At 39.8% G+C, this 54,881-nt stretch overlaps 4 protein-coding genes across 8 annotated transcripts; 3 read left to right on the top strand and 1 right to left on the bottom strand.

Annotated features, from left to right (window-relative positions):
- Positions 1-4,670: 4,670 nt before the first annotated feature.
- On the top strand, positions 4,671-50,105 carry LOC108149775 (spondin-1). The gene is given in 7 exon segments (XM_017277626.2): positions 4,671-5,501; positions 35,564-35,961; positions 36,906-37,127; positions 40,603-40,832; positions 48,162-48,346; positions 48,349-48,592; positions 49,438-50,105. Coding segments are annotated over 7 exon segments (1,755 nt in total). The 5' UTR covers positions 4,671-5,044; the 3' UTR covers positions 49,457-50,105.
- On the top strand, positions 41,593-45,804 carry LOC108149773 (titin). Its single transcript, XM_017277621.2, has 3 exons — positions 41,593-42,571; positions 42,646-45,649; positions 45,749-45,804. The coding sequence occupies exon 2, from the start codon at positions 42,849-42,851 to the stop codon at positions 45,621-45,623; it is 2,775 nt and encodes a 924-aa protein (XP_017133110.1). The 5' UTR covers positions 41,593-42,571; positions 42,646-42,848; the 3' UTR covers positions 45,624-45,649; positions 45,749-45,804.
- LOC108149776 (formin-2) lies at positions 45,916-46,354 on the top strand. The gene has a single exon (XM_017277627.2). The coding sequence runs from the start codon at positions 45,923-45,925 to the stop codon at positions 46,244-46,246; it is 324 nt and encodes a 107-aa protein (XP_017133116.1). The 5' UTR covers positions 45,916-45,922; the 3' UTR covers positions 46,247-46,354.
- Positions 50,106-50,459: 354 nt separating the features above from the next.
- On the bottom strand, positions 50,460-53,969 carry LOC108149774. Of its 5 annotated transcripts, none has more exons than XM_017277622.2 (7): positions 53,855-53,969; positions 53,219-53,790; positions 52,649-52,903; positions 52,255-52,591; positions 51,578-52,190; positions 51,015-51,516; positions 50,460-50,846 (listed from the first exon to the last, which is right to left on the bottom strand). In XM_017277622.2, exons 1-7 carry the CDS (start codon positions 53,875-53,877, stop codon positions 50,590-50,592), a joined length of 2,559 nt encoding a protein of 852 aa, XP_017133111.1. In that variant the 5' UTR covers positions 53,878-53,969; the 3' UTR covers positions 50,460-50,589. The 5 variants fall into 5 exon arrangements, with proteins under 5 accessions (XP_017133111.1, XP_017133112.1, XP_041563213.1 ...); XM_017277623.2 differs by having other exon boundaries at positions 51,578-52,185; positions 52,653-52,903; XM_041707279.1 differs by lacking the exon at positions 53,855-53,969 and having other exon boundaries at positions 53,206-53,282.
- Between the last annotated feature and the right edge of the window lie 912 nt (positions 53,970-54,881).

The following is a 54,881-nucleotide window of genomic DNA, read 5'->3' as shown; positions in this document are numbered from 1 at the left end:
ATAAAGCCAACAATATCTTATTAAATACTATCATTGAATGTATTTTTAAATAGGAAGGCAAGTAATGATGTGTGCTGCAATGTAGCTTAGAAAATGACATTGACAATATAGTCTGTTACTTAAGATCTCCAAATAAATCAATATAAACAATTTCAGGTATATATCTAATATATTTTATAATCAAGTAATTATCTACACTCAATTCTGTTCCTGTCAATCATAATTCAAAGTGCATTCATACTTGTATACTTTTAAGGCCTGATTTACATCAAATACGTTTTCAATAAGTTATGATCCCAGGATGTAATTAGAAGAGAATCGTGACCACCCCACCCACAGATAACCACATAAACATAGCTTTTGCTATGCATCAAACCAATTTCCACTTCATTTAGAATCAATTATAGGGAACCCAGAGATACAATCAAAAGCCGGAGGGGATTTTTAGTTCCCTTTGTTCGCCTCATTATACCGCGTGCAAAATTAATTGAATCAAAGCGATGACAAAAGCCAACTGGTCTTTTAAATCGCCCCAATTGCAATCGCCGCATAATTACCGCCAAATATAAAATGCGTTTTCAGTGTCAAAACTGCAAGGTTGGTGGGAGCCCAAAAACCTAATTGAAATTATATAATTCGTGGTCAGACTATTGTGCAGGGAGGAAAAACAAAAACCAGCGAGCAGCTCGCTGCTCTTTTACACAAATATGTATTTTTAATTGCTTTTGAATGCATTTTTGCACATGCAGCTAATAAAATCTAGCCACAGACAGACTGACCGAAAATAAATGTTATTCCATTTAATTTGCATTAAACTATTATATTTCAATGGGCTTCAGTTTGCTGGAAGTAAGTATTACGTCATCAGCACACAAAAATCAAATAAAATGTACTAACATCATAAAAATATGAGCGGATATATTTGGCCAGCAAAGCAAAACAAACAAATGTGTAAATTTTATTTATTTATATCACATCTCTATTTGCTTATGGTTGACCGACGCTGAGGAACATAAATTATGCGCTAAGCCTTTGGAAACTGACAAATTTTTGGCGTTGCACTGGATTAGGTCGACTTAAGGGAGAATGATTTGTGGAATTAGAACGGGTGCCAAACCATTTTTAATGAACTCGGTCGGGCACTTCCTTTTTAAAATTCTGTACCTCCCCTTTTACAACATTATTTTAGATAAATTATCTACATGACAGCTATAATTTATTGTATTGGATACATATATAAATAGATAAAATAGATTTATTTTTAAATTATGCAGGTTTTAAATTCCTTGATAAGGTAATATAATTTCGGTTGGGACTAACATTTACCCAGAGAAACCAAAGTAGTTTGCAATTAGGAATTCCCCCCCATGACTGCTTTGTTAGTGATTTTGTGTGATCCTTTCTATTCGAAATGCCAAGCAGGAACTGAGTTAAAATTGCAAAATGGGTCCAAACATCAAATGTCACAAACTGCATATGCATTGTGAGGTAAACACAACAGCAACATGCAACATGCAAATGCGTTGCTCATTGTGATTTGAGTGACAATGAGACATTTCAAGTATTTTGACTTTTTGATCACATTCTATGCCCCCTTCCATGCACCCTTCGTTGTTTACTTTCAGTGGATTTATTTATAGCAAAAAATGGGTAAAAAATCAGAAGATATATATATGTAGATGCTGGGTGGCAAACGCATGCATAGTTTTTATGCAAATATGCCATCAAAGCAGCCACGAATTTCCAGGAGGAAATGCATCCGACGTATGGCAGTTGCATCAACAGTCGCTGGGTGGCATTTTGGTTGCTTTGTGTTCGCTTTTCAATAAAAGCAACAACGAACAGGTTAAGCTGGGCAAATATTCGGGAAAGTGTGTTCCATAGGGTATACGGATCCTGTTTGTCTGCACGTCTGCGTGTCTGTTTGGCAAATGCCAACTTTATTAGAAATTTTTGCCGATTGCTGGCACATGAGGCGAACCCTAAACATTTTTGGGGCCAGTGTCTGCATTTTCTCCCCAATCTGTCCACCACTTTTTCCACTGTCTCCTCTGGTTCATGTATTTGAAATTTTACTTTGGCTGAATGGATTATATCCGTATTTTGCCGACAATCAAACACAAATGTCTTGTCTGTTCAGGTGGGAGGAAATGAGAGCGAAACTAGAATGCGGGGAAAAGTCGGAGAAAACGGAAAACTGGAGCGAGAGAAAGTTCATGCGCTGTGCAGAGCAAAATATGAGAAAATTTCCCATTGTTTTTCAACAACAGCATTCAAAACCGACTTTACTGAAAATCGCTCATTATTTTATTTGATAAGCTTGCAGAGCACGATCATAATATAAATTTTTAATTTTTATCATAAAGTGCTCATTTAAAAAACTTAAAAAATTGATTTGTTGATCAATACATAAATACTTTTGTAATCCTGCATACTTAAATTGTTTCTAATGATATTTAGGTCTTAGAAAATATTGTAGCTATTTGAATATTTTTTCGACACAGCTTATGAACTAAAATAGATTGTTAGCTAAGTCAAATAAAATGTTTTTGAATGTTAACCTTTTCAGTTTCTAGCTACTGAAGCACCGATTTTAAGACACAATTTTTTCAAATCCCTATCAATTAAGTGAAATCAAAAATGAAAATTGTAACTGTCTTCCTTTGGTTAATAAACATTACCCAAAATGGACATTAGCACCTCATTTGAATAATTTCCGTTAGGGCCTGTATATATATTTGTGTATGACGCACTTAACTAATGGCCCAGCGTTTAAAGCCCCATAAAAAGCCCCAAAGGGCAGCTAGACAACGACAACCTGGCATTGACCACGTCTAAGACAAATGGCGGACTGTCCGCTTATAATTGACCACAGGCGGTTAGAGTCACGGCAAAGTGGGTGGGGAAACACATTATCGTTGCGGTCGTCGTTCAAGTAGAATGGACAATTATTATTAACTGCAATAAATTTCACGCACGCACAATTTACATACACCTGGAAAAATAACTTGAACAGCATTTACCTATGAATGTAAGACTGAAAGAGCACTCAAATATATACAAATAAATTTTTTTTAAAATTTAGACAGAAGTTCATATCTTTTTATAAATGTAAATGTATTTCATATTTTTAAATATCAATAACTAAAAGTTAAATATAAATATTCACAAGGAATACAAATGCTTCCCAAGATCTTAGCTAGAAAATCGTAGGAAGTAGTTCTGTATATTATACAGTTTTTCTTTTTTAAGTGTAGGGAAGTACTTGAGCGTATCGCAGGACACGATCTATAAAGGACACAGGATACGGGCAGTCGGTCAGGACACGTACAACTCATTTAAGTGCAACATAATTGTGTGTGTCCAACTTTCGGGATGCTCCCACCTGAAGACTCGTATTTCTCGGGATGGACGATGGCATCGGGGGAGTAATTGGCGACCGGGGGAGGGGCACATGTCAATGGCAATTACCGGGAGTGGGTTCAAGTGAAGTTCTGAAAGAATGATAGACCGCTGTCCGCTGACCAACCCCACTCAGGGAATCGATAGTTGTTGCCGTTCTGAAGCCATTAGCGTGTTGTTTAATTGAATTGTAGCAATTAAAGAGCTTCAATTGGTTTTAATCGGAAATTGTTCTCATTGTTCGAGCACAATACATAGTAATGTGCCACACACACTCTCGTTAATAGTCGTCGATTGAGATAGATATGTACGTGAATAGTCGACACACACATAAGCCCGCCTCATTAACACTGACATTCAGAAATGGCAGAAAGGAAATGTGCAATAAATGCGACTAAGCCTGTGGCAATCATCAACAACAACGGAGTGGAGCGAAACATCAGCACACAAGCCACGGTAATCACAGGGGGTTAATCGCAGTTGGGGGTTAAGCCAACAATGGAAGTTCAACTAACGTTCGTCTGCGGAAATGTCAAGTATTTTGCGTGAGCCAAATTCCAGTTCTTCAATGGGATTGTAGAGATTTGCTTATAATTTTGTACCCATCAAGGGTTATAAGCAGTCGAAAACTAATAATAAATTTCATTACTTTGCTTAAGTAAACCCAATTTTATTAATTATAATTACATTGTATTAATCTATCTTACCACTCAATATTTAAATATTTTTAAACGATCAGAGTAAAATAGTAAAGAAATAATGGAAAATTGCTTTAACTTTCAAGGCTTGGATCAACTAAAAACTACTCATATTAACATAAATTGGTATCAAGACATTTCCATTGATTCATAACATAGCATTCCACTTGTTACAAAATATAAATGTAATTTTCGAAATTCTAATACTTATTATTATAGCAATTTCTAAGAAGCTTACTTAACAGTAAAACTTAACCATTAACTATAAAAGTTAACAGCAGGATTAACATGAACCTACTAGCAAACAATGAAAAAAGTTCCCTGGAAAACAACAGTTAACAACAAGCTCAACAGGCTGTTCCTTTCTTTTTGCTCTGGCCAAAACAACAGTTGGACAGTAATTTCCCCAACATGGCACTCTCTCTCTCTCTTTATCTCTCCTGCTCTCTGTCAAAAGGATGGTTAATTTTCTCCCGCTTCGCCGCTCTCTCCCACTGTAGGGTCTCCCCGTTTTGCGCTCTCCGTGGCTGGTGTTTTCATTGCCTGCCGCAACATTTGCTCAGTCCGCGACGAACTCTCAGCGCGGGCGGTTGTCTAACATCTGGGCACAGAACCTCCACTGTTTTCCTCACTTTTCCGCTCCCATATCGAATTTGTTGAGCTTGCTGCGCGCCAAAAGTCCAAAAAGTGAAGAAAACGCACAGAGCGTACAAAGTTAAAGAAACCAAAAATAAATATGTGAGTGCCGCGAGTGTGTGTGCATTTATTTTTAAGCAACGGCCCGAAGGCAAATGTGAAGTGTAAGCGGCCAACAACAAAAAAAAAAGGAAACGAAAAGAAAAGAAAAGCGAGAAATATAAATTATATCAAAACAAAAATAGCTCCGCACCGGCGAAGGATAGAGCGAGAAAGGGCGAGCGAATTAGCACGCAACATTTGACGAAATGGGAGCGACACCGAAAACAGACTTTCTGGCCCACTGGCTGCTGTTTATCCTTTTGGGCCTCGGCTTTATTTCCCCGAAAGCGGATGCCGTTGGTGCCTATGGCGCCTCCTTCATCTCCAACCCATCGATATACGCCTATAGTGTGGAGAATCAGCAGGGGGAGAACGTCAAGTTCGAAGACCAGAATGGCATTCTGAATTCCAATTCGAATCTGAATCGTAATTACTACTTCACCGATGATCCCAGACCCAATTCCAATCCCAATACGAATTTGAATGCCGATCCAACCGCCTCGCTAAACACGCCCCCTGCCACCCAGCCCGCCCCCCAGACGGGCTGCACCCTGGACCGGCTGGCCGTCTACAAGGTCGTCCTCCACACCTACTGGACCCGCGAGCTCTTCCCAAAACACTATCCCGACTGGCGACCCACTGCCCAGTGGACCAAGACATTAGGTGAGTGCAGATTCAAATGTTTGTGATTTTCAAAACATTGGGAATAACATTCGGTTTGCCAAGTATCAATCTACATATCTAGCTGAGTTTAATGCAAAATGTTTTTAAAAAAATGAATTTAAAAAATAAAACAAACAATTCAAAAGTGCGTTAATTTAGATAAAATTTATGTCTCATGTCTCCAACAATATGTATTTGTAAAATTCAAAACATTGTACGATTGAAACAAGAAATACGGCTTTGACTAAAAAATTTAAATTCTTTCTGAAAAAACCTTTTACAAACCACAGTGTATAAAAAAATTATATATACAAATAAAAATTGGTAGATACAAACTATTATTAAAAATAAATTGGATTATCAAAGTGAGAAAAATCGAAATCAATTTACAAAAATTAATCGGATAACAAATTTTGTAAGTTCTTTAAACTTCTCTTGCCAAACAAAGCCCTTGATGTGCATCAATATTGAAACATTTTGATATATATTTTCATTTACTTTCACTTAATTGAAATTTGTCCAAAAATATTGCAAGCAGAATTTGCCAAATATTTTTCGCAATTTAAGTTTCTATAAATTCTCACAAACAAGCAAATCCATACGAAATTGGCCCAGTTCCCAGGCCAAAATGGGGCAAACACAAATTGGGTAGCCATCTGCATCCCACATTGTGGATCTCACTCGGGTTATTACTCAATCGTAGAGATGGCGATAAGAATCTCATAATTTGTGCCAGCGCAGCAAGCAGCAACAAATGCCCACAGACTAATTTGTCACAATGCCTTACCTCTCTCCCAATTTGTCAGACATGCATGTGTTGTATATAGGCAAACATGCATATGTACGTATAGAAAATAAATCGAAAAGCAATTTCGCAGCAAGTTGGCTAAACATTTTCGGTTCGTTTCGGTATTTTGGGTTAAACCAGAGGGAAGGCGTTGGCAAATGCCTTTGGCCGCATTGGCATGTCGCTTGTCTTATCAATGTTTTTGCAGATTTAGCTGTCGATTTATAGCACACATACACACAAACACATAAACACACATTCACATCGCAGGCACCAAGGATATTCAGACGACGACCCAGTGAGACAAGTAAATCTGACAGCTAAACAACCAAAGCTTGGCCCACATGCAGGGGCAAATAAAAAAGGATAAGCAGGAAGCAGAAAAGCGGCAGGATGGAGCCTAAGAAATGCGATTTGTACGTGCTTATGCGCGATGTGCTGGTCTCAGCGCAAAACGAGAAATTGGATAAAGTTGTTCAATATGAAGAGGAGGGAAAAGAACTCATTCTTATCCCACGAAACCAAAACATTCAACTCTTGATGTTGTGATTTTCCACTTTCAAGTTTATCAGGGAACAATGCCTCTTTCATAAATGACTAATTGAGGTTCTACTTCTTTCGGTTAAGTTTATAAGCAAGACCTATGCACTCCTTTGTGGTTTATACTATCGTCTCGTTCTCGTTTATTTATAGTTTTTCCTCTTGTGGCAGGCAGAGTGCCACAGTGCGTATGCGTGATTTATGAGAGCTCTGCACTTGTGTTTATACTTGCATAAAATATATTGCGAAGGAGTAGTGCTCGTACTTTATCGTACCTACACTTTGGTTTTACTATCTCGTAGAAAAGCTGTTTTCCTGTTCATCCACTTAAAATGCAGTAGAGTGCGATTATATGAGAAAAAGGTAGCCATTGAAAAAGATATTTCCTTGGAACACTCTGGATGTAGTCTGTTATTTTATTTCACCAGCGTAATTTAGATAAGATTATGAGCTTTATTTCACTTTGTTATCTGCACTTAATCTTTAGTATACTTTCTTGTTGAAAATGTTTACCAATTAAAACGTTGTTATTAACAATTAGAAAATTCTATTTAATTTGAATGTTTTGTTAAATAGGATTCTCGTATTTAATTAAAGATAGGCAACCATTTGAAACTAATTAGAAAACGATGCTAAAATTTTTTATATTTAATTCTCTTCAAAAAGCTAGCTCATCAACTATTTAAATATATATGACACATTTAACAGAAATATATACGTACCGCATAAAATATAAAAAAAATGCCTCCGGAGACAATATCCTTTTCAGTATTGCCGTATTCCTGCTACTCTTGTCACTTGCGTCTCAACTTGTTTCCCCTGATAGCCGTTTAGTCCTGGCCAGCGGCATATCCAAAGCTGGTCTGATATTTCTATGGTCCGAGACCAGGACCTGGCTCAATCCGGAATGCCATTTGGCATTAAAATTCAAGCAGCTGAAAGGGGGCAAATGGAAGGCAAAACAAAAAAAAACGACTAAGGAAAATGCTTAGCAATGCACTTCGACTTCGGGCGGTGTTTCCATCGTAGTAGTTGTGGGCGCTTGGGGGCGTGGCGGGCAACTGAGGGACAACGGCTTCCTGCCTGTCATATCCTGTTTATATATAATTTTCAGTGCGCAACTCTAACATCCGTTACATTTCAACCGGTTGGAGGCGGCAGAAAAAGAAGAAACAGGAGCAAAAAAACGATATATATGCAGGTCCTTTTGTTTTTGCTGTCGAAGAAGGTTCGCAGCGCAAAATTTATTATGAATGTTCAAAAACAAGCAGCGACAGCAAATGCAGCGGGGGAAATGCATCGCCCGTCTTTTGTGCCAAGTCGCCCCCAATGTCCTGCCTTATTCTTCTCAACCCCCAATTCCCCTTCTCATTGCACTCTCCATCTCCCATTTCCCATTACCCATTTGCCAATTGCGATTCGAGTTTGCTCCTCGGCGAGTTGTTAAATTTCATTTGCCGCTGCCCTGGCGACTGTTGTCGCTGTTTTTATCGCAAATTGAAACCGAAATAAAGTTTGCCTCCTGCTGAATATTTGTTTTAGTCCTGCCATTTTTTCCAGCCTGGTCTTTGTGCCTTGTCAAAGTTTTTGTTTGGCCCGAAACGAAACACAGTCGCCAAAAGAAGCATTCTCGCAACAGTTTTATGCTTTTTTGTTTGTAGTATGGTTTGTTTAGATTCGGTTCGTCTCTGTTTTTGCCATTTTTATAGCTTGTCGAGGTTTTTGTTGAGTCAATTCTCGAGCGTTTTGCAAGCCAAAATGAAATGTTGCACTCTGGCAAGTTGCATTTGAAATGGAAGCCACGGCGAGCGGCCTCGAGGCACTGAAACAAATTTATTAATGTTTTTGAAAAAAAATTACCCTGATATATTAATTGCTAAATAAATTTTATTCACTTAAAAGCGAAAGAAAGTGCATGGTAAAGAACTAATAAACCTTGTTTTTGTACATTTTAGTTATTCATCAAAAGGATGTTATCATCTCAATATATTTGTATAGCAAATTTTTTTTTAATTTAATAATTGAGAGAATTGCTGCAGGAAAAGTAAAAAAGTTGATGACAAAATCCGAATAAATATAATATACAATAAATAAAGTGAAATTTAAGCCATAAAATTGAATTTAAAACATATCACAAATGTCAGTTGATATATAAGAAATTAAACAGTCTTAAGATAGTTTTATGTAAGAACTCAAATAGTTTTTTCTCAGTGCCAGCATCTAGGGCTTGCCAATCCGGATTCACTTGTTTAGCTTGATGGCTTTTACTGGTTAGATTGCCGAAATTAATTGGGCTACAAATGAACGGGGAAGTTGATTGAATTCTGGGGCTGGGTGGAAGGTAAGTTGGAAAATCCCCCGCCACATTGATCCGTTGTCAATGCCACTTTACGACCCACCACCAATATCCCACTGCCGCCGAAATGTTTGCAATTTGTGCTGCATAACTTGCGCGCCATTGTCCATAGTCTATAGTCCAAAGTCCTTTCGTTACCGTATCCCTGTGTCTTACGGCCCGGTAATTGCCACGTCCATTGGGGCAATTATCCTGGCTGCTGCTTGCGCCGCTGCCCATTTGTTTTTGACTGCGACGGCAAGACGTGCGTGCTTTTGTAGTTGGTGTTAAATACTTTCGCCTGCGGCATTTTCACGCCTCGCCTTTTATTGTTTGTCGACCCCACTGCCTAATTTTTGACTTTCTTTTGGCCTCTTATGGCTAAATAAATTAAAAAGAAAACAAGTAGCGCATAAATATATGCTGCATACATTTAACATGAGCCAAGTACGTCTATCTGACGCATATTTTATGCATCCCCCACAGACAAAAACACCGAAATTCAAAAGCAAACATCGAAAGGCCCTTCAGTCTGCACCTTTTTATTTTATTTTCCAACAAACTTTAAATGGTTGTAATTTTTTCAAGCACATCGGGGAGCAGGAAGCATAAGGCGCATGTTCAGTCTGAAAATATCGTATAATAAAAATGGAAACTACAGGCGGAGGATTATGTCCCTGGAGAATTTGTAGGGGGGCTTACATTTGTTAGGCTAATGGGGAAACCATGTAAGGAAAACGTTTTCTTATAGAAATGGATTAGGCTTTACATTTTAATTAAATAAGATAAGATTACTCAAAGCTTTCATATTGATAATAACATGATGGTAGCTTTTAAACCCATAATTTGTGCCATCAATTATCTCTGAGAAACTGACACCGTCAACCCTATTATATTACCATTTTGAACCACAGATTACAGCTTAAAGCATTTCGGATTTGTTCATTGAATTTTTTTTTTCGTTGGGGGGGCTTTTTGCTTATACTTTGGGGTATGGAGTCAGACATTAAGGATTCATAACACAAAACAAGGAAAATTCCTTGCACAGCCGTATATCTTGAAGCTGCTGCTGACAACGCAATTTCCCTGTGTCTGCTGCTGTTTCTTAGCTAGAGCACAAGTACATTAATAATAAATGTAAATACTTTTTCTTATTTTACCTGTTTTTCTTTCTGGGGGAAGCGAGTTTTTCTTTTGAGGGCTGGGGCTCAGAAAGATTTTTCCGGCCACTTGCAGCTGCTTAGTGCCGGCAAAAGCTTAAAGTGTTGTAATTAAAACCAGCCAATGCTCCCCAGATTCTTTATTTTTGCGTTTCTCCCCTCTGTAAAACCAGATTTCCCGCTGCATGTAAAATGAGAAGCGGTAGCTTTTTGAGATGTCTAAAATCACGGCAAACCAAATTTCCTTTCCCAACTCAGCCGTTCTCCATTTTTCCCGCATTTACTTGCATGAATAAATTTCTGTATGTCCTTTATGTTCGTCCTGCCTCTGCCGCTTTTCGTTCTTTCTTTGTACACTTTGTGCCTTGTCAAATTCATATCATTATTCATTCATACATGATTAGACAACGCAACAGAACACGAGGAAAGACAAGAAAAGCAAGACCAGGTTTTGTATTACACAGAGAGTGAAAGTTTTCTAGCGGGGTGTTGCCAGGGTAAGGAAAATGGGAAATGGGAAAATCCCTGAGTCGGGGCAACAGCATGAACCCACAGAGTCAGACAGGCGTGGCATTGGCAAATGGAAATTAATGAATGAAATTTGATATAATGTCAGTTTCTCCCTCGCCTCCAAAGTTTTCAGCGCTTTTTCGGATTTTTACTTTAACAACGTATGCACAATATTAAATGCTGTCCAGTAAATTGCACTTAAACCATTTTTAATTGTTTATTCATCAGGCATTAAAATTGCATTAACTCTTTATTTTCCACACCTCACCATTCACTTAGCATTGGTATTGTAAATAAATTAATTGGACAACGTATGCTTCGTGGGTTAAATACCCACAAAAAATGTCAGAAATAAGGGCATATTTCAGCTGAGATAATTACCAATAAATTGCACAATTTGTTTCATGTTTTTATTTCTTTTTTTTTGTTAACTGAAATTGGATCAAAAACATTGTAAGGAAATCCGAGTGAAATAAATGGAATTTAAATTAGCCATAGAACCAACACAAATATTTCGAATTAGCATAATCCTAATTGCTCTGAACTCATATCCGATCGAATGGATATGCTTATGAGTTTTTATTTATTGATTTGAATCGAACTAGTTTGACTGTTGTTTATTTTTTTAAAAATGCAAAAACGTGCAAAGAGAAAAAACATGTTATGGCCCTAAATTATTAAATTGTAAAAGCGCTTGAAAAAACATGAGTAAAGGTGGTTGACTTTTTGCATGATGGAATTAATTGACAAATAATAAAGAGTTTTTATTTGTACAATACTCTTACGAAAAAATGGTCGTATACAACACACAAAAAGTTATTCGTAAGTGTCTGTGTTAAAGCACCTGAAAAATGTTGTAAAATGTAAAATATCTCACGTTTATATTTTCATAAAAAATATTCACAGTACGTTTCATAAAATAGACGTTAAATGTTATAAAGTTTAAGTATATATTTATTATTCAAGCCTTATTTTTTGTATTACATAACTTTTCTGTCACATCGGAAGGTAATAAAAATTGTAATTGGAAATTCCGGTGAAATGCATTCGCTGACCATTTACTCATTTACATATAGTTTGGCCTGTCAAACACAATATTTATGCCGTTTATTTATTTTATTGTGACTGCATTTTTTGCATTTGTCAGCATAAATGACTGCACTTTGATTTATGTTTGTATTCGGCCGTGTGAACAAAATCAATATTAAATAAAGTTCGAAAAACGTAAAATGAATACGGTGGAGAGCAGGAAAGTAGGCAATAGAAATTGGGGCAGCAAATCGAGATCCTAATTAACTGTGGCACATAAATCAGAGGAGGCCCGAAAGAAATCCGCTCATTAATAATACATTTGCATGGAAATGTGTAAGCGATATGATCACAAACCCCTTCAACACAAATTTATGGTCTACGCAAAAACAGAGAGTTTGAAAAAGTATCCTGTGGCTGGTTGGATGGTTACTTTTTCGGCCCACATCGAGAGTTATGTTTGTGGGCCAGCTAACTGCTAATGGCAGCCTAATTATTCCGAGTGTGGGTGGGAAAAAGGGCCTTCCTCTGTTGTAAAAGGGTTTCCCGTCTGGCTCGTAAATTTTCCCCATTTTACCTGCAGCTTTAAGACGCGCACACACACATACACACCTTTTTGGTCTACATAAATCTTTGCCAGGTGGCTGAACCCTCCGCAGTTTTTCCAAACAGAGTTGTCTCTTTCCAGACAAGCGGCAGACAACATGCGTGCCTACTCCCCCGTCCCCGTCCCCGTCCCCGTCCCCTTTTTCCTTTTCCCTTTTCCCATTTTCCCCCGGTAAAAGCACCGAAATCGGAAACGCGTCGCACAAAACTTTGTTTGTCTGTATTTATGTCTGCGTAATGTGCCTGAAATCGTGGGTGCGCCTTTTCATAGGTGGGCGGGATTTTTGTTTGCGGTGGGCTCGAGAGTGTTTTACTTTTCTTGTTATTTGTCTGGGCTTTCTTTTAAGGGCTTTCCCCTCCAAACACCAAAAGTCTGGCGTCTCCCTGAAGAATGTGAACAAATTACAGACGCAGTCTGTGATTTACATCACTGCAAAATAGGTATTTCAATTCTGGAGTTGAACTTTGAAATCATTAAGCGAGGAATGTGAGGAGCATGACTTTGAGAAATGAGGAATCTAAGAGTGAAACTGAAAATAAATTGTTGTACATTACTCGTTTAAATAAAGAAACGTGACAAACTCATAGAAAAAAGCATAGAATTAATTTTAATTTATTGAAGTGTTTGTCGTGTAAAGTGTGGCACTTTAGGTTTCCCTACCAATAATTTTCTGTTATATGAAATTCTACAAATATTTAAGTTATGTTTATTAAATCTGTTAATTTACTACAAACTTTTTTTCTTTTAAATAATAGAGTATCTAAATATCATTTTTTTTGTACAGATATGTTTCTCCTTGTTTCCTATGTATATATATTTTGTCTGACAGGAAAACACGTGTGTATTGTTATTCCTTTTAATAGCATTTTTCCCCCTTGGCAGTCGACATCCAGCTCGAGGCCTTAATTAAGGACACCGACAAAACGAACCGAACCCGAAAAACTGTTAAAGAAAAGGAAACAAATGTTAAGATAGGGGAAAATTATGATTGAGACAAATTGTCGGCTACGTGACAAGTCCGCATAAATTTTCTCGCTTTCCGTTTGAGCGACTGTCAATAGGACATAAAACTCATTTAATTAAGCAATTTTATGAGAACGAGACGAAGGCGAAGCCATCAAAAGCGGTGGAGAAGGAAGTTTCGTGGATAGTGGAAGCAATTTATAAGGATTGCACCCCGGGGAGTGGCCATATTTTTGTTTTGCGGCAAGTTAATGGCAGCAAAATAAAGTTGGGGAAACTGTGAGAGGGAAGAGATCAAAGCTGCGGTTTCTTACACAACTTTTTATTTTTATGGATGAGCCAATTTTTATGGTCAATCAGGCGTATAATGAGATAAAGTCAATGAGATTTTCTCAAGGCGCAAGCGGTGACCGATAACCGATGGCTGATAGCCCATGGCCCAGCCAACAGCTGGCTGATGCATTCGAAATTATCCGGCAAAGAGAAAAATGAAGGGGGAAATACGCGTAAGGCGAGAAAAGAGGCTGGAAAATGAGAGCCAGGAGGGTGTCAATCCGTGGAAAATTGTAAACAACGTTCCGAAAAAAAAACAAACAGGAGGAAGGGGCAGTATTCCCTGGGGGCGTGGCGCTGCAGGCAATCTGTCGCGACAAAAAACCTTCAAGTGTTAATAAATGCGGCGGCACATCAACAAACAACCCAAGAACCGAACTGAGCCCAATCAACTTCAAAGCCCTGAAACCAAATTAAATGAAATACCGTTTTTTTGTTGGAAAATTAAATATGAACCGTAAGCTTCTTGAAATAAAAGTAAGCCCGTAAGATAGATTATGGGTTACCTAACCTAATTAGAGTTTCGGTGAGGGTGGCATTTTATTTCTGGGGCTAAGGAAGCAGATTTGGGGTTGTTCAAATAGGGGGATTGTTTTTTAATAGAGGAATTACGGTTAAAGAATAACAATCTTGGGAGTATCGAAACACAAGGCTTACAACTTTAATATTAAGAAAAAAATAATAATTTTACAGATAACTGTGTGAAAAAAAATATTATTTTATCTCGAAAAAAAGGGAAGTTTATTTTAAAATCGCGTTCTCAATTAAAAATCACGTGTTCGTTTATCTGCCAAGATGAACTTTATCTTCTTGTTTCTTAGAACGTTTTTTCTTAATTAGACTAAAACATTGGAGAATTCCGTTTCTCAGAAGCGTAAAATGTTAAGGCAACTTGTGTACACCTGATTTAAGATTTGGCCGTCGAGGGGATTAAGCACTCACTTTTGCATATTAAAAACACGCGAGACAAAAGTTTGGGCCAATAAAACAAAGAAAAATACACCGAAAGCAACTTTGAAGCGCCAGAAAATTTGCTAAAGCGTTAAAAAATGTACTCTGCCCCCTTGACTCAATTCGCCTCCCCAAAAGTGTAGAATAAGTAACAAATAAAAACAAGAAAAAAAACTTGGCTAAGCGTAAATAAACCAAATATAAACTTTGGCTGCTGTTGGGTGGATGGGTGGTTTTGCCTGGCAGACAAACTTGCCCTCAACTTGGCTTTCTCTTCCCGAGTTTGCTTAGCAGCCGAAGACAACAAAAACAAGAAGAAAATCCCACCATCCTACGGGGGGCACTTTCTCTAGTCTCTATTCTCAGTTCTCCAGTGCGGTTGTTGTTGTCGTTTCGGTGTGAATAATGTTGCTGTTATTTATGCCTCAATGCGCCACGCCCTGAAAAAAATAAACCTAGAAGAAATTGCAATTTCCACGCCCAAGTTTCGGGCACTTTCACTTGACGATGTTCCCTTTTTGACCCCTCCTCCAAGGACCCGAAGCAACCCCAAAATGTAGCTGCTTTTTATTAAAAGTTTCTTTCTTTTCCCCCGAACCCCCAAACCCCAGAACAATGGGCACATTTTTTAAAGTGTTTTTTATTGTCGCGTTAACCGACCGCAACGACTTATTGGTAGGATGGGTAGAGTTTCGCCAACTTTTGCGTAAGTGTAAATTATTGTTAAGGTCAGAAAGTTGCGCACAAAGTTTTACCCAGATAGGTTAGTTGCCGGGCAGACAGTAACTTTGGCTTAATACCTTTAACTAAGTCCTCGAGCTGCATAATTTTTGAGAACATTTAACTTAATTAACAGCTCGACCCAGACGCTCCGAAAGTGTTAATAAAAACGCCGCACTAACTTTCAATTAACGTCGACGAATATATAGGTATACGTTTATAGTGTAAGCCCCGACCGACTTAACTGGAGGTTAACCCCAGTAAATTCGCAATAAACTTTCCTTATTGTTGTTGTTCTTTAAATAAAAATTTATGTGACACTTCTGCGCTGCAGAAATGCGAGCAGAAAAAGCACACTTTCACTTAAGCTGCCGCACTGTCCTTCTTGTATTATATATCCTTTGGCCCCCTTCTCTCTTGACATTTGAAATATGCTGGAGCTGTTTATGAAAGTCGGAATGGGAAAGTACCATTTCGGTTTACTTCTGGACAGCAATTAAGTGAGCAGTCTGACCCCGAGAAAAACGAAAAGAATGCTGAAATAATATTTGTGCTAAAGAAGAGAAAATGGAACAACTAGAAAAAATATCTTCTTTAATTTGAGGAGGAACCCTTTTTCATTTTGGATAGAAACGTTTTACCGAAATTTAAACTGTTTTATAACAATTTGGAAAAAATTCTAGCATTAATATTGATGCTAAATATGTTTTAATGTGTTTAGTAAGTAAGTTTTGGCTTTATTAATATTTTTATTAGTTTATCGATAAACATTAACAAAAATTTCAATTTATTAAAATCACAACTACAATGTATACATGCAAATTTACATTAATTGAATAAAAGTGATAAATAATGTAACCAACTAAATTCTTGTCTTGACTATCATTCTTTTAGTGTACACTCTTTCAAAGAACAACGGCTTTATAACATAAAAGTGATAAATAATGTAACCAACTAAATTCTTGTCTTGACTATCATTCTTTTAGTGTACACTCTTTCAAAGAACAACGGCTTTATAACATAACAAAAATTTCAATTTATTAAAATCACAACTACAATGTATACATGCAAATTTACATTAATTGAATAAAAGTGATAAATAATGTAACCAACTAAATTCTTGTCTTGACTATCATTCTTTTAGTGTACACTCTTTCAAAGAACAACGGCTTTATAACATAATTTCAAATGCTTTTTCCTATTGTATGCTGACTTAAGGTTTCTTTCATTGCCATCAATAAAATTAATACTTTTCTGGACTTTTTCTCCAGGGAAAAATCGACTTAAAAATATTTTAGGACAACCGAAGGCAAATGGACTTGGCCTGCAAATTGCATTCTTTGAGAGTCTGTGTTTTATGGTTAAATTGCCATTGATGGGGGTTGTCGACCGACTTGATTTGTTACCGACAATTGAATGCCTTGAAAGTCCTTGCACACTCAATATAAAAATGAAAAGTCAACTAATGCCGGAGGGCGGAATTTCCCTTTGGGAAACGGCACACAGTCATCAAATTTTAATGCCACTCATAATTTTTTCAGGCAACCAAGGCGCAAAGGTTTTCCGCCGTCACTAACCGAGCCGCCAGAATAAATGTCAAATCAGCAAATATGAGAGTACAGTTATGCCAAAGGGAATTGAGGATTGAAAAGTGTTTTCCGGTGGTCTTTTAAAGAAAAAACCGATTAGAGATGCGGCAAAACGAGGTGATGAAAGCGTGGTTTAAAAATTGATAAAAATATATTTCTTTTGTTACATAAAAGACTTGATCAACTTTAAATTTACAAGCTGGATTGAACAAATAGAGATAAATTAATTTTAAGAATCTGTTTCCTATACAAACAGCCAACTTATTTTTAAAACTGAATCGCTAAAAGCTACAAATGTTTTTTTTTTTTCAACCAAAATGATCGACTAATCGAATCAGTGACACTTTCACAGGTTGGGGGTTGCCATCTCTGATATGTGAACCACTTACAACACACACAATCCTCGAGCATCATGTGCCATTTCGCTTTTCCAACCTTTTTGCCGGCTCCTTTTATTTGTGGCCAACTTTTGAGTGCGGAAGTTCCTCGAGGGTTAGACACACAAAACAACAATACGGAAAAAAAGGGCCTAAAAAGGGTTGCTCTTATTGTTATCGATGGCATGCGAGTGGGTGGCTGCGAGGAAGCTGGCTCCATTGAATTATGTGCACAACATGAGAACAAACAAACAAACAAATAAAATGAGGAGCTGAATTGATTGTTGCACTGCATACTCCACCTTTCTTCACGATTGGAGATCATAAATATTTATGGGGCCCTCTTCTCGTGGAACTGTGATAGGTATATAAATATCAGCAGCACCTTCTTTATAACAACAACCCAGTATCAGTGTGGTGTAGTTGAGCGTGAAACGCTGAATTTATTATGTTATCGCTTCACCGATTTACTTTATCGATTTCACAATCAGTAAGAATGGGGAACCCAGAACCGTTTCGCAGCGCTGATGCTCCCCAGATAATTTGCAGGCCCCGTTTTCGGGTTTGTTTGCCCTGGCATTGTGCGAACCACCTTCGGGCCATGTGGCAAATATTGTTATTTGTTTTAAAAATTTAAAGCCAACTCGCAGTTGACTTTGATTCGAGCTTAGGGCACCTTACTTATCTGACTTGTGCATTTTTAATGAGTCCTCTTAGTGGATAAAGCCTAACTTTGATGTAGGTTCAGCAAAGAGTTATGCTGCAAGATATTGATAAGCGATGTTGTCCCGAATGCTGAAAGTTATAATCAGCTTATGTTAAAATGGAAAATAAGCTAACAACTTAGCTGAGGAATTTGTTAATATAAGTTTAAACATTAAGTTAAATATTGAAATTATTTTTTAAAATTAAGTTTTGTAAATCATAATGCAATAATAATAGTACTATGAATGAATTAAAATAGTTATAGTTAATTTATATTATATAAAAAATGTTATATTCACAAGAATTTAATGAAGGTAGTTCTAATTAATTTATAATCACTCTTTAGCAAGAGTTGGGAGTCCTATTTAACCGAAATGCATTCATCGATTTCTTTTCTAATTATTTTTTCATGTGTAATTCTAATTGCCTTTTTTGTGTTTGTTCTCATTTCAGGTAAGAATACCACGGCAAGTCCTTTTGTTGACCAGGATTTGGGACGGGGTTCCTGTTTATTTATAACGCCATTAGGGCTGCATTCGATGCCGGGGCACGTTGGCAGCCCTGGTCCCGTCACTGAATTGATAATAATTGGATTAGCGGATCTTTAAGCGAGGGGGACGAGGAGATGGGTGAACCGTTGGCGAAGTGCCCGAAGCCCCGGCGGTTGGTTAATAGTGCCCAAAAGGCTTACGCTACGTTGGCCACGCATCGAAGCATCACTGTGATGTATATGGGCTGGTGTGTTCGAGGGGTTGACTGCCAGCAAAATATTTTGCAAAATTTTCAGCACTTGCCATATTTTTCAATATTTCTGTTGGGAGTTTGGGCGGCGTTTTGTGGGATGATGTGTGGATGCGTTGCGCTCCAGCAGTTTTACATTTTATATGGCCGGGCATAGCGACCTAAATCGACTTAGCCACCCTCTGCCTCCCCCTCCCCTGTCCAAATATATATGTATACATGTTTCCCTCTCTTTCGGGCACTCGCAGCAAGTTTATGCGCCCTGAAGTATTCATCACTTAATTTCCACGTGCCGCTGCCATTTTCAAAATTTATGTCTTTACTCTGCAGCTATCTATGGTCCTCCTATTCCCGCCTCCACAGTTTTCATGTTGACAACTTTTGCAAGGGGAGATTTTTTCCAGAGGGAAAACCCCTTTTTTGGGCTACATTTTGCCGTTTGCCATCTGTCAGCGTCCCCAAATAGAATTATGTCAGCTAATTGAATTTGACGTCGACTTGACATGGATTTATTCACTAATGCAGTTGCCCCGGAACCAGCGGAATAATCAAATTTCAGTGGGAAATAGTTTGTTTTTTTTTGGCAGTTCTCGCTGGGTTAAGATTTGGCTGCAAAATTGCATTTGGTTTGCTTAAGGGTAAAAACATTGATTGGTGATTTAATAACCAAAACCCACAAGTCATCTTTTACTGCAACCCTTTTTAATATTATTACATAGGATACAAATTGGAGTTGCGCAAATTGAATGTTATGTGTTTTTAATTTGCAACTTTCAGGCAGATTTTTCATCTTGTTTCCTTATACCCATATACCTACGGGTTCTAACCCACTTAAATTGTGGAATTCAATTCCAGTTCAGCTTTTGTGCCAACAATTGATGGTACATTTTTTTTCAAGCTCGATTCGAAATTAATCAATTGTTTTGGTTGCTTTTGATTGAAAACAGGATCACAGCTGTGCGGTCTGTCGGATTTTTAAAATGTCATTTATCTTGGGGCCGTCTGGACTTTTCCATAATGATCTTTCGTTCACTTTTTGATTGATTTTGTGGTTAATTTGATGCTGTCTGGTGTCACTTTGTGCAAATTTAAACAACCGCACGCATATCTGTGGCCAAAAATACTGAAGATTTTATGGTTTACGGTTTGTCGAATTCAAAACCCTCTTGGTAGGGTCGTTCAGTAAATCCGCAAAATAAAAACCAAACTGGTTGCAATTGAATTCCGACCCCTCCGTATACATTGCTGCACAAATTGTATACAATTATATTTCGGATGCTATCTGAAATGAGCACGAAAATCTATTGGAACGTAACGAATTGTATCGAACGTGCCTAACTGTTAATGCGGTTATAATACGCCAGCGGATTATCATTGATTATGTGTGGGTGGGTGTGTGTGCTTGTGTGTTTTGGGGGTGGCAAGTGGGAGGTGTGCGTGTGTGCGAACACGCCCTCCAGAAACAAAAATAACTGTTTGTGCGCGTCGAGCCAGACAGACACAAAACGCACAATATCCAACTTATACTACGTTTATGCGCTAAATAACTTGAATTGTATATTTCACTTAAATCATATTAAAACTTTATGTTTACAAATAAATACAAATTATAGGAAACAAATATTTTTACTACTTTTTTGTTTTACAAATTCTTAAAATATTAAAACAATTTGGATTTTAATATTGTGTTTTGTAACATGATTAAATCAATTAATAAAAACCTTCAAAAAAATGTTTTACAGAAACTAAGCTTTATTTAATTTAAGGAATAGGTAGAGATTTTTTCGTTTTGATATTTGACTTTGCAAAATTGACACTGCATGAACATATATGAAGTCATCATTGGTAAATCAGAAGAACTAATGAAATGGTGCTTCACACCTTCTGAGAGACTTATTCGAAATTGTTCCCCGAACTTGGCTTCGCATAAACACTGGTACTTTTCCGATCCCAATCCTCCGCTTGACTTCTCTCTATCTGGCACTGTTCTGCCATTAAACTTTGTCGAGTGTATAGACATAATTTCAATTTTCATTTGGTATTAATGTCTCTCCTATAACTGCTTATGTGTATGTTATAGCTGTGTTTGTGCACAAATTGCCGCAACGTTGTCTGCGAAATGGATCAGAAGGTGGTGGGTGGACTGGTGGATAGGGTTCAAGAACTCGAACGAGCCCTCGTTATATATGACTGCAAAATGCGGTATTGGCAAAATCCCAGGAGCGCGCTTTAGTTGATAGCACTGGCGAAATGGAAGCAGGAAAAACTAGTTACCACTCAGTTAGTAGAGATATAGGGTCGAATGCGTTAAAAAGGGGAAAAAAAACTGAGGGTGGGTGGAGTGCTGAAAAATCCCATTTAGTTTGCATGAGTATCGTAAATGTTTTAATAAATGAAATATGCCAGAGAACAAATTTTGACTGATGAAAATGCTGGAATTTCCCTTTATCGCAATATTCTGTAGAGCACTAAACGAACAATATTTGTGCTGAAAAGTAAATAGTTCAGTTTAATTGGTACATCTGATATAACAACTTCAATAAGTTTTAATTAACAAACGTTTGGCAGCAGAAACTTATATTTTTGGTGATTAAATAAAGCACTTAAAGTTGCTGAAAATGGTCTACATAAAATGTTTGTTAAATACCACCCACCTTCCGAAACAATTTGGGCAATTAATAAATTCTTCTCTCAAATAAGTCCAAAACTTTACAGTAAACAAGAAATGTCCATCTCCATTAATTGAACCAAACTCAAATAATTTGCACGCAATTAGTTTTTAATTAAAAATAAATATGAAAATGTCCCCGAAACCCAAACTGCGCGATTAGACCTGCGAAGTAACCGCATAATTTAAATTTCAAATCAAAATCTAATGAAAAAAAAAATGAAGAAAAGGCGAACGAAAATCTCAACAACAGGCCGTTAAGTAAACCAATCAAAGCGGAAGACGTCCAGGCCGCAGAAAGAATTTAATAATAACGCAGGAGGGTGCCTTGGGGGAGTAGGCCATAAAATGGCAGGGAAATGCAAAACACAAACAGATTGAACTGGCCAGCCACATCCGGCTGCCTCGGCGGGGTTTCCCTCCAGTTTTCCCCTAGCTTTTCCTTTTCCTTTTCCCCATCCAAAGCAACGGCTAGTTGTGCTCTTCGTTGCGTGCTTAATTAAATGATCATCATTTGCGCGCAATCAACGCACAAATAAATTTTCAGCCGCCATCTCTGGGTTTTCCCAGTTTCCCCAGCTCTGCCAGCTTTCCAGGCATCCTGGTCTGGTCCTGACCCAAGGCGTTTGTTAGTTGTGTTTGTTTGGCGGGTTTCCGCTTGAAATTATACCCTGGCTACTGGGCCTTTGCCTGGCCTGTTGTCTTAATTAATTCCTAATTTTCCTCTTCGGCTTTGACTCCTTTTGGCGTATTTAATTGAAAATTTCTTCAAAGAAATTCATGACCATTTCCATTGTTGGCTTGTTTATGGGGGGGAAAGCCGGCTGCCAGCTGTTGGCCATTTGACAGACGACGCGTTTTATTCATTTGCATATTGCTTTGGCACTTTCTTGCCTTTTGTTATGGCTTTGTTTATGGGGCCGCCTTACGTTTCCGTTTTTATTGGCATCCTGCCAATTGCAGGGCATAAATTTGATTACTTTTCGGGCCAAGATTACAACGACATTCGCAGACCCTCGGGCTGTCAATTAGCGGGGCCAAAACGCTAATTAAATTTCCACTGCACCCGCAACAAACATATAATAAAATGCATAACGCATTCGCCACATTACGGTTTCTGCATTAAATTACCAGCGATGTATAATTGATTTCTCGACTGACAACCGGTTAACCCATCGATCTGCCACAAGTTTATAATGTTAATCAGTTTTCGAGCGATTCCCTTACAGATTGCTTGCCAATGTCATTATAATTCGATTGTGAAAAATACTTAACCGTCCGCTGCATAATTGCATTTGCAGTGGCATCGAGTCCATTGCATTCACACACATATTCGTGTCACTTTTGCATCGGTCGGCTTATTAAGTGCCGCTAGTAGCTGCTCATGCAATTAACCCAATTCGGGCAAATGAGTTTTACATGTTCGAATGCGGCCATGACATGCCGCAGTTCCCAATCATATTCAGTTGGCTGATTGCTGTTGCCATTTCTGTGCGAATTTCTGCAGCCTTTGTCATTCTGACTGTTATGTGAGCATTTTGACAACCGAATTCCGATTATTCGGTATGTGAGGGTAACGGTTTTAAAACCCGTTTTTATATTTTTAATTTCCGTTTCAATAAATCTAAATATTTTTTAGTAATCAAAGCTCAACAAAATATTTCGAAAAATTTCTTTTTTAGTTTAATACAGTTTTTCTGTTAGTAAAACTGCAATTATGCGGTATGTTAGGGCTGTAGTTTTAAAACCCTTCTCTGTATTTTAGATAACTTTTATTTTTTCTCCATTTTTGTATTTAACCAAAAACCAAATAATAATAATTCTATTTCTGTTTTTTTTAATTTTCATCCAAGCATTTCGATGTTAAAAGTATAAAACTTGTCAAACTTCCTTTATCTATCGACAGCATTGAGGTCGCCATAAAAGAAAATTGACACCCAGAAAGTTCTTTGTTTTGGAAGTTGTTCACTTTTTGTTTCGAAACACAGCCATAAAAATTAAACAAAAACATGGAAAAATCTGACAAAAACCAAACTTGCGGACGACAAAAACGCAGAACATTTTCGCCAGCTAATTTTCTGTGTGTCTTTTGTTTTTATCCCTATTTTTGCCAGGCCTAACACGCTTTATTTAACACTCGCGACTCTGAGCCCAAACGAAATACCGAAAAATATATGTACATGAGCTTGAATCGGCAAAAACAGAGAGTTGGGGAATCGCAGAGCGGCAAGCAAAACAAGTCATAAAGATAAAGGAAATTTATGGAGGCGGCAAGAGCTTTGAGGAAAAACAACAACTTGTGGGAAGGGAGAGGCAGGGGGAAAGGGGATTCAGGACAAAAGGAACCAGAAGCTGGGTAGTAGGAAAATTAGGTTAACGATTTTTCACTCTCGGCTGCAGCCACAGCAAAAACAAAGAATATGCTTCAGAAGCCAAATGTAATGGGGACTATCTGGTGTGTTTTTGTAACTGAGTTTTGCACAATTTACAGTTGTGCCGTTACAGTTTAAAGTTATGGCCGCGCCCTTTGTCCAAAATGTCGCCTTTATCGCTAAACGATGCCTAAGTGAGGCTTCAATACGGCCCCAATCCGCCCACCAACCACCCGTTTCCGGGACACATTAGCCGGAAACGACATCGATATCCCAGCCTTGGCATGTTCCCTTTTTTTGGGTTAATGGCCTCCCTTTTTGCGCTTTCCATTTCACTTTAAAGGCTGCCTAAGTCTACAGTTTGCGGTTACTTAAGAAGTCCTTTCCCCCCGACAGTCATAGCCAAATTAACAATCCTTATAATAAATTCTTGGGGCAAGAAGCCAGGCAGTGGGAAATCGATGAAAAGATTTTTTTTTCTGCGAAAATAACATAAAATTAATTAAAATTAATTGCTGCAACATATTTGCTTTTGGTTTGCTTTCGGGTTTTTAAAACTTTTATTCATGGTCCCAGGGAATTTCGTACTGTTTTGCCCTTGTTGTTTGCCTTTTGGCTCGGATTCTGCTCCAGCTTGTTACAAAAATATTTCAACAAGCTGCGCACACAAAATAAAACCCAAAATCGCACACAACAATAGCGGAGAGGTGAGTTCCTGGGCGGATGGTCGGTGTATGGCTATGGTGTTGTGACCTACTTGGAGGTGTGTGGCATATGTTGTGGGCCAGCTCTTTGTGTTCGAGCCAAGATGTGGCTGAAGGCTTAGATAAGCTTCCTGCCATTCCAGCCTGCCAAACTGCCAGGCCCTCGCATTCAGACTGGTGAAGTGAGGTTTCATGACCAACTGAATTTTGTTCCTGCCCTGAAGCCACAAGTCAATGAATGAGATCGAGATTGGTTAAGTAATATTTATAGAAAACGAGCAAATTCTGTGGAATCTGAACTCCAGATTTACTGAGAAGTATTCAGGGAACTGAAATGATTTGAGGAAAATAAAGAAAGCAGATAGGCAAACAGTCAATTCAGTGGTGGAAACTGAATAATTTCTTATGAGTCAAGAAAGCCAGTTATAAAACTGTAGACGCCTAAGAATAATTATGATTTTGAAGAAAATAAATAAACTATAGACTAAACTATCTAACAACGTTTAATTCAGTATCTTTAAATATCATTGAAATACCAAGTTTTACATGGACAGTATAGTAATAAATACAAACTATTGTGGGTTGAATAATTTTTCTATGATAACCAAAATATATTTTCAGGTATTTGCTAGAAAAGTATAACTTGTGTATCTAAATTAAATTAATATAATTTATACATAAAAAAATATTTAAATGTTTTCAAAGCCATAAATACTCACATAGGATTTAAAAGGCAAACAAATTTTTATACTATACGGCTTTCGCCAGAACTGTATGCAAAATTCGTAAAAGATCGCAATATCGGGTTCAACTTTTGCATTTTTAGAGCATTAAACTAACGACTGATTTGGGCGCACTAAATTTCCTACCCAACTTTCACCCCGTTTTCCATTTCCCCTTACTCGTTTGTGGTTTTTGCCTACCATATTGTTGATGTTATTTCTCTTTCATTTTTTCGTTATTGGAAATTGAATTCTGGTGCTGTTTTCTCTACGTATATATTTTTTTGTGGTTTATGCAGCTTGCGGCCTGCTCAACCAACGCTATGTTTTTGTAGCCATTGCCACCGTTGTTTTGCATTTATATTTATTTCTTTTTTTGTTGCTTTCGGGTTACTATTGGCGCAACTTTTGTGCGGCCTCAACCTCAACCTCGCTCTGTAAGCGGATCTCCGGTCAAGCATTTGCCTTATAAAATAGTTTATAAAGTATGGCAAGTATTTCCATTTGCCAGTTTAACACAGTTGTAAATGTTTTTAGCAAGAAATGAAAAAATTAGGGTATGAGGTTGGGGGGGGAAGAAAGTAACTGCTTGTGTCGACCTGTTTCGTCCTTTGGCATGTCTAGCATTCTGTTTGCATTGCCAATGGCTGTTCGGTCTAGTAAATAACAACAATGTCAGAAATTGCAGCTGCCTGTGTTGTTGTTGTCTGGAAGTGCATAAACATGCTAAAAATGTAAATATTGCATGAAAAATATTGCACAAGTAAGTCACGAATCGTGTGTGTGTATTTGCTTGGCTACAAGTCCGTTTTCTCGTTCTCGTTCTCGTTCTCGTTGTCGTTGCCGTTGCCCCTCCTTTTTCATTTCGCTATCATACCGGGCGTATGGGTAATATTTCACTCGCATCGATGCATTGATAAATATGCAAATCGAGAGCAATTTCATCGCAATTTTATCGAAGCTTTAATTAAAAGACAATCAAGTTGCGGAGAAATATGAAATATATGTTAACATTTTTAAAGGTGAGATTGCGAATTCGATGTAGGCAATCATGGCTACTGTCCGATGTTTTATGATTTTATTTTTATTTATGGGCAAAAATATATTCATATTTAATATTTATGGGCTTAAATATGAAAGAATACTCGAAGAAGCTTAGGGGAAATTTTCGTAGGTAAACTTGGCTTCTGTGTTATGCTTTTTCTATTATTTTATTTATTTTTTTGTGCGTGTCTCGAGGCGCAACGTGTAAACAAAAGTTTAGACTTTAGTGCGATAAGCGCTCCTGTGTGCTCATGTCAGTGTGTGTGTTTCCTAGGGTGGATGTGTGCAGACGCTGACAGTTTACATGGCAGCAAAGTTTCAAGAGTTTAGCCAACAAAACTGCCAAAGGAATTACATAAACATTGCGGGAGGAGAAAGGTAAATGCAGAGAAAAGGCAGAAGGTAAAAGACAAGCCAAGCGGGCGCCTGATTACGAGTGGAAAACAAAAACAAAAACGCCGCAAAAAACACATGATACGCCCCAACTTCAAGTAAAATGTCTGCCTTCAACTTTAGCAACTTTGATTAAAAATTCCACTAATAAACAAACAAACCAAAGAGTATTCTTTTCACGTTGCTGCTTGAGTTGTTGAGGGCGCCATCTAGCGTTGACGATTTACAAATACACATGGCTTAAGGATTCCTGAAATACACAAAAAAAAAACACCAAAACGAAGTGTCCTGTTTATATGGATAAATTAAAGATAAAATATATATTAATTAACTTCCAGTAATTTTTAATGATTATAAATTTAAATTCTTATCCTCTTTTAATAATTTTACTGGCTGTTTTGTCGTAAAAACCTTAACCTCAAATTTATAAATACAAACGAACTTAAAACTCGTTCTTTCAGTTGATAAGCATTAGCAAAATTTGTTTACTCTTCAACTTATAACAATTGACTTTTTAATAATTTGAATTCTTTGTGTTATTGTAAAAACGTCAAACCATAAAATGATGAATACGAAATAATAAACCATTCGATTTCTCAATTGATAAACATAACAGAAAATTCTATTCTCTCTAATCACCATTCATTTTGTAATACCCCGAAATCTCGAACAGAACCACATGCCAATTCCCTTTATATCTCGAACAAAAACGATTTCTAGAAAACACACAATCTCCATTCCTAACCGTTTCACCTCAAGATGACAGGAAGGGGATTGAGGGTGAAGGGGTGGCCTTTGAAAAACTTTGTGAGCTCAATAAACATTGCGTTTACCGAAAAAAAACTTTGTTACTTTCTATATATATTTTTTAGTTGCTGTTTGCACTGCACTCCTGTGTGTGTGTGGGTGCGTTCGCTTGTATGGGTGCCGCCATTTTGTTGTGTAAACTTGTTGGCGCGTCCAAAACTTTTTACCCACCCACTCGCACACCCATCCATACACCCATACACCCACAACCACACACGTAAGACCCAGGATTCTGCAGCCATTTTGTAAATTTCATGTGCATTATATTTGCAAATTTGCGTTGTTTATTTATGCGCGGCAATGCGCAGAGCACAGCGAACACAGAACATACAACAAACAACACACACGCAGCACAACAACCACACACCCCACACACACACATACCCATGCACGGCAAACAAGCTAACGCATACACTCACAAATGGCTGGGGAGCGTTATTTGCTTGTTTGTGGTCGTGCATAATGCACGAGTATATTGTTGAACTTAGCTCTTTAATTGCAATTGCATTTTAAGCTGGAACAATACTCGAATTGTTTTATACGGCTCTGAGCTGAGCGTGTTTGTGTGTGTATGGATGTAATGTGCCCCTTAAAATAAATTTATTAATTAAATAAAGTTGCTAATTAAAGTTGGCCCCAGCACGTATCCGCCATGATAGCCCCAACAGTTTTCCCACTTTCCTAATTGCATATTTAATGGGCAAAGCTTTGCATTTGACTTATTGATTGGCCTCCGCTTGCTGTTGTCCATCGTTGTTGCATGTTTTGGATTTGTCCAAGGGTTGTGCTGCTAATTAATTTTCCCTTTGTCGCAATGCGAGAAATGGAAAAGTGTAAAAGGTAAATGCATTCGGGGTCGGATCAAATGGGATTAAGTGTAGAGTGGAGCCATTCTGATGTTTCAGTTGGCATTGGCTGCGGCATTTGTGTGGCTGCACTGATATGAGTTCTCTAGGGCTTATTAATCAACTATTTTATTTACACACTGCAAATAAAGTGGCTTTATGGCAAAGTACTACTTTCTGTTCGCTTCTTTTACAGAAACATATTCACGCCAAACAGGAAAATCAAATTGTGGCAACTATGAATTGAACAAGTAGTCTAATAAAATAGTTTTAAATAATTAAGTAACAAATTCTAAACCAAGCAAATCGGCCATAAACTTAATAAGAAAACATTATAAAATCATATCTCAAGGAATCAATAAATTGTACAATACAACAATACATTGAATTTTTGATGGATTACTTTACCTCCCAATGAGATTGAAACAAAAGCAATTAAGACGTGTTGAAGTTAAGTTAGTTAAGTTTCTAACATAAATCTAACGCTTTTCTATTTAAATATTTATTGAGAAATTCCTGTAAAGCGCTTCAAGTTGATTTTCTTCAAATAAATTCTGGGAATATTGAATTTTCTTCAATTTCACCGTAGCACAATCAAATTGGCTTTTCCATGGCAATTTGATGATTGTGCCTTGGTATTTGTATAACAATTTTGTTCAATTATTTTAATGCAACAAATGTGTTGACGACAACAGAAATTTCCAGTTAAATGTAGGTCTCAAGTGCCCGTGCATGTGCGTTCCATTTTGGTTTGTTTTTATGACTTTGGCTTATTTTTCTTAGCCGCTTTACGAGCCAAGCGGCGGGAATTGTGTCAGTTTGCACTGACAGGAGGAAGTGGGTGGAAACGGGAAGGAGGATTGGGTGGCTGGGCATGAGTGACTTGTGAAATGTCGCTGACTTGCCGCAAGAAATCAATCAAAAACTGTGGCAAGTATAAAAGAAAAGGAAGCGAAAAAATAACAAAAGGCTCGGCACACGCGATGCTCATCAATTTGTATGTCGTTGAGAGGGTGTCCTTGCATGCCACTGTGTGGGTGTATGTGTGTGTGAAGGATGAGCTTCTGTCAATGTATGTGCTAGCGTGGGTAATGTCTGGCTTTTGTGTTTGCTTAGTGCAGTGCAAACAAAGGACAATGCATTCAGTCCACAATCATTGGGCTCCTCTTCCTCTTTTCCGATCTTTCTGCCCATCTCCTCAGTCTGATTTTTCCCTCTTGCCATTGCAATTGCTGCCTAACATGACTGACACACTTTTCATGCTACAATAAGCCATTATAATGAATGTAGCCAGAAAGTAAGCCAAAAACCCAACACACATTCCATTTCAGTCAGCCGGAGGAACAGGAAACAGGCAACAGGAAAAAAACATTTCGAAAATTGTGGGTGGGTAATGCCCTTAGGTGTTGAATGCAGGGAATTGTAAGGTATATATATATGCCATATAACAAGCAGTCTAAATAGGCATTAAGGTATCAGCAAAATCAATACTTACCCTGCACATTTTTCAGCTGGAATGACTTTGAAATCTTGAATTGTCACGAGTTTCACACAGGAATTCGAGGACATTCATTAGTCAACACCCATACAAATTATACAAAGTTTTATACCAACTATAAAGGATTGCCTACCCTTTCAAATGCAAAGCTTTTGTTTTTCCAAAATTTAAGTTTTGGAAATTATCAAAAAATAGTAGCTAAAGATTTGAGGTTCTGTTTAGCTCAGGTTTTCTCTGAAATTTGCCTTAAAGTAAAGCACTTTCATTCTAACAAATCTGCAAAATGGCAAGTAATTGGCACTGCAATTTGCCACAGTGAGGCATATGTCATAAGAACCTTGTGGCCATAGACAAATGACAGATGAAGCAGACAGATAAATAGGAGACCCAGTCGGAGGACAGCCGACAGGACAACTAAGTAAGCTAAGCAACCCTCATTTGTCACATGATTTTATAAACTGTTGTTGCTCTCCTCGGCATTGTGATGGGGATCCTTACGCAGGCAAACGGGCATCTTGTTAGCTTGTTATGTTTTTGGTCAATTTCGTTTGTAATCCCCTTTGAGCCTCACACAAACATTCGCCGGCTCATTGTGAGGTCGTCAATAGGAGAGGAGAGGATACCAGGAAAATGGGGCCAAGTGACAAGTCTAATGCCGGCCAGCTTGTTTGCCGACATAATTGGCCAGCTGATGGCTGATGGCTTCTGGCCCAGGCACATCTTGGCCTAATCCCGTCATGTAGCTGCACGCATTAATTAACACAGATAAAGCTGAGGGCCAGCCACAAACTGCAACTAAAAATCCTTCAACCCAACAGCCATTAAACTTAAAAGGACAACGTAGAAAGCTGACAATGAAACCACACACTGGGGGAATTGCTGAAGGGTTCTTGGAAATATTAAGTAAGAATGGGAGAAAATGTACTAGGCATCTAGACTTATTAGTTTTCTATACTTTGTATCTTATTATCTATGGTCAATAGAACTTAATTTTAATTTTTAAATATTTTTTCCTAATGAACATAAAATACATTTTCCTAAAAATAAAGTTTCCACATTTATTATGAAACCATCTTTTAGCACAATACTGATGGCGATATTATAGAATCCCATTTCACAGAACCTTCAAGACTTGTTATTCTCTGCTAGTCTGTGGTTGCCTAAAGAACAAAAGTAGGAGGTGCAGTTGGTGGAGCCCGGGAAATCCCCCACGTACTCAGTGTTGATGCTAGTGCCTTAACGAAATCTAGGTTACCACATCACAGGCAACGTCAAGTTGACATTTTATCGGGAGTCGTGACTGCAAGTTCCACTGGCAAATATGACAGAAATTACTATTAACAGGCAGTCGCATTTGCAGCTGCAACTGCAGTCGCTCATTCCATTTCCTTGGGCTTATTGAGCGCATGAGAAATTCAGCATTCTGCATCCAGCATATGTGGCGTATGCGTAATGTCACAGAGGGTGGTGTGTTCATCCCAGGATGTGTCTTAAGGTTTCTGCAGCCTCTGACATGTGACAATGTCAGAGATTTGGTTCTCATTCGGCTTTAAAATTTTGATGCTGCGCACACGCTACATGTGAGCCAGCTAAAATTAGGTAAAATGCAAATATTTATTTAGCGTAAAATGATATTTGCGTGTCCATAAAGCTATGGAGATAATTCGCATTCATTACGTATACGCCAGGTGTGGGCTTCTATTATATTTTCCTGTGGCTCAGTGTTTTTTTTATTGCTGTAATGTATTTATAGCGTGTCTGTCGACGTTTCGGATTTGGACATTTGCCTGGACTGACAAGCCAATTAAATTTGACATACATAATTAAGTGCACTGCGTGAGTAGAAAGGCAAATAACAGAAAATCGCAGGGAGTGGGAAAAATTAATTTTTAATTAGCGGCTTGCTCAATAGATTGAAATAGGATGTGTAGCGTGAGAATAGGGCTGGAATATGGGCTAATTTACGAGCAGATGAGTGGTTGGAGTGGATATCAATCAAACCGCTCTGTTTTCCAATTAAAGTAATTCATCATCATTAATGGAAATATTAGAGTTAATTATAAATTTCATTTGGAATTAATTGCCTCACACCGGAAAGATATTCCGTTTTCCCCCAGGAAAATTAAGCATTGATGAATTTCTGCTCTGAGACCTGACTTGCTCGAGGCTCAACGTTTAAGCATCGGCTATAACCGTAGCCACACATAAAGCTTTCCATCAAACAGCACACGTGCTGACACACCCATTTCACTGGCTTTTCCGCATTTCCCTCCCCTTTTCCCCCCTGAACACTTGTCGTGTTCAGCTGCTGCGTTAATCCTTCTTCTCTTGGCTTATTTATGTGTACTTGTATTCTCTTATTTGGTTTTTCGAGTTCTTTCCCTCTGTTTGCCGAGGAGAGAGACAATTCCTGCGCCGCCGGCGACTTAATGCCTCGACTATTAAATTCAAATTTATTGCCTATAATTAAATTTTTTCGTGGCGGAAATCGCAGGAAATTGAGCATCCAGCCAAACGAAAACAAGCGCCCAAAAAAAAAGCGACGACTCGTAATTCATTTTTCGCAGAGAAAAACCTGACAAAAGTCAATGTGTGTGTGGGTGTTTGGGTGTGTGGGAGATAGTGTGGGAAAAATGTGTCAGCTGTGCGTCATAAATTGAATGAAATGTGTGTCATATTGGTTGGATTTATACATTTATTAATACCTCTCCCCGGAGCATATTTTTCTGCCAATTAAAAAGCAATACGCCAGCTGAGAGAAAAGTTTGCCATGACTCATGGCAGCAGCAGCAGCAGCATTCGTTTTTGGCCAACTGCCAGATTGCACTTTTTAGATACTGTGTATTGTATTATGTTGCTATGGTCGAGCAAGGTTGCCGATTTTCAATTATGATATGACGAGAAACTGAAGACCATTTTCCTGGCAAACACTCTTATTTGCGAGGGTCATGGGCCCATGGGCGTATGCGCAATGTCTTTTCATTCGAATGCTAACTGAAATTTATGGGGCATACGTGGCATGCATTTATATTACGTGCCGTGCTTTGCCTTGCCGTGCCGTACCGTGAGTTCTTGGGTTGGCAGTAATTTCCGCCAGCTTCGTGGCTGCTTTTGGCTTTTAATGTGCATAATTAAGCATTAATTACGCCCCCGCCATTCATCGCAGTAACCCAGAAATGGCTGTTTTTACAGCGCCCATTTATCTGGCCGCCCGAGATGTGCGATATGCGGTCGTTTGAGGGGCGCCCGGAACACCGGACCACCGAAAACCGAAAACTGACCGCGCGTCACCATATCGGGAAACCATTTGCACAATTTAAGCATTTAATTGCAAATTTATTATGCTTGTTCTGTGGCCATTCTGTAATTGATTGAGCGTTTCGTTCGGTTTATATATGTGCTTATATTTTGTGGATTCGTCTGCGAAAGCGAAAGCAGTTGAAGGTGAACAGCCGTGGTCGACTGACCTTTATTTTTGAGTAGAAGCTGCCCATTTTATTTCAATGCCCATTTCTCGACACTTGTCAGGTTACAGTGGTACATTTTTATAGCAAATTAGTTAATTGTAGTAGTACTTTCGTAGTACCTTCGGTTGAAAATGTTTTAATTTATTTAATATAAGGATGAAAAACCATCGCAAATAATTTTTTTTATTTATGATTTAGTTTTGGTGGATATTTTTTACTGAATTAAAGACAAATAATTTAATTGTTAAATTCATATTGATATTTTAAAATAAGTAAATTCCTCAGCTCTAAACAAACTAGAGATTTGTATTAATGGTTTGCTAAGTTTTCTTTTATTCATCTTATAGGGTAAAATTAAATTTAACTTCAGTCGGCTCAAGAATTTCATAAAATTCCTACTGTACTCAATTCCCTTATTGATATTGGTCCTATGTATGCAAATTGTGCATGTTGTAGCAAAACATGAAAACTCGTTTGGCATATTTGACACAGTTTCCCAAAGTCAATTTATTACCTCGATTTCTCCGTTCACTGCCATACTGGAAAATCTGCTAAAATCCCCAGTAACTTTTCAGAAATTCTCCTCCAGACTCCCTCACACCGTTTGCGGCAACTTTTTCCCAATCCATTGGACATTGGACAGCAGAGACCCGAGAGTCTGCAACTGAACTTGTCAATTACCCAGAGTGCCAGGCAGGTAGAGGAAAGTGTGCCAGCGAATAAATAATATTTCATTTGACATAGTTTTCACAAAAAAAGTGGAAGAATGAAAACGCAGTGCTGAATGCCAGCGGCAAAGTTGAAAAGGCAGAAATATGCTTTTGTAGTTTAGTCTTTCATTAGGCCATCGCCATCGCCATTGCCACCGCCATCATCGTCACGGCTGCTTGTCAAAGAAGTCTGCCATCTTACACTCGCAGAAAGACTTGTAAATTAAAAATGCGCCCACAGAGAGCGAGGAAAACTAATAAATAAGCTGGCGGCAACAAAGCGGAAACGGAATGAAATGAAAAGAAAAGAAAAGCGCAAAGGAAATATCTCAGAATGAAATGGCAGACCAAAGAAGACAAAGGGGAAAAAGTGGCACAAGTGGCATGTTGCAATGTTAATTGAAGACAAATAAGAGCCGGCGGAGGGCCGTTGATGTTGGGGTTACTCGATGAGGCCGAGATCCTGAGACTGAGGCCTCCGAAGAGGAGAATGCAAACAAAAAGCCGCAGCCCCAACATCAAAGGCTACTGCAGCGGCAGAGACCCCAAATGGGATGGATGTCGGTGGCTTTATAGGTGGTGCGCGGTTGCCTCGTGGGTGGGTCTTGTGTGACAGTCTACAAAGAACCAAATGACTTTGAGGCCCAGCGCGAATTGGAGCGCAGCAGTTTTAAATTACTTGCGGCCGGCTTTGGCGAAAGGGAAGCGAAATAACTATAGAACGGAAGATGGCCGACTGAACGGAAGGGGAGTAAACTTTATCCGGAAACTAATCAAATAGATGGAGCTCCGGCACCGCTGATGAACTGGGAAAATAAGTGGTTGATAATTAGGTTAATTAAATGAATAAGCTTATTTAAGTTTTTATAATAATATTATTTAAATGTAGCACAAATAATGCAAGTTCTTTAAAATAACATTTTGTGGTCTAGCATTTTTTTAGATACGAAAATTGACTTAATTTTCAGTTGATATCTTCAACAAATGATGAATTTTGTTGGCTCTTAATGTAAAAATACCTTTATTTAATTATTTAAAATGTAAAACAAATACTCTATTTAATATTTATTCATCATCTGACTTAAAGAACTCGTTTCAACATATTCAGCCCAATATTTGTTTCCTTTTACTTGTCACCCGATCCCCTTCCTTTATTGCCACGCTTATACATACGATTAAGTATTTTCCCAATTCCCCATTCCCATTTCCCATGGCAACCATTTAACGAGCAGCTCTTTTGGCTGAAAAAGTGTCGCTTTAATTTGACGCCCGCCGTTGCGTATACGTAATCTGCCACTTAAGTTGACACCATTTCAAACAGTTGAAAAGCTCTGAGAGAATCCGCCATGGGAAGTGACAACGAGCTGCTAAATTGCAAATATTTGCAAATTTTCAGCATTTCTTTTTGTTTGGTTTTGAAAGCTCATTAAATTTTAATGACCCGCCACTGATGAGCTCGGTTGTTCTGGTTCCTTTCGCCCGCAGGTCGCACCCACAATGCCAACTATGCCCTGTACCACATCGGACAGCCGGCGACGGCGGCTGTCAAACAGTTTGCGGAGTCGGGTCGAACCGATCTGCTGGACAGCAGTGCCGGCGAGCAGCAGCAGCAGCAGATGCAGATGCAGACGGGCAAATCCCCTCCAGGTGGTACAAGCTCCACCAACACCACATCGCCAGCCACCAATGGTGGGACCACCAGCACCACTACCAGCACCAGCACCGAACGCAGTGTGTTCGACGAGTTCAGCATGCCGGCGATTCCATTGGGCGCCGGACGCAGCGAGGCGAAAGTGTTTGTCGACAGCAATCACAGTCTGGTCTCGCTAATGACACGCATTGTTCCCTCGCCGGACTGGTTCATCGGCGTCGACTCTTTCGAGGTGAGAGCAGAACCCACACACATAAGGCCCGAAATCAGGAAAATCACAGTGTTGAAACTGCATGGAGACCAAGAATCAATAGGCACACACCTAATCTCAATAGGCACACTGAAATGCTATTAGAGAGTGGTGACACTCAAACAAATCTTAAACGGTTGTATAGGTTTATTGGATCAAAATAATATTCATTAGGTTGTGGTTTTGCCACAACTTTGTTTGGGGCAACTATTATTTTAATTTATATTTTGCACACTAAATTTCAACCTTACTTCTTATTTCTAACTTATTTTATGTTCTTTTCTACTTATGTTAAACTTTGATTACAAAAAGCCATTTGTGTTGGTTTCTCTACAGTTTATCTTTTGCCCACTAAAATTCACCGATTCTTCTTAACTCTTATTAAGACCATTTTGAAAGAGTTTTACAAATTTATTTAATATTGATTAATTCAAAAAATCTATTAAGTTAATAAACAACATGAGCTCTCCGTGTTTTCTGCGTAATAAAAGCACACTTTAAAATGGTTTTGTTAGCCATCAATCTAGTAGTTAATAAATTAATGGCCTGGATAACTCATGTACAAATGTATATTTCACAAAGGGTATTATTTTCCCTTTATTAGTAAAAATTATTCAATTTATTATTGGATATTTTAATTGACTCACTTTATTTAATAATAATAAAATTTACTTGCAATTTCAATTTATTTAAAAAATTTAGGTATTAAAGCTTGAGGGCACAGTCTCTTTGAACAAGCAACATTTTTGGTTGTCCTTTATACTGTACATCATATCGCTTTTATTAATCAACAATTTGTTGGAATGTAAATGATGAAATACAAACAGAATCAGTGTCAGAAAGTCTTTTAATTGATGTAAAACTTTTAGTTTATGTTTGTCTTTGTAGAAAAGAATGCACTTAACACTTTCTAACATTTGCTTTAGCTCTGCGTGGGTGGCTCCTGGATCGATACGGTGACCGTTGAGCTGGATCCTTTGGATGCGGGCACGGATAATGGCTTCACCTTCACGGCGCCCAACTGGCCAACAGCACCTCAGGGCGTCATCTATCGGATCACCTCCCGTTATCCTGCCCATCCTGCGGGTAGCTTTTATTATCCGAAGAGCAAGCGATTGCCGCCCATCGCCACGTTTCAGTTTATCAAGGTGAGTGGACGATCCTGCCATCTGGAAAAAAAAATGGTTAAACAAGTTAATTAACAGCAAATTAGCAGTCAAAATGCCTTTTTCCCACCACTTCCACATCCAGTCGAAAAACCCTAATGACTTTTTCCAAAAACAAAAAAAAGGAATTCAGAGCGAAAAAATCAAAGTGCTAATGAGCCATTAGCATTACAATGGCGTCAACAGCATCTACCACACTCGCACACACATAAACAAACCAGCCATTTTCCTTGCCATGCAAACATGTGTAATGGTTGTGCGTGTTTCCCTGTGTGTGTGTGAGAGGGTGTGCGTGTAAAGGGCAAATTCCCTTGGCTGCGTGTTAATGCGCTTTATAAATCAGTTCAGTTTCGCAGCTTAAATCGAGCAGAAAAGAACGCACGAATACAAAAATGGGCAACGAAAAAAAGTACCGGAAATAATGCTAATTACCTTATAATTATTTGGGCCAGAATTTTATGGCCGTGCAAAAATGTGTTAAGAGGAAATGTAAACAAATTAAAGCAGTTTGATATTTACATCATTTTTAGCATACATTCGGGGGTGTTTTAACATCGTGTGCAAAACTTTTGCAAATTGTTATTGAATTATAATTAACGGAATTCAAATTGTCATTTATGGAAACTAACGCAAATTCAATAACATTAATAATTCTTTTGAAAATGGTTGTTTAATTTTATTATGATATTAGAAAACTCAGTAATGGAAATAATTAGCATTTTAATATCGTTTTCATAATAGAGTTAGGCTAATTTTTGTCCAATAGGAAGTTATTGAATTTTCTTTAAATTTATTAATTTATTATTATTGTTATAGTTATTGGCTGTATCTTGTTTTGAAAATTCGAAAGTGCATTGAATTAAAGTATGTACATGAAAGTTAAATTAAAGGAAATAAAATGAAAATGGTGTGTCGACTTTAAAATGTATAGTAAAATACCCTAAGCAAAAAACAAACTCATCGTTAAAATTAATAATTATTTAACATCTATATAAACATACAATTTTTATTAGTGATATTTTTCAATTACCTCAAAACATGTGCAGCGATTTAACATAGAGAAATGATTTCCAATTGATTTAGTTCGCATTTTAGTTGCTTAAATCCCTAAGAAAATATTTTCACTTAGCACACTGAAACACGTTATGCATTATCCTTATAGGAACACAAACGTATTTACCATTGTTTTCAAGCGCTGCAATAAACATTTTTCTGCACTCCTTAATAAATGCCAATCCATTAGGCCTGCCAGACACAAAGGACACAGGCAGGACCTCCACCGCCGCCCGGCAGTGCAACAAAGCACCCTCGACGGCAGTAAAAACGCCCCAGTAGAGCGAAATAGGGATAAAGTTAAGGATAAGGATAAAGACTGAGGAAGACTGAGCAGGACGGTTGGAATTCGAGCATTGTAATTATATTGCTGGACATCCAAGACATCCAGAAAGTGGCGCACTTACGGCTACAATGCCTTGGGTCGCTCATCAAAATTGCTTTTATGTGTGGCCAAAGGAAGCGCACATAAAATTTATGCCTCGGGCTCTACGTCCATTTCCCCCGACCGTCCTCGTCCCCCCTTTCGCCCATCGCCAGATGTTTCGACTACGTTTGCATAGTTTATTTCATAGGGGCAGTTTATATATATAGCGGGGAATTACTATGTGGACATGGGCGGGTGGGCGTGGCTGGCCACTGTACGTGCGGTCATTATTCTTTATTTGTTGGTCGAGCTCTGTGCTGTTGTTGCTGCAACTCGTATTATTGTAACGCCTTTTTGACACTACTAATTTTAGTTTTATTTTCTAGGCTTTTCGGAGTGGGCGTGCCAGAACTTATATTCCGTTTGTGGGCGTTTTTTGTTGGGCACTTTAGCTAGATTATGGCATTTGACCTATGAATCTTGATTCTTGAAAAACAATATCTTTGTTTAAAAATAAAAGTAGAAAAGTAAACGTATGATTCTTGAAAAATGAATTTCAATCAATTTTTATACATAATTTGGCTTTTAATTGTTTTGTTTAAAAATTATTAATTAAAAAGTCCTTTTTCGAACTTTATTTTGTATTTTAATGATCCATAAAATCCATTTAAGACCGAGTTCTAATTAAATCATATTAATTAATTTAGAATGTTTGATTCTTTAAAGCTATCTATCAAGCCACATCCCCAGGGCAATCAAAATTTGCATTTGTGAAACTAAAACTCAGCCTTTTTGTTATTGTCCACAACACCCAAGGCTGCCGAATTTTGTTTATGGCCAACAGAATGGAAAGTTATTTACTTAAATGCGTTATTTTATGGCCAGCACATGTCTCAGTTCCTAGTTCTAGTGTAATTATGTGTTGATTTGCTTCCTCCGAATCGCCCAACAGCTGGGTGTAGTTGGTCATTAAATTCTTAAATTTTGGGGCCGAGACCGGATTGCTGGAATACTTGTGTGTCATTTAGTGAATGGCAAAAGGCACGTAATCTCGGCAGTCAGGAATGCTGAGGGTTTCGCTCGCCGTCTGGGTAATCCACAAGGAATTTCACAGTTTTTCCAACCCCCCCACTCCGCGCGCTCTAGCTTTTATGTGTGTGTGCTGGATTATTGTGTATTTTAATGCCACAAAAGCAACACGCGGCTCTTCTGCATTGTTTTCTTTTTTTCCGTGATTTTTTGTTTGTATTTTCAGTGCCTTAGATTCTTTTGGTTCGTTGTGGTTGTTGGCGCCGCTGTCGACGCATTTGCGAAATGTAGTAGGTACCAAAAGGTAGACCAAGATAAGCCAGCCAAAAGCGAGGGGACAACAATAACAATGCGTATTGTGTATAGAAAATGACAGCGGCCCAAACAAATAAATTAAAATGCGCGACAGCACACCAAACAAAGTTTTTCGTACCCTCGACATGTCATTGAAACGTAGGGTATATTCCTGTGGAGTATTTTTTGGGTACGAGGTGGTGTTAGGGTGTAAAGTTTTATTTTGATTTTTTTTCTATAATATGCCAGTTGTATAACCTTTTACCTATGGTATGACTATTATTTAAACTTTTTGACAATTATTTTATCATATTACTTATTACACTTATATTTAAGATAATCGTTAAAGTTTCTGAAGAATTTCACTTAGAATTTATATCTGTGGGCTGGTATTTAATTTCTAACAAATATTTGATACGAGTTACATGATGCCTAAGCCAAATCAATACCTCACATTCCATCAGTATTCGTTTCCATTCCCCACCTCCTATGCTCCCCTGTGGCTGTGTCAATATTTGCCACAAATTGAAATTAGCAGCGCGTTAAGAGCACCTGTACTCCCAGTCCTTGGGTGCCATGTAGCCCTGCTCGGCATTCCGCATTCCGGAATACAGAGTTGCTGATGCCGGGCACATAATCCCCGTAAATTAATATGCTGCACATGTGTCTGGACGCGGGGACTAACATTCCGCACCCTCCACTCTGTATTTACAGCTGAAGGAGTATGAGCTGAGCGAGGTGTTCAACATTGCCGAGGACGATCGTAAGTACGAGACGGTCCAGACCCAGACCCACCTTGATGCGGAGCACAACCACGTGGAGATGAACAACGAGCTGTCGGCCAGCATCGAACGGGAGCGACAAACGGAGCAGCAACAGTTGCAGCAGTTCGACGACGACAGGCAGCGAATCCGGTCCCAGCTGTTGGCCAAAATGAATCCCATGTAAGTGCTGCAAATGTGCCATAAACAGAAAAAAATCAAATGAAAATGAAAATGAAAATGAACAGAGTGTTGTGGAAATGTAATTTAGCAAAGAGAAACTTTTAATAGCGGGGAAAAAAACTACGAATTTTTGCTAGCAAATGAAAGCTAACAAACTTGCGTTTGGTGAGAGAAACTTTTTCTTTTGGTAACTGCAATTGTCTTTATACGACATATGTTTCAGTTCTTAATTAAAGGCTATTCATATTTTTAATAGGATAAAGGGACAAACTTTTTTAGAAAGCAAGTACATAAATTAAATAAAAGTAATTTAAACAATATTTCATTGTATAAAATGGAAGTTCTAGCTTTAAAAAATGGTCACACACAGATAAATTAGATAAGATATTATTTATACTCATAGACTTATTTGTCATACTTGGCCTAACGACAACAATTTCTTTTGGTCGCTGGGAATTACCTAGCCCATTACTGTGAACATTATTGAATAATTGTTTTAAAAACTATCATTTCTGTGTTTTTAACGTCTACAGTTCAAGGTTGCGAAAGCTCTAGGTCGAGTTTTAATCCTTGAAATTGGTTAAAAAAAATAACAGTGTCAATGTGTTAAGCCAGGTGTAAACAAAAATGTTATCTCATAATTATCGATTGACAAAAACAAATGATTAATCAATAGATATGGCCGAGTTGCCTTACCAGTAACCAGTGGAACTACCATTGAAAATATCCAAGAAGTAGAAACAGTTTTCATTAGGCATATAGACCCGTTAGCTATACAACAGTTTTGGGCCAAGAGTAAGATTTAAATGCCACATTTCGTATACGTAATCTGCTTTGGAGTGCTGAAAGCGCTTCAATTGGCCCTATTTAACATATGCGTAAAGTGCTTTCCCCTAACTCAAGACCAACTACTTTCAACACTCTGTGTGTACATATGCATTCACATATTTAAAGCAACGTGCCAAGCCCCGGAGCTGTTGGAAAAACAAGCGAGTGGGTGGAAGGAAAACAGCTTTCTGGCACACTTCAAAGCACATTACACCACTTTGGAGGCGTCGGGGGGGATGGCAGAACCCAAGAACTAAAGAGCTGAAGGAGAGTGGCCCGAGTGGCACGTACCTGGGTAATGCTGCATCTTTAAAAAGCCGCCCCAAATCCTTGGATCCCCGAAACTCCGGACGTCGGGCCAAACTACAACTAATCCCTGCTAACAGTTCCAGTCTAAGACTTATCCACCCACATCCACATCCACATCCGCAACCCCTCTACTGCGCTCGCTGTCTATTTTCGTGCCACTTTTGGCCAAAGCCGAAGCTGCTGGAGTGGATTTTGGCACCATTGGCACTGGTAACCTGCATATTTAATGACAATCCCCACCAGCCCGGGACGTGTTCGAGTGCCAAGAGCCTGCCGGAGTGGGCGTTGTCGACTCGCCCTTTTTTCCTGGCACTCTGACAGGGTCGAAAACAAAGGCCGGCGACCGGGCCAGATATCAGATGGGGCTGCCAAATGTGCGGAATACTCGGGCCAGTGGCGAAGTAATTACTATCTTATCGAATGCGATGTCGCGGGTGGCCTATAAAAGTAGAGGAATTGCCGGCAATCGGGCAATGAGTTAAGTGCCAGCAACATGTCCGGAATCCCGCCAGCCACCTTCACGGTAATCGCCGGCAGTGCAGCCAACAATCAGCGCAATCGACGCAAGAACCAGAACCAAAATCAGCAGAAGAGTGCCACCAGTAAGCAGGCGGGAATCGCAGTCGAAAACTCGATCAAACATAAGCCCTAACAATTTCGAATTTCCAATTTCCAGAGACCGAACCACAGACGGCGGGGGCGAAGACGAATAGTTGCCACATTGCTTAGATATAGTAACTATCTTATCAGTACAAGGATTTAACGCATGAAAATACATTTCCCATGACATAAACACCGTGTATAAATGGGCCGAGCAAAGCATTTGGGGTTTCAGTTAATGGGCACAACGAAAACGAAACGGAATAATCAAGCGACAACATGAAAACGACAATTGTTGAGGAGCGAAGTGTTAACGAAACAATAGAAACGATCGCCACGAGCAGTGGCACAATCCAGGAGACCGTCGAAATAGTCAACATCGAGGGATCTCCAGCACCGAGTCACCGTCATCATCATCACCATCACAGGCATCATCATCATCATCACGAACGGCAGGAGAATGTTGAGGTTGTTGAGCGAGAAGAAGTGATTCTGGTTGAGAACGTACCAAAGCCGCGAAAGCATCACCACCATCACAGGCAGAAGACTTCGCCACCTCCACCTCTACCGGATACTTCACCGCCCTTTCTTACGCCCACCGAAGAGGTGGGTTTCAATGCGGTTTGGGAACCACAGGCCTTTTGGAACCAGCCGTCATCAAATCCCTCCTTAGACTTAGATCTTTCATCGGAGAAGGATGTTGTGGAGACAGAGGAGATTTTGGGCACAACATCCGCTTCAGACGAATTCACAACTGTGGTTTGGCAAACGGAGACAAAGGAAACTGTAAAGCAGTCGAAAAACCACACAAGGGTGGTGGAAGAAGAAATCATAGTAGACCAATTGGATCCTCCACCTTACCCACCCCCACAACTTCAAGTGCAGACGGGATACTTTCCGGGAGCTCAGCAGCCATCGCTCTCTCCCATTGCCGAAGTGGTTCAAACGGATATTTTTGTGGAGTCAGTGGAGCCTTCGCTGCCCCCAACAGGATACATTCCCAGAGTGCAACTTAACCCAACGGAAACCATTGTGGAGAATGTAGAGCTCGTCGTTCCTGCACAGATCCAACAGGAACCGGAATTCATTCCTCAACCCGGATTTGTGGCTAGAATTGTGGAGAATATAGAAGGAGCTGCAGCATCTATTTCTGTCCAGACCCCAGCACCAAAAGCCTACTACCCTCGATCAGGACAAGTTGAGACGATTATGGAGGACATACAAGTTGTTAAAGAAGATCCTCCTGTGCCGAATATTGTACAAAGTATTAATGTTCCTGGAGATGTGGTTGTGGAGTCAATTGTGGAAACCATTGAAGCTGATTCCCCCTTTCTTCTTCCAGCCAATGGTTTCGATACCGAAGAGTCGATTCAGGAAACCATTGCAGTTGATGACTCTCCATTTCTCCTTCCCTCAAATGGCTTTGACTCTGAGCCAGTTTGCGTGGAGTCAATTGTTGAAAATATAGAAGTGGTAACCCCCGAACCTGTCTTACAAATACCAGTGGAAGGTATAGTGGAAAACATAGAGGTTATTAAAGAAGATGATCCTCCTTTCCTGCTTCCCGCTCAATGTGGCAATGGGGAATCAATTGAAGAAAACATAGAAATAATTACAGAGGTAGATCCTCCGTTAAGGCCAAAAGTGCAGAGTGGATATCTACCTCGTTCTGGATTCGTAGAGTCTATTGTTCAAAGTATAGATGTCCCTGTAGAAGTTGAGTCTTCCCAGTCTGCTTTGCCAAGTGACTTAGTCCCGCAAACAGGATTGGTAGAATCGATTGTGGAAAACATAGAAGTCACAGAAGAAGTATACTCTCCTCTTCAATCCCCTATTCAAATAGATTTCCCATCTCGATCCGGATTTGTTGAATCGATTGTGGAAAATATGGAAGTCACGGAAGAAGATGAACTTCCAGTACGGCCACCACTTCCAATTGGTTTTCCTCCTCGTTCAGGCTTTGTGGAATCGGTTGTGGAGAACATAGAAGTTGTAGAAGAAAATCCACCCTATCAATCTCCAGTGCCAATTGACATTATCCCTCAGACAGGCTATGTTGAGAACACTGTGGAGGACATCGAAATCATACAGGCCCCACAGTCAGTGTTTCAAAATGGGTGTGCGCCTCAGACAGCCCTTGTAGAGACAATTGTGGAAGAGATCCAAGTTAGACCTGACCCTCTACTTCGGTCGATAGTGACAACTGATTTCATACCCCGCTCTAGTATGGTACAAGAGCTGGTTGTAGAGTCCCTTGAAGTAACACCAGCATCATCACCTCCCCCCGAACAGTTTCCCTTCATTTCCAGAGAAAGCCTAATCGAAGTCGATGATTATGTGACGGTTGAGGAAGTAACCCCCTACAATACCGCTCCACACAGTCCCGCAATGGAAGTGGAAGTATTAAGCGAAGATGAAGCTTATGTTGAGATAATTGAAGAAACGCCAGTTATTACTCCACCAAGAAGTCCTTCAATTCAAGGGCCCGTTGAGATGGGTTTCGTTCCTAGGCCAAGCTTAGCGGAAACGGCTATAATTGTGGCGTCCCTGGAGGTTACTCCCACACCGACTCCCCCACCCAGTCCACCTCTGAAAGTCAGAATACCGCCATCGAATCTGACACAAACGGAGGTGATTGTGGAGTCTGTGGATGTCACTCCAGTTCCCTCACCACCTGCAAGGCCACCACCAAAACCACTTAACAGTTTCGTTCTAACCGATCTGGTAATAGACGATCCTCCGTTCGTAGAAGTGGTGGACAGAGAGGTGGTTGTAGAGTCCTCCAACGATGGGCAAGTAACCGAGGTCATAGAAGTGACTGAGGAAATTATACAACCTGCCACACCCGTCACAACTGTTTTCGTGGGTGAGGTTTCCGAGCAGAGTAACGATAAGTTTGGCAAGCGGTATTCCTTGAGTGCGGCACTGAACCAAGAACAGCAACAGGAGCAGGGAATACAGGAATCGAATCAACCACCACCGATCCAGAAACGAGATATTGCAGCAGAACCACCGAAGCGAAAATGTTGCCCTTGTAAATGCGTCATCTGCTAAATCGGAGGTCAGGGGCTTTCCCCAAGGCAAGTGATGGGGGCCATGAATCAGGGCCAGAACCCCTGCTTATCATATCATATCATAAAATAGAAATCTTATCAATAACTTGGTGTTTCTTTTATCAGCCTGGGAATGTGAGCTCCGCCTATCGCATATCTAATCAGCGGAAACAGAAGCCCCCCAAAAAAAAATCACAGTAATTGATAGTAAATTACCAGCGGACACTCGATAAAAACCAAAACTCAAGAAGCCAATCGACCCCAAAGTGCTGGTCAGTCAGTTGTTAGCCATCGGTCGAGATGCCACCGCCAGGACGTGGATACGGAGGACCGGCCAGGGGTCCCGGAATCGCCTACGGACCACCGCCACCTCGTGTTAATGTCGGTATCAACATTGGCGGACCACCACGTCCTCCGCCCATGGGCGTGGGCATTGGTTTTGGTCCGCCCCCAGTGGTGATTGCACCACCGCCGCCACCAGCTGTGATCATCGGCGCTCCACCGCCACCACCCGTGGTGGTGATGCCTCCACCACGACCCACCGTTGTGGTCGGTGGCCAAGCGCCAGTGGCCACTGTGTATGCCCAGCCCCAGGGAGAGGTCTTCTGCTGCACCATTCTCTGATGCAAGTTCACGTTGGGACAAACTGTGCTCTTATATAGATCTATAAACAACTTTTATACCCCTTAAATTAGTGAAATAAAATAGTTTCAACTGTATGCTTAAATCGGATTTAAGCCTTATTTGCATTTTGTTATAAATAAATTACAATTTCTACAATGCCTAGTGAACTTGATGGCCATAATTTCCCAAACAGCGTGCATATAAAATAAGTAACAAAGCAATTTTCAAACCATAATTGTATGCTTCCGCCGACTGAATAAAAGTAATTAAGTGTTCCCCTGATCATTTACCCCTTGAATGCAGTCATGTCAAATATTATAATTGAATTATTATATTGAATTCTGACAATTGTCACGTCAATTATGCATCGTCAGCAAACCGAGTTACTATATATTTATGCCAATTGGCTTTCACTTTTCAATTTGAAAAACCAATTTGCTTCGGCCTGATAAGCAATTTCCCCGTCACATGTCCGACATCTGAGTCACAGCCATTTTCCTGGGCTGTGGAAATGCAAATTGCTGCTGAAACAACATTTACTTAATACATTTTGATGTGCTCATCTAACAGTAATTGCCGTGAACATGATCGAAGCAAATTGTCGCTAATAACTTCCATGTTTCCAGGAAGTAAAAACTCGGCAGAAACTCTGTGAAAAGCAGGGAAAGGTATTTCCAGAGGGGAGAAAATGTTGTATGTAATTTCAATTTGGGAATTTTCCTCATTATTTTCGTTGGGCCCATGGCGCTGTGCGCCTTCTCTTGGGTCTTTCAATATTTTTGCCAATTTATTTGCGCTGCTCCGCCAACTCCTCCTGGCTCCTGGCTGCTCATCAGTTGCCGTGCCTGTTCGTCTGCCTTTTGATTTTTTATTATTATTTGCGCGATTTTGAACACGGCATACGCGCGGCATGTGTATGCAAATAAACGAAAAACTGCAGGAAACAAAACACGGAAGTTGCCCAGGAAGGAAGGCAGGAAGGAAGGAAGCCAGGCAGCGCCACAGCCAAACGTCGTGGTTCCAGGACATTCGGGAGCGAGAGTCGAGGAGTGGAGGAGTGGAGGAGTCGATTTGGGGATTGTGGTTCGCGCGTGGGTCCGCCAAAAGTCCTGAATACAGGAGACTCGGGTATCGGGTGGCGGGCTTTTTGGCCTTTTTGGGCTTTTTCGGCTCTGTGTCTGTCAGCCAGCAACACGGCACGAAGGCTGGCAAAAGGCAAATTTAAATTGAAATTTTCCACAGTTGATGTGCTGAAATAACAAACGTGAGCAGGCAACGTGCACACCTTTTTGGCAGAAATGAGCAGATGGAGGCGAACGGGTCGTATGTGTAATGTGGCAGTCTGTTAGCGTCTGAAAGTTAAGCTACTAAGGCAAATCAGTAAGATAGTTAGGTAATATCAGGTTGGGTATTACCATATAAAGTCCGAGCTCTGTAAATAGAAACACTTGTGGAAATTTAAAAAATTTAATTCCAATAAGTGTAGAAACTTTTATTAAATTTTAAGGGGAAACGATAGACATACATATTTAAGTTGATTTATTTAAATTTAAATTTAAATTGAATAACAACCAAAGGTTATTATTCTTGTAGTGTCTGAAAGTAGTTATCGTCTTACTTTAATAATTAATTTAATGTGAAACAGTCATAAGCCATACATAAAAGGGCTGTGATGAATTCAACCTCTCCTAAAACCTAATTTTGATTAACTTTTCAGTTTGGACTATCTAGAAAGCCTAAGCTTCCTTAACTTAACTAATGACAGTCTTTTAGCGTCTGCAAGTTAAGCTATTTAGGCAAATCAGAAAAGTTGGGAATATCAGGTTGTGACTTACCATATAAAGTCTATGTTCTGTAAATAAACTCAAGCTTCTTGAACCAAACTAATTGAAATGTTGACCTTTTCCACTTGCAGCTACAGCAGCAACAATAGCCTGCAACCGTCACCTGGTCAGGTGGTCAGCGTGGTGCCGAAGAACGACAAGCATGCGATCCTGCAGAGTATCGCCAGCAGCTATCGGCGTGCCACAGATGCTGGCAATTCAAACGGCTCCAACCCAACGGCCCCGCAGTCACCACCGGCGGGTGGCAAGTTGGGTGGTTTGGGGGTGCCATGGGTGGTGCGACCCGCAGGCGGAGCTCGGCACAGCGGCGTCGCGACTGCCGCGTGAGCCACTGGTCCGAGTGGACGGCCTGCAGCAAGAGCTGCGGCATCGGCGAGATGCACCGCTACCGCAAGGTCATCAAGCACGGCAAAAGGGGCGGACGGCCCTGCCCGGCGCTCCAGCAATCCAAGTGGTGCGGCACCGAGCGCAACTGTCACGGGTCACAGACCTATTTTAATTGGTAAGTCGGGGGCGTAATCCACGTAATCCTATGGGAGCTATATGCTACAATCATGCGATCCGGCTCGTTCCGACTTATATACTACCTGCAATAGAAAGACAACTTTTGGGAAAGTTTCATGCAGATAGCTTTAAAACTAAGGGACTAGTTTATGTAGAAACGGACGGACAGACGGACGGAAAGATGGACGGACAGACGAACATGGCTAGATCGACTAGTGATGCTGATCAAGAATATATATACTTTAAAGGGTCGAAAACGTCTCCTTCACTGAGTTGTAAACTTCTGACTGAAATTATAATACCCTCTGCAAGGGTATAAAAATCGCCAAAAATCCCAAAAAACACATTAAAAACTTGGTTTTTGTTTCAAAACCCTGGGAACGCTGGTCATACACCGTTGAATTTGTAATAAAATTTCCAATCGAATGGCATTCACAGCTAATATTTTTTTAGATTTTCAATTTCTGAAAAAAATGATGATGTACTACCCCCTTACAAAAAAGTCAGAAATTTGGACATAAATAAATTTATCAAAAAACGTTATTCTAAATTCTGTTTTTGTGTCAAAACAAAATTAATTGTTTTTTATACAAAATGTTCACATTTTGTTAAATACGCTTTTTGCATATCATTAAAAAATAAAATGTATTATCTAGTTTTAATATTTGTTTTCAATTGTATTTCTGATTTTCTACAAAATGGACTAGCAGTTTTAAATTTATCTTCACACGCACAAAAACCTTTCAGAACTAATAAATTATTTTTTTTAATATTTTTGTCTATACATCATAACTTACCATACAAAAAAGATATTAAAATATATATTTCACGATTCAATTTCAGGTCCGATTCCGACACATGAACGAGCCACGTCGCTGAGGGTTCTGGCGATATAAATATAATTTTAATTTAAGGCGTAAGAATTGCTTTTTCTGTGTGAACAAGAAAGCCCAGCAAGGCCATAAGAAGTGTGGATCATCCTGAAATGAGATTTTAATTTAAATTTAGATTATCATACGAAATTGATTTTAAAGGAGCCGCAATTGCAGCGACATCAATGGAAAGTGAAATAAATTAGATGCGACGATGGGGAAGACTACTGACAATATTTAAAACACAAGAAGATTAGACAGAGGACAAAATGGATTGGATTCGAACGATTTTATGTTTATGCGTTGCCATTGGTTTATATTTATTCTTTTGTTGCTTTAGCTCTAAATAATATGTAAAAAATCATCATAAAATATTACCAAAGGAAAAAAAAACAGCATTGAACAGTAGACGTACAAAGTTTAGAAAGCAAATCAAAGTAAACAAGAAGCGTGAACATTTGCATACCCAAACAAGGAAAAATGGAAACAAAACCAAATGAAAAACCAAACACAACACACTTGAACCTATAAGCGTGGAGCCAAAGTGTGTTGTTCAGCAACTAAGCTAATATTAGATGTAAATTAAGCTAACTAATAACTTTAAATGGATTGAAATAAAAGTCAACCCCAAAAAGAAAACTCCCGAAATTAACTGAAAATGGCAAAGTTTAAGAATCCCAAGAATCTAAAACATAGAATCGCAGCTTGACATAATCAAAATACTGCACACTTTGTACTCGAATGTGTTCGAGAGTGTCATTTTGTGGTAGCTGCAATGGTTTACCAGTCAACAAGGCTTTAAAGGGCTTTTAAAAGTCATGTTCCACCAAAGAATGATGATAGGAAATGGAAATTGTCTTTAAATATTCTTTAAAACACCGTTTAACATTTCCAAATTATCATTTGTATCAACCCTTCATGGAAAATCTTTTACCAAAAGTGTAATATAAACGCATTTATTTAGAATTTCGAACACGGGTTCAACCAAAACAGTAAAGTAGTCGATAACACTTATGTATGTATTAAATGAGAAAACAAGAAGAGCGTAAGCTATTTTGTAAAATAAATCCCCAGTTTGAAGGAGGAAACCCAATAAATAATGCAATTCCAGCTATTCGATTCCTCAATGGGCTTTCCGGTAGTAAAACTTCACCAACGCGGGCAGCAGCAGTTTCAGCATTCCGGCGGTCATGAGGCACAGTCCGGCAAAGATGAAGGCAGCAGTGTAGTTTCCCGAATTACCAATCATTTCTCCGGCAATCGTAGTGCCAATAAAGGCACCCGCACCCATGGCCAAAGAAGTAATCCCAAAGGCATTGGTCAGTTTGGGCAGGCCCAGATATTTCACATAAATAAGTCCTCGCAGGGTGGCAAAAACAGCTAATAGTGGGAAAGCAATTAGGCACAAAGTGTGATTAGTATTGGTTGGCTACAGTTTTTTACTTTTTGAAATCAATTGATGCTAAACACGGAAATTCGTATAATTTGTATTTCAAGCGAGGTAAATTAAATCTTTTTAAGGTAAGAACAAATTAAAAATGTACCAACCTGGGGCCACACCATAGCAAACGCCGTAGAGAACCTGGAACCAAACCAGGTCCTGACCATAAAAAGCGCTTATAAATACAAAGGATCCACCAAAAACCAAGCCGCAACCACAGATGTAGGTAGTCCAGGTCTTCCGTTTATAGGCGAGAAAGCCACAAACATTCCGCATCAAAAAGTTGGTAATACCGATAATGGGGCCAATTAACCGAGCATATTCGACGGGAATCTTGGTGCGCGAACTCGAGTAAACGAAGGGAACATTGAAGCCCATCGGAAAAAGAAGGGCGGAAGCGACCAGCACCCGGAACTCGAACTTTTTCAGCAGATGATAGTCGAAAAGCTTCACTAGGGTGACCATAAACCGGCTTTTCCTATATTTCATAGCATTCTGTTTCTTTGGCGGCCCTTTGGCCCATCTCTGATCTCTATGATGACTGGCGGTGGCAGCTGGATCGGCCTCGTCTACGTGAATTTTTTTTATACCATAATTCACTTGCTGGGTCTATGGGCGAAAAGGGGGCGGGGTTCCTTTAAAAGGGCTGACTTGTACGGAAAACACTCACGTTCTTATCCGATCCCATAAGGTGGAACTCCTTGCCCTCGAGGTGCTCCTTGCTGTGAGGCTTCTCGTACTCGGCTGGTCCTGTGTAGAAGAGATCCTCCCGTTCCAAAGGTGCCGGACGGATGAGCAGATCGTGATCCTCATCGTTTTCCGCCTTCTTGCGCCTCTTTCCACAACAGTTGGTGCAGCAGGAGCATAGGCTGGCGCACCGTCGCTTCTTGGGAGGCGGCTCATACGAGCTGAGGAAACTGTGGATCCCATTGGTATGGTTGGATAGACGCAGATAGTCGTGCACGTAGAAGTTGCCGTAATACTCATCCGAACTGGAGTCCAACACGTCCGGGCGATGGTACAGGCCCACCTGTGTGGGAGCCACCTCCACGTAGAAGGTGACTATCAGCAGGATCAAGAGGACCAGACCGCCCTGCACCCGAAGCATGTTCCGCCAGCCGATGATGGGCACCAGCCAGCTATTGAGGAACGTGAAGAGCACTATCCCAAGGCCGCCGCCGCTGCAGGAGAATCCGTTGGCCATCGGACGATACCGCTCGAAGTAGTAGCCCACGATCAGCTGCGAGCTGGCCCAGATCATGCTCAACGTGATGCCACCTGCACTGGGTGGCGGTGACTGGGGTTCTTATTCATCTTCCATGGGAATACCATTGAAAGTCAACCTACCTAGGACACTGTAGAAGCAGATCAGCATGGTCAGGTTGACGCTGCAGCTGGAGGCCATGATGGCGGTTGACGAACACAGGACTCCCGTAATGCCAACCTTCCGAAAGCCGAAGCGATTTATTAACGCCGCGGCAAAAGTTCCACTCGTGAAGTAGCAACCAATCTGGACACTGGCCACGAACAACACCGACGTCCTCTCCACGCCCAGATCTTTGGCTATAAATGGCAGTAAGATGCCCACGGTGAAGATCAGACCATCGACGATCAGCTGGGCGAGGAAGGAGAGCACCATGATCACCCAGCCGAAGCCGCCATCCGGTGGAATCACCATATAGATCTGGGGACGGACCAAGTGGGTTATGGGCTCACCACTGCATATATGCTACCCACTCACTTACAAAAACCATACCGGAGCCTAGTCGTCTACGGCTCAGGTTGAAGGACTCCTTGGAAATGAAACTCCTACTCGCTGCATCCCAAAGGTCGCTGCTCCTGCGCCTTTCAGCATCGAATTCGCTAAACGATCCCGGCGATTCCGTTTCGTCCATCGTGTAGCCCGCACTGACTGCGGATGGGGCCTCCTGTTGAATAACTTCCTTCTCAATGGCAAACGAATCCTCCGAGTCGTACCTCGGGACCAATGGGGCTCCTGTATTCGGTCCGAATGATAAAATTTAAAAAGTGTATTTATTAAGTCGAATGTTTAATAATTTTTCGTCACAAAACTTAATATTAGAAATTTTGTATGTTATAGGAGCGATCGTCATGACAATTTCAACCTCGTTAAAAAGTATTTTTGTTTAAATAGTTTAATCTATGATATTGGTTCTATCAATATGTTAAGAAGAAGTCTTATTTTTTAAGAATTTAGATATTAAGTACTAAAACGGTATTAATATTTCTTCTATGGACTAAATGAACTAAATCATATTAAAAAGTACTTGGAATTACCTTGCTAACTTACTCTTTTTATAGAATTTTTGAGTCTTGGTGATAAGTGGCTCTTCCCGGTCGTATTGTTCCGTGGAGCTGTGTGATCTCTGCAAGGAGATGACCTCATTAATGGAGGCAAACTGACGCGCAGGGTCATCTGCAAAGGAAGACTGTTGCAAGCTGATGGGAACATCTGATGACTCCGAAGAGGACACTTTGACAGAAAGGGATTTGTTGTCCCTGGCAGGAGAAGGAGCTTTGTCGTAAGTGGGTTCCACTAACGGCACTTCGGATATGGGTTCAATAGGTGTAGACGTTGCGTCTGTGTATGTAACTCTTTTCTTGTCTTCGTTTGTTGCCTCCACAAGGATATGAGGAACGTTTTGAAGAGTAAATTTGGTCGGATCAGGAGATGGGTCTCCTGCAGTCCAGTGAGACTGACTTAGGGACGTGAATGATGAGCCGACTGCCACATCGACCATTTGAGTTTCCTGGGTCCCAGAGTGATTTGCGTAGAGCTCCTGCTCTATGGATCGTGACCTCAATCTGGTATGGTCATTCACATTCTGCTCTCCATCCGAAGGCGTTTCGCTGCTGGACAAGCTTGAAAGAAAGGGGTTGTGGTGAGGACGACTGGAGGGAGGGGCGGACACACTCACACACTCACCTCCGCCTACGATTCCTGCTCATTTTTCGACTCTGTCGCAGCGTGTTCCTGACATCTTTCACAAATCTCTCTGCGTCCCGAACCCAATCCACATTGGCTGGCTACGTGTCTGGCTGCGATATGAGAATCCCCAGCGACGAGGGGAATTCATGGGGCTTCGTGGGATTGGGGGACGGTCGCCAGACATTAGCTGCTCCTGGCTACTGGCTGCTGGCTACTGGCTGCTGGTTACCAAATGCTGCCATGGCTGCCTTGGCTGCCATAGATGGCAGGCAAGCGTGACAGACAGTTGGTGACCCCCGCCCTCAGAAGTTTCCTAGCTGCAACTGTTACTTTTGCCAGTTCCTTGCAAGTTCCCACTCATTCGACTCGAATCCACCCGCTCGCCTGTTTACTTTTGGGGGGCCAAAACAAAATTGCATCAGTGCAATTTCATTGATTGCAAGTAAATGAAATCATTCCGTAGTCGTCTGAGTTTCCAGCAAGCGTTTGGCATGGTGGCAAAGTGCATCTCAGCTTTAAGGGCAGAGTAACTTTATTGGCAGACACTCAAAGTATTGGGGTCGACTGTTTCCCCAGTTGATTAAATGGAAAGTGAAGCCCAGCTCAACTGTTGAATTCTGGGCCCCGAAGTTATCCTTTATGAAACAACACAGCAAAGTTGAACTAAGCAGGAGCCCTGCTGGAAATGTTCTCGCAGAAATGAATAACAAACAAAATTCACTAATTAATGAGTGAACCAGCGAACTTTGCACCATCCACTTGAGTTTTCCAGCCCAGAGGATTTTTCCCGTGGGTCAGCTGCGATTGCAGCGGCTATTTTTCCGGCCAACAACTCTATGCGGAAATTGTTTTTTTCAAAAGGTTCGCTCGCACGTGCTCGTTTTTTATGGGCCGCTTTGTTTTCCTATTTCGCTTTTTTTACCCTGAGCGCCTTGAAATCGAAACGGCCAAAAGATTGCGCTGCCAAATTGTTAACAGCAATTGACCCAATTTTATGGGGGGTCCTCATGCATGGCCTCTCTCG

This window comes from Drosophila elegans, unplaced genomic scaffold, assembly GCF_018152505.1.
Source record: "Drosophila elegans isolate 14027-0461.03 unplaced genomic scaffold, ASM1815250v1 contig_183, whole genome shotgun sequence".
Lineage (NCBI taxonomy): Eukaryota > Metazoa > Arthropoda > Insecta > Diptera > Drosophilidae > Drosophila > Drosophila elegans.
The sequence above is the reverse complement of the archived record's forward strand: the minus strand, read 5'-3'. Positions and strand labels throughout refer to the sequence as shown.

Coding starts and splice junctions, on each gene's coding strand:
- LOC108149773 (XM_017277621.2), top strand. CDS start 42,849: ATGAAAACGACAATTGTTGAGGAGCGAAGTGTTAACGAAACAATAGAA.
- LOC108149776 (XM_017277627.2), top strand. CDS start 45,923: ATGCCACCGCCAGGACGTGGATACGGAGGACCGGCCAGGGGTCCCGGA.
- LOC108149774 (XM_017277622.2), bottom strand. CDS start 53,877: ATGAGCAGGAATCGTAGGCGGAG. Junction 52,592..52,648: donor CTCCGGTATGGTTTTTGTAA/GTGAGTGGGTAG, acceptor GTCCGTCCCCAG/ATCTATATGGTGATTCCACC. Junction 52,191..52,254: donor CTGCTTCTACAGTGTCCTAG/GTAGGTTGACTT, acceptor ACCGCCACCCAG/TGCAGGTGGCATCACGTTGA.